General features: G+C 57.1%; 5 protein-coding genes across 16 annotated transcripts in view; 1 reads left to right on the forward strand and 4 right to left on the reverse strand.

The window, feature by feature from the left end:
* Positions 1-504, forward strand: part of DBNDD1 (dysbindin domain containing 1) — a 6,882-nt gene extending 6,378 nt beyond the window's left edge. For both annotated transcript variants that reach the window (XM_055146073.1, XM_004600473.2), the window contains exon 4: positions 1-504. This exon is cut by the window's left edge and continues 338 nt beyond it. The gene's annotated coding sequence lies outside the window, so the exon portion shown is untranslated.
* A 14,481-nt stretch (positions 505-14,985) lies between these two features.
* DEF8 (differentially expressed in FDCP 8 homolog) lies at positions 14,986-24,858 on the reverse strand. 5 transcript variants are annotated; one of them, XR_008631281.1, is made up of 12 exons: positions 22,492-22,643; positions 22,025-22,122; positions 21,328-21,537; positions 20,882-21,023; positions 19,825-19,989; positions 19,074-19,201; positions 18,871-18,984; positions 18,439-18,519; positions 17,692-17,832; positions 17,470-17,579; positions 15,309-16,333; positions 14,986-15,256 (listed from the first exon to the last, which is right to left on the reverse strand). XR_008631281.1 is itself a non-coding variant. In XM_055146090.1 (12 exons), the coding sequence occupies exons 2-12, from the start codon at positions 22,613-22,615 to the stop codon at positions 16,231-16,233; spliced, it is 1,416 nt and encodes a 471-aa protein (XP_055002065.1). In that variant the 5' UTR covers positions 22,616-22,643; positions 24,837-24,858; the 3' UTR covers positions 14,986-16,230. The 5 variants fall into 5 exon arrangements, 3 of the variants coding, with proteins under 3 accessions (XP_055002065.1, XP_055002064.1, XP_004600531.1); XR_008631280.1 differs by having other exon boundaries at positions 15,301-16,333; XM_055146090.1 differs by adding an exon at positions 24,837-24,858 and having other exon boundaries at positions 14,986-16,333.
* A 3,500-nt stretch (positions 24,859-28,358) lies between these two features.
* On the reverse strand, positions 28,359-37,266 carry TUBB3 (tubulin beta 3 class III). Its single transcript, XM_004600479.3, has 4 exons — positions 37,122-37,266; positions 31,022-31,130; positions 30,342-30,452; positions 28,359-29,730 (listed from the first exon to the last, which is right to left on the reverse strand). The coding sequence occupies exons 1-4, from the start codon at positions 37,176-37,178 to the stop codon at positions 28,655-28,657; spliced, it is 1,353 nt and encodes a 450-aa protein (XP_004600536.1). The 5' UTR covers positions 37,179-37,266; the 3' UTR covers positions 28,359-28,654.
* A 118-nt stretch (positions 37,267-37,384) lies between these two features.
* Positions 37,385-40,665, reverse strand: MC1R (melanocortin 1 receptor). Its single transcript, XM_055146132.1, has one exon. It carries the CDS (start codon positions 39,962-39,964, stop codon positions 39,056-39,058), a length of 909 nt encoding a protein of 302 aa, XP_055002107.1. The 5' UTR covers positions 39,965-40,665; the 3' UTR covers positions 37,385-39,055.
* Positions 40,666-40,812: 147 nt separating this feature from the next.
* TCF25 (transcription factor 25) lies at positions 40,813-60,327 on the reverse strand. 7 transcript variants are annotated; one of them, XM_055146128.1, is made up of 18 exons: positions 60,044-60,327; positions 55,504-55,671; positions 54,941-55,015; positions 54,268-54,386; positions 53,532-53,597; positions 51,329-51,411; positions 50,333-50,463; positions 49,995-50,094; positions 49,705-49,798; positions 48,647-48,739; positions 48,458-48,563; positions 47,544-47,703; positions 46,438-46,525; positions 45,920-46,078; positions 45,746-45,836; positions 45,250-45,329; positions 43,548-43,620; positions 40,813-41,511 (listed from the first exon to the last, which is right to left on the reverse strand). In XM_055146128.1, exons 1-18 carry the CDS (start codon positions 60,233-60,235, stop codon positions 41,341-41,343), a joined length of 2,049 nt encoding a protein of 682 aa, XP_055002103.1. In that variant the 5' UTR covers positions 60,236-60,327; the 3' UTR covers positions 40,813-41,340. The 7 variants fall into 7 exon arrangements, 5 of the variants coding, with proteins under 5 accessions (XP_055002103.1, XP_055002106.1, XP_055002104.1 ...); XM_055146129.1 differs by lacking the exon at positions 40,813-41,511 and adding an exon at positions 43,035-43,314; XM_055146131.1 differs by lacking the exon at positions 45,250-45,329.
* Between the last annotated feature and the right edge of the window lie 621 nt (positions 60,328-60,948).

Consider the following 60,948-nt stretch of genomic DNA (forward strand, 5'->3'; position numbering starts at 1 on the left):
GGTGCTGTCACAAGATTCTCCGCAGGCCCAGGTGGGAGCCGCCTCACCTGAACAGTGGCGACGCTGAGGTCGAGCCCATGGGCCTTTGGCACCAAGCTGCTCAGCTAGTCTGCGCTTGATGGGTCATCCTGAAACTTGTCCCCAGGAGTCCAGTCCTGTCCCCTTCCTGACACCAAGCCCCTCAACGCCAGGCTGAGAAGTCTGTTGACCCTGGTAGTGGAGAGGGAAGCCACCTGTTAGACCCGCGACCCCTGAGCTACTTTCTCACTGTTGGGCAGAGAGAGGGGCAGCTGGGGCCCATCTGTTCTTCCTGGCAGCCCAGGAAACACAAGCACACCAGCACCCATACTTGGCCTGGAGTGGAGCCACCTGAGGGGACTGGGGTGAGGGGACACCGGCTTAGCTACGCTCAGTGCTGCTTTATACAGGCTAAGGAACAGATCGAATCCTGGTCTAATGAGCTATTGAGTTTTAAATAAAATCACAACCTGGCTTTTCTTCCCAGCCCCACCTGTCCTGACCCATTCCCACGAAACATTCTAGGAAATGAATCGGCACTTCTGGAGCCCTGTATGCTGGGGAATGTCTTTGCCCTCTGACCTTCATCTGGGGGACCCTGCCCACTCCCCCACCATACTTCACTGCGTAGCTCTGAAGTCTGCGGCAGACTTGAAGCCTTACTGGAAAATGAAGCCTGTCAGGGTCAGCACACAGCCTGAGGGTTCTGTGTTTCAGGTCTTTGGGGCTCCTTGGTGCAAGGGGGTTCAGTGCCTGACCCAGGCTGTTGCTAGGGGACATCTGCAGAGCCAGTGACGATGGGGCTGTGCTCGGGCTACTTTTCTGGGTCACGTTTCAGGGACAAGTGACCTGGATTCTGTCCTCAGTCACAGGAGGGATGGCTACGGGAGGACAGGCTCCCGGGGAGAACAGTACCTCGGCTAGGAGGGAGGCCCCTTACAGAGGCTTCAGCTGGCTCTGCCATCTGTGAGCCTAGACTCACCTGTATGGGGACCTGGCAGTGCTCTGGCCCCAACTGGGTGAGGAACTCGGACAATGGTGCTTCAGCCTGGGAGGTGGCAGGGACTCTAGGAAAGAACCCAGAGGCATGGACCACCCGGGCTCTGGTGGACACAGAACCTTCCTGGAGTTTAGGGGAGCACCCCCACACCCACTGTGGGGGCGCCAAGCTGCTCAGCTTGTCTGGGTTTGGTGAAGGTAGTTTAAAATTCAGTGACAATGGGCCACAGTGATAGCACCTCGGGGAAGGTGCTTTCCTGACAAACAGCCAACCCAGTTCGATCCCTGACATCCCATATGGTCTCCAAGCACACCAGAAGTAATATCTGAGCAGAGAACTAGGAGTAACCCCTGAGCACCGCTGGGCATGACCCAAAACCCAAACAATAAAAAAATTAAGTTGGGGCTGGAGCAATAGCACAGTGGGTAGGGCCTTTGCCTTGCACACGGCCGACCCAGGTTCGATTCCCAGAATCCCATATGGTCCCCTGACCACCACCAGGAGTAATTGCTGAGTGCAGAGCCAGGAGTAACCCCTGTGCATCGCCAGGTGTGGCCCAAAAAGCAAAAAAAAAAAAAAAAAAAAAAAATTGAGGGGGAGAGGAGGAAAGTCTGAGCAGATCAGAAAGTTGCTAAAGGCCAACTCCCATAGATCTGTTTGATCCCATCCAGGTGTGTGCACACAGGTGCTGGGTGTGAATGTGTAACTCCCACCAGGAGCTCCAGTGTGAAATGTGTCAGCTTCTCAAACAGGCCAGTGTATGAATCCCAGGGATCAAAACAACAAAGGGACAGGAAAAACTGCTTTCATTTAGAATGCCTTTAAGTAATAAAAATTCAATGCACTTTATAAACACCAGAAAGAGGCTGAAAGACCTTGTCCAGTTGCAAGTTTTATTACTTAAACAACCACACTAAACAACTGGCCAAATGCTGGGTAAGTTAGGTTTGCAGGAGCAAAAACAACAGGCATTAGGGGGCAGCACAGACGTATCTGTCTCCAGGACCCAGCCAGCCACCCACCACGTACAGTAGGCCCCGGTGCTGTAGGGACTCCGACCCTAGTGGGGCCACCTGTACCAGCACCCAGGGGTCACACTAGGCCCTGAGGTGGGGTTCACCTGGTGCTGCAGTCAGATGTGGGGAGGGGCCTAGCAGCTCTCACCGACCAGAACTGACAGGGTCAACAGGGACCAGAAAAGAGGACCCCGCACACCCAGAGGCCTGGGGCATCAGAGAGCCCCTTTCCTCCTGAGCAAGGTAGCAGGAAACCTCAGCTTAGAGCTGAGCTACCTGGGGCCCTCCCCCTGGCTCCACCGTACCTGGACCACACCAGTGCAGGTGGGATTCTTTGATAACCGGCTTCTGTGCTCCTTCTCTCTTGCCCCTCATTAAAGCCTGAGGGTTTCCAAACAGCCAAATACCAGGCAACAAAAGCAACCAGATAGTCCACCCAAACCAGCTATTGACCATGAGGGTCCCACCCATTCCTGAACCCCCTGCTACTCTCCCTCCACCCAGCCCCCAGAAATCTGATCCGGCACATGCCTGGTGGGAACCCTCACCACAGTCCTGCATGTTGAGGGCCTCCTACAGCTGTGACAGGTCCCCCAGAGCTAGCCCTTCAGGCTCCATGATGGTACATATCCTCCTCCTGGCTTCTGGCACATTCAACTAAAATCTTACAGGCCCGGGGCCGGAGCGATAGCACAGCGGGTAGGGCGTTTGCCTTGCACGCGGCCAACCCGGCTTCGATCCCCGGCATCCCATCTGGTCCCCCAAGCACCGCCAGGAGTAATTCCTGAGTGCAAAGCCAGGAGTAACCCCTGAGCATTGCTGGGTGTGACCCAAAAAGCAAAAATAAATAAATAAATAAATAAAATCTTACAGGCCCACCTCTCAGCAGAGGCCAGAGGCTGAGCAGCTCACCCTGTCAGCTTTCTTCAGAACCTCGGGCAGCAGCCGCTTGCCCACTATAAAACACAGCTGCCTGTCAGCCTTTCAGAAGGGGTCTGCTTGGCCCAACCAAGACAAGGCAGTCACAGGGGAGGCAAAACACTGGATTCCAGAGGTGATTGTGCACCTCCCAGCCCAGGACACTCACCTGTCCTCTGGTTCCCTGTACCACACTGGCAAGTCCAGACAGAACTGACGAGGCACCACCCTATTCATTGATGCGTTGGCCAATGACCTTGCTGTATTGCTCCACCAGCATCTGCCCTGGTCAAAGGGCAGCTGGCCCAGCTTCTGGGTGGGCAAAACTGCATAACCTACTGGTGAGCTAGCTCACCTGACCCATCTGCCTGGAGCCAGGCCCTGGGGCACAGTCCTTTACCTGAGTATAGGCACTGGGCAGGGGTCCTCAGGTCACTCGACCCCGGGGTGACTGCCCTACAGTACGGTGCTCATGAGGTCAAAGAGCTGCTCCTGTGTAAACGGTACTGTACCGGGTGTAACCTGCCCTTGCTGCAAGGGATGTGGGGTCACTCAGCAAGCCCCTTGCAAGTTCTTGCCTGCCTCTCAGGTAACATCCCAGCAACACCCTACAGCAAGCAGCCTGCCCTGGCCATGGATCACCTACTAGAGCATGGGAGATGATCTGGGTTAGCTAAGGACTCTCCTCCACCCACACAGACTAAGGGAGTTCTGTGCTCCCCACAAGTCAACCTCAAACCTCTGGAATAGCAGATGGCCCAGTGTCTAGACTCCCTGGAACCAATGCCCTACCCTCAAATCTATCCCCCAAGAAATTTTTCTTGGGAACTGGAGCAACAGCACAGCAGGTAGGGTGTTTGCCTTGCACGCGCCGACCCGGGTTTGAATCCCAGCATCCCATATGGTCCCCTGAGCATCACCTGAGTGTAGAGCCAGGAGTAACCCCTGTGCATCGCTGGGTGTGACCCAAAATGAAAAAAAGGAAAAAAAAAGAGTTCCCACTCTGGATTATACTGCAAGGAACTTGAATCCAAGAATTTTTTTCTCATCCAAAAAAAAAAAAACATTGGGGGCTGGAGCAATAGCACAACGGGTAGGGTGCTTGCCTTGCACATGGCCGACCCGGGTTCAATTCCCAGCATTTCATATGGTCCCCTGAGCACCGCCAGGAGTAATTCCTGAGTGCAGAGCCAGGAGTAACCCCTGAGCATCGCTGGGTGTGACCCAAAAAGAAAAAAAATTTTTTTTTTCTCAGATTCTAGACCATCACATTACCTGAAAGAGCCAAAGGGTTGAGTTTTGCGTCTCTCGTACCCAATGACAGACTGCTCACACAGACGGTGGGAGGGAGAGGAGGGGAAGGAGTCCTGACGTCCTGGGCAAGAATGGCCTTCAGTACTGCACACCCAGCCCTTTGGCAGGTCACAGTTGTCTTCTCAAGGCCTACACATCAAACTCCTAGTGAGTAAGCAGAGTCGGTGTGTGGGGCGCACCAGGGTCATCAGCCCCACCCCAGACACCAGGTGCCCCCCGCTTTTAGTAACTCCCCAGAGCCAGCCAGTGCCCACCTGCAAGCCAGCTGACAGGAGGGGACAGGACACGGACCAGAATGCTCAGTCCAGCTGTAAGGCTACTAGTCAACTCATGCACTCCAGAAGCTGTGGTGACCACCTGGGCACTGTCACGCTGAAATGTCAATGAAAAGTGAAGAGCAGCACAACAGCCTGGTGGGGTCATAGACAGCTGCCATTCATGGGGGTCTCCACCCCCAAGCCCCAAATAGTCCCTCAGCTGCTAGGCTGAGGAGGAGGCCAGGCAACAGCCCCAGGGGAAGCTCATAGACTGGCATCCCTTCCTCCTCCCTCCAGCAGCTTCTGACCATCCGGGGACACTCCGGTCATCCCCACACTGGGCACGCAGTGCAGAGACAAACCTCTGCAGCTGGAGCCTCATACACCAAGCCCCAAAGTGTGGTTTACAAAAGAAGTTGGGGCCCCAGCGTGCACTCCACAGGCCTGTTTGGGCCACCCACTCACCTCCACTGATCCTCTCGGGGCCTGCCAGGAAGGAGTGCCCTGGGCAGCCCCACTACAAGCATCAGCACCTGACCCAGCAAAAACAGATGAAGGCAAAGGTTTGTCGTGGGACTTCAGCAGAGAACAGGCCTCAGGGGCAGGTGAGGCTGCCTCACTGGGTCCAGCTAACCACTTTAGTGACAGCCCAGTGTGGACATTCGTATCACTGGTGTCACTCATGCCACGCCTGAGACTAGTTTCTGTCTCTCCCGAGGGTCCCCTGAGTGATCCCTGAGTGAACAGCCAGGAGTAAGCCCTGAGCACTGCCCCCAAACCAAAAAATATTAAGAAGAGTGGTACCTTTTGACCACACTGTGGGTTGCTTGTTTTGTAGAAAACACATTGTCCACTCTCAAGCACCATCCCTCACCTCAAACAGTGGCATACCAGAGCAGACTTTCAATCCATTCTCACCCACAGACCAGCACTGCTCCATGGACTTGCCACAGAAAACCACTGCAGAGATATCACATCCAGTCCGACCACATCTGTGGCTTCCTGCCACAGATGGACATTAACATGTGGGTCCATTCAGATTCAAACAAGTCCAGCCTCAGGGGTCCTGGAATACCTCACTTGTGAAAATTACCTGGGGGAATGGGACTGACTCAAGACTCCAGGGTTTGATGCCCTCAGTTCCTCCAAGTCCAATCTAAGGGTTAGGAGGATTGGCCAGTCCTGGAGAGCTGAGGGTTTTCAAGGAAATACTTCTCTCCCAGTATAAATAAATCAACTTTGATACCAGTAAAAATCCCCAAAAAGCACTTTAGCATACACAAAAATTACAAGGAAATAACAGGGAGTAAATGCTAGGGAAGCATCTTCGTGGTGTGATACTTGACTTACAGAAAGAAAAACCGTCTAGAACAATTCTTCCCAAAGCAGGAGAGAGACCCCCTCCCCCCGCCCCCGCGCCCACTGCCGGGGTGCTGAAATGATGGCGGTGGGGGTACTGTATTCCCAGGTTCAACTGAGGGCTCTTTCTGCATGACTTTTTTTTTCTTTTCATAAAAGGGGGATGGGAGGACTCTCACCTAGAACAAGAACCTCTGGGTCAGAGAGGCAGCACTGTGTCCAGCCCCAGTTTAACGCTGGCACCATGTGGAGTGCGTTCTACCCCAGCATCACTCCCTGGCACCATAGACCCCTCCAGCCCCAGCAGTGGACCACAGGGCTGAGAGCTAGTCCTGGGCAACCCTGAGCACCAGTTGGGGGACACCCCATGTACTGCCCCTCAGAAAAAAAAAAGTAGTTTACTAAACCATAGGAACTTCTTGGGTGCTGTCTTTAGTTACTCAAAGTTTGTGCTATTGGTGGACTTCGGAAGGTGGGGGAGGGTATGGTGGTGGCCAGGGGATGCCCCCAAATGAGAAGGCAGGAATTTCAGCTTTTTTCTGCCCATTACTGGAGAGGAAAGTGAGATCAAAGGCTGACTGAGGTGGTCCAAGAGTCTCTGCAATAAAGCCTTCGTCACAAGCTGGGGAACAAGACACATCCTCCCCAGAAGAGACTCAGACCAAACTCCTAGGGACAGAAGCTCCTGTGCTCAGCTCACTCTGCTGCTCCTCCTCAGGTTCCAGGGAGCAAAAAGGACTAGATAAGAGTCTCAGGGCCAGAGTGATAGGAGAGTAGGGAGGGCGCTGGCCTTGCATGCAGACAACCGGGGTTCGATCCCCAGCACCCGATATGGTTCCCTGAGTAATGCCAGGGGTTGCTCCTGAGCAAAAAGCCAGAAGTAATCCCTCAGCTTCACCAAGTGTGGCCCAAAAAAGAAAATGCCTTACTCTCTGGCAGAGGAACTGGCCCAGTCACCTGGACAGGCTCTCAGAACAGCCTCATCTCTGCCACGAAGCAGTACAGCAACAAAGCAGCACTGAGGGAAAGGCAAGAGCGACAGCCTCTGCTCATGAAAAGCACGCGGGGGAGGTCACACCCGTCCACAGACTCAGGACACGTTCCTTACAGATCAAGACGAGGCTAAAAGTCCCACCTCTGCAGAGTGTGTGACACACACATATACACAGGATACAGGGGCGGAAAGTCCCACCTCTTCAAGTGTGTGACAAAGAGTACAAAGAAATCTTCCATAAGGAAAAAGTCTGCCAACACCCAGCTGCCTCCTTCACGGCCTGGAATCGTATGCATACATACACAAAATTCAGTCTACATTCCAACAACACAGGACAATGAAGCGGGACCCCCTCAAGCCAGTCCTACACCAAGAGTCAGAGAAGCCTGAGAAGGTAACAGCGGAAATGACCAAATAATGTAATAAAAGTATGCATTAATTTTGGGACTGGAGAGAAAGTACAGTGGGTAGGGCACTTGCCTCGTATGTGGCTGACCCAGGTTTTATCCCCGGCATCCCATTTGAGTGTAGAGCCAGGAATACCCCTGAGTATCACCAGGTGTGGTTCAAAACTTTTTTTTTTTTGCTTTTTAGGTCACACCCAGCAATGCTCAAGGGTTACTCCTGGCTCTGCACTCAGGAATAACTCCTGGCAGTGCTTGGGAGACCATATGGGATGCTGGGGATTAAACCTGGGTCGGCCATGTGCAAGGCAAATGCTCTACCCACTGTACTATCGCTCTGGCCCCTCAAAACATTTTTTTTTTAGGAAAGTATGGATATATTTTAAGAATCAAATGAGTCTCCCAAAACATCAAAACATCTAACTTTTGACCAATTTGTCAAGTCTATCCTACCACCTTTGTTGATTATTCTGACTCTTTCCTCCAGTCCTCTTTTGTTTTGGGTTTGAGGGCCCCACCTGGCAGTGCTCAGGGGTGATTCCTGGCTCTTTGCTCAGGGGTCACCCTTGGTGGCGCTCAAGGGACCTAATCATTGTGGTGTCAGGGACTGAACCCAGGTCTACCACGTGCAAGGCAAGTGCCAAACCTCTGCACTATCCCTCCAGCCCCATTTCCCCAGGCTTCCTAAAGAATTCTCAAGCGGGTAGAAACAAATGAGGAAATTCTAGTCTTCTGGTAGAGATTACATGAGGTAAGTCACCAGTGCTACAGCAGGAGGGAGGAGTAGCCTCCTTGCCTGCATGTTGTCATGCAATCCACATGAACCCAGAGTGTTACAGCTGGGGCCTCCTGGGTGGGGGGGGGTGGGCACAAGCCAGGCCCGTGGAGAGCAGATAAGCGCCAAGTTCCCATCTATCTGCGCCCACGCTTTGCTCTGCTTCAAACGTGAGGCTTGCCTGGGTGACCCTCAGGTACCAGAAACAATGGTTTGATGCCCTGCCTGTGAGATCAGGGCTGGGGATGTGGCTGACACTGCACAGCACATCCCTTCTATGTGTGGAGTTCTCGGGTTAATCCCCACATTGAACAGCTCCTGAGAACTGCCAAAGCTGCTCCTGGTGATCCCTGAGCACCACTAGGTATGGCCCCCACACCAAAATGTGACCTAGAAACATTTTTTGTTGTTGTTTTGGGCCACATTCAACAGTGCTCAGGAATTACACCTAGCTCTCAGCTCAGGGATCACTCCTGAGGACTTAAGAGACCACACGAGATGCCAGGGATGAAAACCAGGTTGGCTGCATGCAAGGCAAACACCCTGCCCACTGTACTATTTTTTTTTTTTGGCTTTTTGGGTCACACCCAGCAATGCACAGGGGTTACTCCTGGCTCTGCACTCAAGAATCACCCCGGCGGTGCTCAGAGGACTATATGGGATGCTGGGAATCAAACCCAGGTTGGCCGTGTGCAAGGCAAACGCCCTACCCGCTGTGCTATCAGCCCCCGCACTGTACTATTGCTCCAGCCTCTCACCTAGAAACATTTCTAAAATAGTGGCTTTCCAGCACAAGAAATAAAACAGGGGTTAAGGCACATGCCTTGATGATGTGTCAGGCCAAAGAGAGCAAATGTTTTATGAACCCTCTAATTCAGCCCTCAGAAGAAAATGCTAGTTTTCACAACAAGCTGTTAAAAAAATACCTAACATTAGGGGACTGGAGAGATAGTAGAGTGGGTAGGGTGCTTATCTTGCATATAGCAGACCCAGATTCGATCCCTAGCATCTGATATGGCCCTCTGAGCACTGTCAGAATTAATGAGTGCAGAGCTAGGAGTAACCCAGAGCATTACCAGGTGTGGCCCCAAATCCATTAAAAAAAAAAAAACCAACAAAAAACTCTAACAGTATTGCAGGCAAGTCACTTGCCTTGCACACACAGCATATCCAGTTTCAATCCCACATGTGGCACACGGCCTCCGGCCTCCAGCCCCCGACCACTGTCGGGATGTGCCCCACTTCCACACACACAAAAAGTAAAAATAACCCTCAAAAACCTAAATCAGCCAAGCCAAAGACATAACTAATGACAATGGGCCAAAAGCCATTTTAAGAAAAACGTGTTTGTTTTTTTTTTGCTTTTTGAGTCATACCCTGCATTGCTCAGGGGTTACTCCTGGCTCTGCTCTCAGGAATTACTCCTGGCGGTGCTCGGGGGACCATATTGGATGCTGGGAATTGAACCCGGGTCAACCACGGGCAAGGCAAACGCTCTACCCGCTATGCTATTGCTCCAGCTCCGAAAAACAACTTTTATAACAAGAATCATTTTGTGGATAGAGATGTGTATACTAGTAATGGGTATAGCGTTGGAATTATATGCATGGAGAACCATCATTAACAGTGTTATAAATTAAAGAACGTCAATCAATTAAAAAGGCTTAAAAATAAATTTAATATAGGAGCCGGAAAGATAGTACAGCCGGTTAGGCGTTTGAGCATCACCAGGAATGAATCCTTAGTGCAGAGCCAGAAGTAATCACTGAGTATCATTGATTATGGCCCCAAAACCAAAAACAAATCAATAAATTTAAAATAAGTAAGTCCACTGGTGGAGGGATGGGTGTTCTATCATTTTATAACTGAAACTCCATCATGAAGGCTTTGTAATTGTATCTCACAGTAATTCAATTTAAAAAGGGGGAGGGGGACCAAAAATAAAATAAAAAGTTATTTTGTGGCTGGAGATAGTACAGCAGTTAAGGCGCTTGCCTTGCACACAGCCGACCCGCGCCTGATTCCTGGTACTACACTGCCCGAGTCCCGCCAGGAGTAAGCCCTGATCGCTGCCGGGGGTGGTCAAATAAATAAGTAACCCGTTTTCTTGAAAGGCTGGGCAGAGCCGAAAGGGCGAAAGGACGACGCTAGGGCCCGCGTCCCAAAGCAGGCTCTGCCTCCGCCGGCAGCAGCGCGACGAACGCTTCAGCAGAACCCGGCCACGAGCACACCTGCTCTGTGGCACACCTGCTGTCCCCTAGCAGACGCCCTCAACTGTCCCTGCGGAGGACCTGTCGGGCCGAACACGGGAAGCCGCCAAGTCGGGCTTCTCTCGGACCCGAACCGCCGGGACGCAGCGACTGCACTGAAGACCCGCCCCCGCCCGCGACCCCGCGGCCCGCGACTGTCGGCGCAGCCTGATGACGTCACCACGGCCGCCTGTCCTGCTGCCGGGAGTCAACGGACGTAGCTCGCTGCGGGGCCCTCTCGCCCGTCCCATCACCGTCAGGACCACTGTCACATCGCCACAGCACGGCGAGCCGACGGGTCACCGTGGGACGCTAATAAGAACCGCCACCTGCCGGACAACAGCCAGCTTACGACCGCGCTACTCGCGGGCGTGCGCGTACGCTTGCGCAGTGCCAGAACGGAGCCTAGAGGCCGTGCGCGTGCGCAGTAGCGGATTAAACACAGCAAAGTGCCACGCCTCGGTAGGCTGTACGCATGCGCAATGGCGACAAAGGGCACCGCGAAGGCGCGCCCCGGTGAGCATGCGCAGTGAGGCCGCGCCGCCCGGTCGCCGCCCCCACCCCACACCCCCTTCTTCAGTTGGTCACTATGTCGCCTTATAGTGTCCGCAAAGAAACGTACGCGCAGCCTGACCCGGCTCGAGCAACCGATCGCAGCGACCCCACCGGGCGCTGGCGGATGACTCGTGTTTTTTAATCTTGGCCCGGACCGGACGATGACAGGGCCTCACTCCGGGGCCCTTGTGCGGGCGCGGGGTCCTGTCGCGGTCCAGGGCGCGCCCTTCGCGGGCTCCGTTTTCCTGCAGCCGCAGGACCCGCCCCGGCCTCACGGCCGCCGCCTGCCGGGCAGGGACGTAGACCCCAGAACTGCGCTCTCTGCCCGGCCGCAGGCTGAATGCCCTGAACAGCAGGGGTCCATCATTGCAGCCGGTGGGTACGGCCCCCAGCAGGTGTTCAGTGTGGACGAGACAGGGCTGTACTGGTAAAGGCTGCCTGAGGGACCCTGTCTGCAGAGGAGATGGCAGAGCCGGGATCCCAAGCCTCCGAGGACCGCCTGATGCCGCTTCTCGGGAGCGATGCCACTGGGGGCTTCAAGCTGAAGCCCTTGCTGGTGTGCCGCTTGGAAAGCCCCCCTGCTCTACAGGGCTACTTCAACCCCAGTCTCCCTGTCATCTGGCGCTCCGGCAAGAAGGCCTGGGCCACCAGGAGTATTTTTCATGAGTGGTTCACATACTTTCTGTGCCCTGCTGTAGAAAAGTACTATGCTCAAAATAAGCTCAGCAAAGAGCATTGCTCATCCTGGACACTGCACCGTGCCACCCAGCGAATCTGAGCAACCTGTCTGATAACGTAAGAGTGGCAGGACACTGCAACCGACTCCCTCCAGCCCATGGGTCAGAGAGTAACTGCAGCTTTCAAAGCTCATTACCTGAGAAGGGCCTTTGAGCACATCCTGGAACTCACTGACGGGAAGGAGCCAGCTGCATTCAGGGAGTTCTGGAGAAAATACAGCATCATGGATGCTGTGGACAACATTTTAATATCCTGGGGGGGCTGAAACAAGCAACCATGAGCAGTGTGTGGAAGAAGCTTTGGCCTGAGTATTAGGTTCCAGAGTGTTTCCCAAATGAATAATGTTGCTTGCCTCCAACAAACACTGTGGCCCTGGCCAAGAGTGTGACTTTTTAAAATGTTGGAGAAGCACCTGGAGCGATAGCACAGTGGGTAGGGTGTTTGCCTTGCACACGGCCAGCCCGGGTTGATTCCCAGCATCCCATATGGTTCCCCAAGCACCGCCAGGAGTAATTCCTGAGTGCAAACCCAGGAGTAACCCCATGATGCAGAGAGTGGCACCAGGGTTCCCTCAAGGGAAAGAATATACCTGCGAAGTGAACTGGGCGGGGGGGAGTTAGACGTGTAAGGAAGTAGACACACAGCTAGCTGTGCTGAAAGCAGCTGGACAGTGACAGCTGAGGGGCAGGGAGCCGCCTCCTGCCTACAAAATGCTGTGTCCCACAAAAGCACCAGCCCTCCCCAGGACATTGGGCTTCCAGGCTGGGTGTGGGAAGGCACAGCATAACCTGGAATGCTTTGCTGTGCTAGAAAGTGGGTGAGCATTAAAGAACACACAACACTGACTGAAGCTGGAACAATCTGAGTTCTGGATTATAACCATGAAATTAAAAAGCTATGTCAATGAGGAGGCAGAAAAACTGCTAATTAAAGCTTGCTAATAAGGGGGCCGGAGCGATAGCACAGCGGGTAGGGCGTTTGCCTTGCACATGGCCGACCCGGGTTCAATCCCCGGCATCCCATATGGTCCCCCAAGCACCGCCAGGAGTAATTCCTGAGTGCAAAGCCAGGAGTAACCCCTGAGCATGTGACCCAAAAAGAAAAAAAAAACTTGCTAATAAGTACAGAAGTGAATGAAAGAGAAAAGCATCAGGCAGAAACCATTAGAAGAGTGAGAAACAGGTGGCAGTGTGAGGATTAATAACAGGATGTATGAACTGGGAGGTGGTCACCCGGGTTTAAATCCCTAGCATTGCAAAACAGAACTCTGATTCAGTTTGAGGGCTCTATCACAAGACAGAGCTTGGTCTTAATCACCTTCAGGCACTGAAGACACAATATCACTGTTGTTGACTCTCCACAAAGTAGAGGGCCCAGTTCTAACCATACTACCCCAATAATGGACATGCTTCAGAATAGTCTGTGCTTTTTTTTCCTTTTTGGGTCACACCCAGCAATGCACAGGGGATAATCCTGGCTCTGCACTCAGGAATTACTCCTGGTGGTGCTCAGGGGACCATATGGGATGCTGAGATTCGAACCCAGGTTGGCTGCGTGCAAGGCAAATGCCCTACCCGCTGTGCTATCACTCCAGCCCCAGAATAGTCTGTGCTTTTAAAAAATAGCAAATTTGTTTGCTCCCAGTCATGCAACTTGCTGCTAAGTGGATGGAGCTAGGAAGGATTATGCTGAGTCAAGTCAGCCAGGAGAGGGGCAGATACAGAATGATCTTTCATACGAGAGGTACAAAGAAGCTTAACAAGGAAATAACAAATGGCCCAAAAAAACACAGTCTATAGAGTTGAACCTATCATAGTACAGAGACGGGTTTGGACACTACTCTGAGACGGTGGTGGAGGGGAATGGACACTCTGGTAAGAGGTGTGGTGTTACAATGTCGTACGCATAAAACCCAGTCACTGACATTTCTGAGAATCATGGGACTAAGAAAATTTTTTAAGTAATGAAATAAAACTAAATATCAAATCTGAAAAGATTAGGGGTCAGAGATAGTACAGTGCGTAGGGTATTTGCCTAGCATAAGGCTGACCTGGGCTCAATCCCCAAGCACCCTGTATGGCCTCCTGAGCCCTGCCAGCAGTGATCTCTGAGCACCGCTAGGTATGGCCTAATAAAAACCATAAAAAATGTTCAAAGTCAATATCCAGCATCCTTCCAGATAAAAGAAGACTCAGAAGCATGGTAGCTGAATCTGTTAAAGGCTGGGGGCTGGAGAGGTTAAGATGTTTGCTTTGCATCCTGCCAGTCCTGGTTTAAATCCCTGGGAGCACATATGGTCCCCCATGCACAGCCAGGAGTGACTCCTGAGCTCAGAACCAGGAATGGCCCCCTAGCACCTTTGAGTGTGCCCTCCCCCCAAAAAAAAGATGGGCAGGTGCACACAGTTATATGGCAAGTAAGGTGTTTGCCTTGCACAAAGCCTTCCCAGGTTTGACCCTAGGCTCCAGACCTCTGGAGCCCTGCCAGAAGTGATCCTTAAGCACTGCCAGCTGCTCTGCTCAACCAACTCAATCCCACTCCCCAAAAAGAAGGAAATGTGGCAAAATGCTGATACTTAGGAGACCAGGGGATGGATAAATGAATAGTTTGCAATAGACCCTGACATGATCAGGGGTACAATGCTTGTACCTTCTGTTTAATGTCCCAGGTGCAGTGAGCTTTAGTTGGAGGTGAAGTCTAGTCTGCTAGCACTGTGCCCACAACTGGCCACCTTTAGCCAGTCAGAGATGCACAGAGAACCTATGAGGCAGCCTCAGGGACAGAGGCGCCTGGTGTCCGAGACCCCTCAGGGTCTACAGACAGCTGCAGCTTTGTCTGATGTGGTTTGGAGAGGAGGCACAGTTCTCTTGAAGTCCAAGGGTGATGGGGTGACCTGGAGTTGCAGTGAGGGGTCAGGTGCTGAGCATAAAATGCTCCCAGAATCTGGAGCTGGATTTGCAGGATCAGCCCGATTTTGTCACTGACCTTGGGTTCTTGAGATTGTCCTTCTGCCATAAGAACAGTGGAAGGAAACCTCGGTGCAGAGTTGCTTCTTGTGGCAGGCTCTGTACACTACTTCCTAAGCCCCTATGAGGAAGGAGACTGCAGGCCCCTACCCATCAGAAAGGTGGTCAGGAAGGTTGCTCAAGTGGTAGTGTGCTTGGCACAGACAAAGCCCTCCATTCAGTGCCCAGCACTGCAAAGCCCCCTGGAGAAAAGTGGACCTGGCCCTGGTGCCCTAAACCCTCCTCCTCACCCTTCTAAGCGCTGCCCTTGTCACCCCCATGGAACTAAAAAGCACCTACTTGGCTTCACACCAGGTTCCATTCCACCCTCGTGGAAGGGGTGCTGTGAGCTTCCCGAGCCTCCAGACTCACCACACACACAGTCCAGAGTATAGGTATTTAATGGGTACAGTGCTGATAGGCATCAGAGCAGATGCCCCAATGCTTGGTGAGGGGCTGGCCGAGACGCTTCTTGCTGCTGTACTGTCAGCTCTGAGCCTGCGTGTGACTGAGGACTGTCTCAGATGGGGTGGTGGGACAGGTTGGGGGAAGAGGTAGGGGCAGGTTGGGAAGCAGGTAGGACCATCTGTTGAATGGACCTCACACACACGCGCGCGCGCGCACACACACACACACACACACACACACACACACCTGCTGCGCATTGTTGAATGGACCACACACACACACACACACACACACACACACACACCTGCTGCGCATTGTTGAATGGACCACACACACACACACACACACACACACACACACACATCTGCTGCGCATTGTCCCGTTGCCACAGGTCAGGATGGATGGCCTGAAGGGTGGTCTGAAGCCACGCGAGTGGTTTTCCTGGCAACACTGTCATGAGGCTGACCTGACCTTGGCCCTGGGCTGTGCTCAGACCTGTGTCTGCAGCAGCCGCATCCCGACGCCCACCTGTGTGTGGACTGTGTGCTGACCACCTGCAAGGAGGCCGAGCATGGTGCAGACGAGAAGAGCTGCTGGGAGGCAGGAGACCACATGTGGGTCCTGAGATGTCTGGAAGGGCGATGGGTCACAGACTCCATCCTGAGCCCCCTTTCCAGTCAGAGTGCAGGACCCTCACTTCTCAGTCCCCAGGTTTCCTGCCCGGGATGTGATGTGCTCTCTTGAAAACATTTGCAGCACCTGACCTGGGGCCTGGAGCCCTCGCAGTGCTGGGCCAGCAGGATGCAGCTTCTGGGGACAGTACTGGTCCCTGGAAATAATGGGTCCATGCCAGCCTCCTGGAACCTACCCTCTGGCTGGGCCCTGGAGAGAGCCACAGGTTCCCAGAGACACAGCCAGGATGATGGCGGCCCCCAGGGAGAACCCATATTCCTCACCCAGACACAGGTCCCGGGAGTCCTAGTGGCCGGCATGCAGAGTCACCCTGGGGATGCCAAGGCCGTGCAGTGTCCTCATGAGATGTGAAGCCCGCCCCATTCCCCTCTGTCACAGCAGGCACTCCGTACAGCCTGAGTCCCAGGAGCGCCCAGACTACCCCACTCCTGGCACTAGAGAATGGGGTCTCTCTCCAGAGAGCCGGGAACACCTTGGCTTTGGCAATGACGATGGAGCAGGTGCCGTACGGGCCTGGGAGGGTGGTTCTAGGCATCCACCTCTGGGCACGTCTCCTGGAAGAGTGACTGCTTCCGCAGCGTGATCCGGGCGCACTTAGGGCACGTGGTGGAGTTGTCATAGTAGCAGTCCCTGTGTTCAGGGAAACAGAGTGAGCTTCTCCCAAAAGAGCCTCGTTGCCAGGCCGGGGACCCCTGCAAGACCCGTCCCCACCCTACCACATGCCAGGACAGCTTTGCTCAGGGCTTTACATGTGATTCTGTATCACTGTGGGGTGCACGGGCTGGTTTGATTTTGAAAAGGGAGCAGCAGGGGCTGGAGCCATACCGCAGCGGGTAGGGCGTTTGCCTTGCACGTGGCAGACCGGGGTTCGATTCCCAGCACCCCATATGGTCTCCTGAGCACGGCCAGGAGTAATTCCTTTGTGCAGAGCCAAGAAGAGTGACCCCTGAGCATCACCAGGTATAACCCAAAAAGAAAAAAAAAAAAGGGAGCAGCAGTCTCACACCTGTCAGAGAGCAGGAGCCCCCCTCATGCTCTGTGGCCAGGCTTTGGGATGGTCTTAGCCTGCCATGAGTGGACAGAGCTGCAGGCACAGGAGAGGACTGGCCGAGCTGTGTGAGATGCTGAGGGCTGCCACACCCATGCCTGTCCCAGCCACTGCTCAGGGAAGGTCTGGATCAGACCGGACCGACAGTACCGCAAGTACAGTGCTTGCTCTGCATGCAGCTCATCCAGGGCCAACCCCTGGCACCCCACAGGGTTCTGAGTCCCAGCAGGAGTCAGCCCAGAGCATTGTGGGGTATGGCCCAAAGGCCAGAACAAAAGGCTTTCTTCCAATTTGTGTATACTATATTTTCCAATTTTCCCTAAGTCCTCAGGATATGAAGACAGAAGTTTAACCCTAAGCACTTAGACACTCTGGCCTCTAGATGCTTGAAAATCAAACCAACCAAGATTCTATTTCCGGGAACTAGGTTGTGGTAGCCCTGAGGGAGCAGCCCCCAGCTGCAACTTGGGAGGGGGACAAGAGGGCTGTGCACACTGCCAGGTCACCAGACTCCCTCCCTCCTCCCTCCCCCAAGCTCCTCCCTCCGTCCCCATTCCCTCCCCCCTCCCTGCCCCATCCTCCTGCTGTCCCCTGCTTTTCCCCTCTCCCCAACCTCCCCCATAATTCCCCCTCCATCTTCTGCTCCCTCCCGCCCCCTCCTTCCTAGCCCCATTCTTCCTGCCCCACCGCCCTCCCCACAGCCCCCTCCCGGGCTGACCTGTGGAAAACAGCAGAGCACTCTGTGCACACGGATGTGTGGCTGTCGAAGGGGAACAGCACGTCCCCCTCTCTGCAAAGCTCACACACGAAGCCTTTGGCCTGGCACCGCTGAGGACGACAGGGAGGGCAGTAAGCACCTGCTCCCAGGGGCACCGAGGCTGACCAACAGGAAGAATTGCTCATGTGTCCCTGGCCACAGGCTGGGAACACGGCTCCCCACCTCACAGTCCAGCTTGATGTGCTTGGCAAAGAGCGTGTGGGTCTCTGTGAGCGAGCAGCCCAGGCGGCCAGTGTGTGCGTCCAGCAGGTCCTGAATGGAGTACATCTCGTCGTTCTCCACAAAGTGCTGCCGGTCCTGGAGCTGCAGTGCCAGCAGGGGGAGGCCCTTTCACTGTCCACCCACAGTTATCCTGGCCAGGCCAACAGCTGTCAGGGAGCAGCCCCTGCGGGCACACTGCTGCCTTTTGCTCTGGGGTCACACACTGCACCCACACTGGCCTTGCTCAGGCCCACCCCCCCACGCCCCTGCACGCTTTGCCCTGCCCCTCAACACCACTGCACTGAGGACGACACTTGATCTGCCCACCTCCCGCCCCCCAGATTCAACAGGCACTCTGGACTCCCGTCCACTCAATAAACAGGTGATTTTTCATTTGTTTATGTTTGGGCCACACCCAGTGGTACTCAGGGCTTACTCCTGGCTCTGCTCTCAGGAATCAAACCCAGGTTGGCCACATGCAACGCAAACACCCTCCCCCTGTACGATTTCTTGGACCAACGGGTGATTCTTGAAGGCTATTCTGTGGCGATTCTGGCCCGGGCAGCTATAGCTGTCCCTCCAGACTGAGGGGAGGACCCACTTCCCTCAACCTCCCACACTGATGAATGCAGAGGGTGCCCTTTGTGTGGACGCGGCACTACCGGGCACCACCAGCGAGTACTCTCAGGGCCCGCGTCCACCACTGACCTGCAGCAGCAGCCGTGCGTCCATGGCCTCCCTGCACGTGAGGAAGTACGGCTTCATGAGCAGGATGTCCTGGCGCAGCTTCTGTGGACAGCAGGGCAGGGGAACTCAGGTTTGGTCGGCAGCGTGACTTACCATAGAGGTAACACTGGTGCTTCAGGAGCACAGGGCTGCACCAGGGTGGGGCAGAGATGGGCCTGAGTGCCCCGCTGAGGGGACAGCCCACTGCTTGCTTTGTAAGGGAATGTCATGTTTCCTGTGGACCAGAGAGGACAGGAACTGCCCAATGTCAGTGCTCCCATTAACATATAGAACCAGGCAGGGCAAACCTCTGAGGCCCATCCATGCTCCGTCCCTCTATCACAGCCCGGCAGAAGCCACCACACTCATCCCACACCCCACTGTCCCCCCAGGCCCATACCCTGCCCCACCCACCCGGATCTCCACCAGCTGCTCCACGTAGTTGAACAGCAGAGGGTTGATCTCCCGGAGTCGGAGCACCGGCCGTGACACCATCAGCGCCAGGTAGCGCATGCTGCAGCGGGACACCTGGGGAGAGGCACGTCCCCTCTTCACACTCGGACCAAGACCCCTGCCAGGCCTGCCTCTGCACCCTCCCCCAAAGCCCGGCTGCTCACCTTGCGGGGCTCAAAGTCCCAGTTATGCACCACCCGGGCGGGGATGACGGCCAGGTCGTTCCAGTGGCAGTGGCTGCAGTAGTACTGGCCGGTGTAGTCACACTGCCGCGCCTCGCTGGGCACTCCGCCTGTGCAGGTGCAGAGTGGAGGCTGAGGGCACGGCACACCCAGGCCTGCACCCAGGGCTCGATCCCCAGCACCAGTGTCCCCCAAACTTTGGCGGGGATCAGCCCCTAAGAGCCGCCAGAACCTGGCCCAGGTTCCATCCCTGGTATCCCAGGTGGTCATCCAAGCATCTCCAGAAGTGACCCCCGAGTACTGAGTCAAAGTAAGAAGCCCTGAGCACTGCTGGGTATGGCTTAGCCCCCACCCCGGAAAAAGCCCCAGACCCCCAAAATAATTAAAATGTTCTCAGCACACAGTGGCTGCAGACACCTGTCATATAGATGGTCCCTTGTCTGGGCTAGAGCGCCCCACTGCTTCTCGGAGCAGTCGACCTCTGGGGTGGACAGACCCTGCCCTCGACTTTCTCATCAGTGAATGGGACCGTAGAGGGCCCCCGGGGAGATCTCAGGAAGGGACACCAAATGTCTGTGTGCCTTCTGGCCCCCTTAACTCGGGTGTCAGGTGGCCTGCATGAGGACTGGCAGCACGGGGGCAGGGACAGTGCTGTGGGCACCAGGGAGGGAGGCCGAGCCCCAGGGGTGAGCTGCTTGCCGGCCTGCCTCTCTCCTGTTCTGCCCTGACTCACGCAGAGAGATGGGTGCCCGGCACTCAGCACAGCGGTAATCCTGGCTGTCCAGCCCTGTCTCAGGGCAGATGCTCAGCTCGTACTCGGCCTGGTGGCTGACTTTGGCGCGGACGCAGGGCTTGGAGATGAGGTTCAAGCACTTGCTGTGACATCGGTAGTAGCACCCTACATCAGGAGCCGACACGGAGCCCTTAGAGGCAGGGAGGGCTCTGACCCACCCTCAGCCACAGCTCCCCTACCGGTCCCCAAGCCGTGGAGGACCCCTTGCCCCCACCACAAGAGCCCCCGCAGCCTTCCCCTGCCACGCAGCACCAATTCAAGGCTCCAAGGCCAGGGCTGACCTGCAGGCCACAGGGACACCAAGGGACGCCTTGTTCTGAGGGGCCCTGGCTCCTCCCAGACTCAGTATGCACAGCCTGACCTTGGACTCCAGCCATGCCAGCTGCCGAGGCACAGCCTGAGGACCCTTGCACCTGATTCTGATCCCTCAGTGAGCGCAGGCCTTGGCCCCATATTTCCCCCCGTCAGAGCATTCACTCCTCACCAGCCGGCTGGAGTCCTGCCAGCATCTCTCTGGGCTCAGTGCACAGCAAGGAAAGCTCAGGGAGCCCCGAGCCCAGCGCCAGACATGGTGCTCCTCGAGGGGACCCTGACACTGACAGCTCCCCCACAGGAATACCCTCCCAGAGACCCCCGCCCTCCTGAGCTCCAATTTCTGCTTAAATGTCTCACGAACCTTTCCATCCCTCCCAAACTCACACCCATTCCCCGACAAAGGCTCTGCTCTTCTTCACTTTTGTCCACTGATTTCTCATCTGGAGCAGCACATTTACAGTAGAGGGGGAAGGTTCTCTCTGCTCTGAGTTCCCAACTCAGGACTGAGTCAAATATTTCAAGTAGATTTAAACTTAAATTGCCATGCGTGGTTAGTTACCAGCAGCCCAAACACTAGGCTATACTGCCCCTGATGCATAAACAGCAGACAGGGTCCACCTAGCCCTCAGCAGAGAATTCTCCTGAGCGGCGCCAGCAGGGGGCCGGGGCAAGTCTCACCCACCTGTGCAGGTGTACCACGTCTGAATGAGCCCCCATATGATGGTGTTGCACTTGTCACACGTCTGCTTCACACTCTTGCTCTTCTCTTTGTAGAATCGGTGCTCCAGAAGGACTCGGAGGTTGGGCTCGTCCTCATTGGGGTCCTGGGGGAGAAGCAGTCACGGCCCACCCCATCACAGGGAGTGCAGTCACAGCCCACCCCTATCACAGGGAGTGCCTTGCTCCTCAGATCCCACCGTGGCAGACTGCACGCGTCTCCCAGGTGACCCTGTGGCTTATGGCAGTAAGGAACCACTGAGTGGTGAGGTCCAGCCCACCCTGTAGCTGTCTGCATGTGGCAGGGGTGACCACCCTCCCCTGCTGGCCCAGAAGACAAAGCCAAGCCTGGAGGATGCAGGCAGGAGCCAGAGACTCCCCAGCCTCCACCTCCCACCGCTGCTTCTGCACCTTCAGCTCCTGCAGTTTCAGCCGCAGGTGGATGAGCCTGACGACAGCGTCCTTCTGCTTCTCGGAGTGCTCAGGAAGGTCCAGGATCACCTGCTTGCAGTCCTCGATGGCCTGGCGCAGCTGCTGCACGTCCGAGGCCAGGAACAGACCCTTGCAGGGAGGAGGGTGGGTGAGAGTCGCAGTGCTCCCGCCATGGCCCTCACAGACAGCCTGGCCCAGAACAAGAGGGTCAGGGGAGGCCGCAGGCTCTCAGCCCACTGCCAGTTCCTTCTGGGGGCCTGCAGAAGCCCAATCACTGCTCTGGCGGGGAGGGAAGGAAGGGGCGTCAGGGCACCAGCCTCCCTGTGCAGAGGCCTGCCCTCCCAGCACCCCCTAGGCCCCGTCAGGCCAGCCATACACGAGGCAGACACCCTAACCCCGACCTACAAGTCCACAGGGTGGACAGAGGTGGGCAGGGCCCCCAACACCACCCCCACAAGAAGCTGAGTGACCCCCACAGTGGCACATGAGTCAGCAGCCTAGGTATGGGGCTGGGGGCCTCCAACAGCAGCCCCACTCTGCCAGCCTGCAAAGAGGGTTCAGGAAGACGGGTGGGTCACAGCCTCAGATCTGGGATCCAGGCAGCTTGGTGAAGGTGAACAGAGACCACCTGAGGGAGGAAGCGGGAAACAGCTACCCCTGTTGCCCCCAACCTTACCACAGGACGAGAGAAATGATCTTCGGCCAACCCCAGGTCCATCACTCGCTCTGAGCAGCGAAACTCCAGTTCCCCAGCGGGCAGCTCAGGCGGGGCCTCTGGGGGTGCAGGGAAGGAGGCTGGGTCAGCCCTCGGTGGTGCGGGGTGGGGGGCAACAGAGGAAAGGCAGGGTCTGGGCCTCTGAGCCAGCTGGCCAACCCTGTCCTGGACGAACCACTTCTTCATGCAGAGACTGAACCCAGGGCCGGGCAGCCTGGGTGGGGTCCTGAGCCCTGTGGGGTGCCCACCCCACCCCCACTCGTTGTTCAACACCCTCTGGGCGCTGTCCTTTGGCGCTCCTGGACAGAACCCTCAGAGGAGCTCGGCCGTAGCCAGGGTACTTCCCAGCCCGATCTCAAGGGGTCCGGAGGGAGGGCTCCTGGCAGCACAGGGAGTGGGGGCGTCCACACCGGGTACCCAGCACCCACCTTCACCAGGGCTGTCTGGTCTGTCCTCACCCGCGTCTGGCTCATGGTGCCTTAGGCCCAGCTTCTTGTTGAAGGGGTTGAGGTGGGCCTGCCGGAAGCGGGCAAGCTTCTCGTCATATTCCATAGCATCCCACCTGCGGGCCGCTCTGTCCCTGGAGTGTCGGGGGATGCCGCGCCTGTTTAGCTTCCCGAGGAGGAACCCCGCCTCTGGCCTCCCAGAACCAGCTCAGCCCCTCAGGCACCGAAGCTGAGGGCGGTCTCGGCCCAGCAGACAACACCCAGCCAGGCAGTCTGGCTTCCTCCTGGGCCTCTCCCAACAGACACCCCTCCTGCGTCCACGCCACCTTCAGGACACTCCAGCTGGCCCTCACCATCAGCCCGGAAGACAGCTCCCAGGGTGGGCCTGCCCTCCTGGCCCGGCGGGCTGCTCCCCCAACCTCCGGTCCCTAAAGGCCAGTCTGCACTGTATCGAGCTGGACAGTCTGGGACGCAGACCTTATGTGCCTGGCCCAGCTGTCGGGCGTGTCCCTCAGGGTCTGTTTCCCACAGACGTCGCCTATGCCGGCATCCCGTGGGCCCACGCCACAGCAACCAGGCACAGACAGGGGCCACCTACTTCACCACCTGGCACCAATGGTCTCTGGCTCAGTGTGGCTCTACAGTGGAGGAGCAGCTGTGGACGGACGGGGCGTATCCCAGGTCCCTACCCTTTCCTAGCCCGGCTGCACTCCCAGCTACAAGCCACCTGGATACAGAGCTGTGGCTAGGGTGTGCGGGGTGGGGTGGGGGCTCTGGGTTCCATCCCCAGCCAGCAGAAGTCTCCAAATCCACTGCTGCAAAAGGTATTCCCTGCCCCTAGGGAACCTGGGGTGGGGGGTGGGGGGCACCTAATGCAGCAACAGCCTCGCCTCTGGGACTCACCCTGCAGTGTAGACCTGGGTGGGGATGCTGGTTAGGACCAGTACCTCTGGATCAGAACCAGGGAGGGGAGCCTCAGGCAGCTCTGGGCCGGGCTGCCCCACCCCCACGCCCATGAACCAGTCAGTCCTGAAATATTCTGGCTCTCCTGGTGCTGAGCTGAGTGACTGGTTCACCTGCCTGTGAGAATGCCCGGGCCTGAGGGGGTGGCGGTGTGCCCACTTCACCATCACGTGAAGACCAGCACGACCCCGGGGCCTGGAGTGCAGGAGACACTCCTGGGGCACAGGTAGTGCGCGCCGCGGAAGCTGCGAGGTCTGCACACCTGCCCCTGGGGACAGTGCTGGCACCGGGAGAGGGTGCCCAGTGCGCAGTCCCAGGGAGCCGGGCACCCAGAGCTCCCGCCTGGCACGAGCGAGGGGGACAGAGGCGAGAGCCCCCGGCAGTCGGGAGGGACCGACACAACCCGCGAGCGTCAGACAGCGGGTTCCCCCTCCGAAGGGCACTGGAGCCCGAGGGGCCCGGGAAGGCTGCAGGCCGGGTGGGGGCCGGGTTGGGCGTTCCCGCGGCGGGGCGTGGGGGGGGGGCGGCCGCGCCCACCCGCTCGGGGCCGCCGAGGGGCTCCGGAACCCGCCAGGCCCCGCCCCGCCTCCCCGGGGGCCTCCGCGTCCCGACCGACCCCGCCGGCGCTGGGCCCGCGAGCCGCGTCCCGCAGGCGGTGCCGCCCAGACGGCCCGTCCGGACCGCGGACTGGGCCCGGGAAACGGCGGCGCGGCCGTGACACAGCACCGGGAAGCGCGGGCCCCGGGACCCCCAGGGCCCCGAGCGCGCTCCCGGCCCCGCGGGGCCCGCGCCCCAGCCCGACCCCCGCCCCGCGCCCCTGCGCCTCGGGACTCCCGGGACCCCCTCACCTGCCGCCGCCGCCGCCGCCGCCGCCGCCGCCGGGTCACAGCCCCCGCCGCGCCCCGCCCCGGCCCGGCCCGGCCCGCCCCTACCCGCCCCTACCCGCCCCGGCCCGCTGCTGCCGCCTGCGGCCCGGAGGCCCATGGCACGCGGGGCGCCCGCCTGCCGCGCCCCTCCGCGCCCCGTCCCCTCCCCGCCCTCCCCGCTCTCGACCCGCGCGCCCCTCCGCTCCCCCCGCCCGATCCCGATCCCCGCGCCCCTCCGCTCTCCCCGCCCGATCCCCGATCCCCGCGCCCCTCCCCTCCCCGCCCGATCCCCGATCCCCGCGTCCCTCCCCTCCCCCCGCCCGATCCCCGATCCCCGCGCCCCTCCGCTCCCCCCGCCCGATCCCCGATCCCCGCGCCCCTCCCCTCCCCCCGCCCGACCCCCGATCCCCGCGCCCCTCCCCTCCCCGCGCCCCGGCCCGCTTCTCGCGCCTTTCTGCGCCTCCCGCCCACTACACCCGGCCCCACCCCGCGACTCACCCTTCCGGGCCCTCCGCATCCCCCGCGTCCCCTTGGCGTCTCCTCACTTTTCTCCTGCTGGGCTGGACAAGGGCCTGTGCAGGCAGCGACGAAGGGGCCTGGCCTGGAGAAGGGCCTGCCCTGACGCTGGACGAGCCCTCTGAGGTGCTTGTCCCACTCTCGCCACTTCCCTCCCAGACCTGACAACCCCGGCCACCTCCGAGAAGATAGACCGCGTTCTCATACTCCTCGTGCAGTTCAAGCTCTTCTTATTTTTTATTTTCATTCATTCTAACTTTGGACTCACACCTGGTGATGCTCAGGGTCACTCCTGGCTCTGCCCTCAGGAATCACTCCTGGTGTCCCAGGGGGACCACATGGGAGGCCAGAGGTCCAACCTGCCTCTGCCACGTGCAAGGCAAGCACCCTTTCCATTGTAGTATTCCTACAGCCCTTTTAAGAAAAAAAAAGATTTGTGTAGTTGGCTCTTCTTCTCCTTTAGAATGACTCACGACCACTTTTACACTGTCCTACAACACTTACTGTCACCAGTGAGCCCCAGGCCCTGGCAGAGGCAGCTGAGCAGACACACTTAGGAGTAGAGAGGCTGCTGTGGACAGTGTACCTGTCCAGCCGTCTGAGAATCCAGTGAAGCTTTTCCCGAAGGTGAAGGTGCCCATCATGTCCCCGCTGGTGTGACCATAGGGTCCCTTCAGTCCTTGCCACATTTGATGACATCAGCTTCTCCACTGAAGCATCTGAGTGGAGGACAGTTCCAATTTTTAACATTTTTATTTTGTTGTAGTGTAAACACTTACATGGGCTGTACCCTCTAACAGATCTCTGCCCTCATTCCAGTTCTCTACAGCACTTTCTCTGCCACTTACTCATCTTGTTCATCACCAAAGTTTCACACCCATCGATCAGAATCCTCATCTTCACCCCTGCCCCAGGCCCTGCCATCCACAGCTTGTTCCATGCAGACTGACCAGATTCACAGAGAGCATGTAGACCCTTACTAGCTGGAGGGGTCCTGCTGCTGCTGACCGAATCTGGGCCCCAAGACAGGGTGCTGCTCAGATTCCATGTGTGGGAGCACTACCAACCCTCTAGGGGGCTTGTGAGTGTGTGGAATTCCCACTTGGCTCCTCTGTTCACAGGCGACACTGTGGGGAGAAGAGGGAAGTGGGAGGGAAAGGAGCTAAGTCTTCCCCCACCACCCAGCAAGCACTGTGCATCCCTCATCACTGCAGCAACAAAGAGAAACACAAAATACAGCCCCTCTTGGGCTGGAGTGATAGCACCATGGGGAGCGTGTGTGCATGTGGCTGGCCTAGGTTCATCCTCCTGACCCAGTATGTCCCCTGAGTACTGCCAGGTGTGACCCAAAAACCCATATATACTGGAGAGAAGGGCAGAGTGATAGCACAGTGGGTAGGGCGTATGCCTTGTTTGTGGCTGACCCGGGTTCAATTCCTCCGTCCCTCTCGGAGAGCCTGGCAAGCTTCCCAGAGTATCCCGCCCACACAGCAGAGCCTGGCAAGCTACCCATGGCATATTTGATATGCCAAAAACAGTAGTCTCACAATGGAGATGTTACTGGTGCCCGCTCAAGCAAATTGATGAACAATGGGACGACAGTGCTACAGTGCTACTGGAGAGGAGGGGAGAGGGCTAGGAAGGGCTCCCTCACCACACCTGAGGCCCCTGCAGCCTCAACTGGCAGTTCAGGCTGGACTTGGGGTGGCTCTGAGGGGTAGTAGAGGGACTGGTCACAGGCAGCACCCCAAGCCAGAACAGCCCCACCAGAACGGTGGCCGTCTCCAAGCAGAGTGCAGTAGTTCTGCTCAGGCCAGAACTGGGGTCTCACGACCCCTCGGGGAGGATTTGGGGGGAACACTCTGGAGGATTTTTCTGTCAGCGGCGGGAGGGGGAGGGGGACTATGATTGCCCACACTGTACCTTGTCTACTTTTGAGCTTGCTATTAAGAGTAGGGCCAGCAAGGGCTCACGGCAGGGGGCAGGGAACACCCGAACACCCAGACGGTTATGGGGAAGCCTGGGCAGTCTCATCCCATGAGGTAACTGTTGTCTCCAGGCTGCTGAGGTGTGCAAGGACTTGTCCTGCTGGCAGTATCTCCACTTTCCCCCTTCTTGCCCCTTTGTTGTTACTGTACGATGTGGGGAGCTGCCTGCCTGTGCAGGGTCCTAATATGGACATAGCCCTGGGAGCTGCCTTATATGAGGGCCAAGAATCCTGGGCACAGCTCTCTGTCCCACCACCCCAAATAAGTGGAGTGGCCATTGTGTCGTCAAACTAAGCCTGTAGAGAAGCTAATAGTTCACTACTCAAGGTCTGCAAGCATGTTAATAAGAAATAGATGTACTTTGATTCTACAGAAATTACACCTACTGCAATTATGGGAAATCACAGAAATAATAATACTGTTTTTCTGCATATTGATTTAGGAGTAAGTTGTTTCTCACTATACTATGTTCCTCACCTTTGTTATAATCAAGAGTATGTGCTCTTTGTAATAATCATGAATAACTATGAACGATTATTTTACCTGCCAAGTTCCTGATAGAGATGTATAAAATGCTGCCTGAAATAAAGATCAATGCTGCGGTTCCATCAGAACTCAGCCCTCTCTCTGGGGGGCTGGAGTGATAGCACAGCAGGTAGGGTGTTTGCCTTGCACGAGGCCGGCCCGGGTTCGAATCCCAGCATCCCATATGGTCCCCTGAGCATTGCCAGGAGTAATTCCTGAGTGCATAAGACAGGAGTAACCCCTGTGCGTCGCCAGGAGTGACCCAAAAGGCAAAAAAAAGAAAAAAGAACTCAGCCCTCTCAACACTTGTATTGTCTCTTTAATCCTCATCTTCCCTCCTGACCTGTTCCCTGTTCCGACTGTTGGCTGGTCCGGCAGTACAGTGTTAAGTGCTCACATACTGGGCTTTGTTGAGCTGGCAACTGCACTTCTAATTAGAGGGCTGGGTTTGGCTCACACCTGGAGGTACTTAGGGTTTGTTTTGTTTTGTTTTTTCGTTTTTTGGGTCACACCTGGCGATGCACAGGGGTTACTCCCAGCTCTGCACTCAGGAATTACTCCTGGTGATGCTCAGGGGACCATATTGGATGCTGAGAATCGAACCCAGGTCGGTTGCGTGCAAGGCAAACACCCCAGCTGCTGTGCTATCGCTCCAGCCCCAGGAATCATTTCAACTCCCCATGCGATGCTGGGGATTGAAAACAGGTGTGCCTCAAGCAAAGCAAGCACATTGCCCCCGTGCTCCCTCTTCAGCCACCCACACTTACTTCAAAAGTGCCCAAGGGCCCCCACCCAGAGGGGCCTCAGATGAGCAGGGCTACAGCACTCCCAAGAGCTATGGAACTCAACCGGGTCCGGGGAAGGCCTCACCACGCACTCCTCTGCTCCCACTGTCGCTGCCTCAGGCTCACCCTCTGCCTCGGCTCTCCGTCATCCCCTCCTCAACCCTGGACCAACTCCTCGAAACAAAAAGAAATACCCAGCAAGCAGAGGCATTTGACAGCAGTAAGTTTATTAAGTATCCCTCCCCAATAGAAACATAAACCAGTAAAAAAAAAAAATGCCATAAAACATCAGGCCTGGTGCCCACAGTGAAGCAGACAGACAAGCAACACGAAAAGAAGGGGGGGTGCTCCATGGGGAAACCAGGTGTACTCAGCGAGCACTGTGGGCACTGAATGCAAACTTGGGGGCCCACAACTTGTGGGGTGAGTGGGCTGAGGGCCAGGCGGGGACATCACTGGCTGTAGGACCCTAGAGACCACCTGGCCACGCCCCTCAGCAGCCTCACTTAGGGCCCTGTGCCTCTGACTCTTCCTCGTCATCTTCATACATCTCGCCCTCCTCCTCAGCCGTGGCGTCCTGGTACTGCTGGTACTCGGACACCAGGTCATTCATGTTGCTCTCGGCCTCGGTGAACTCCATCTCATCCATGCCCTCGCCCGTGTACCAGTGCAGGAAGGCCTTGCGGCGGAACATGGCCGTGAACTGCTCGGAGATGCGCTTGAACAGCTCCTGGATGGCTGTGCTGTTGCCGATGAAGGTGGAGGACATCTTCAGGCCACGGGGCGGGATGTCGCACACGGCCACCTTCACATTGTTGGGGATCCACTCCACGAAGTAGCTGCTGTTCTTGCTCTGGATAGCCAACATCTGCTCGTCCACCTCCTTCATGGACATGCGGCCGCGGAAAACAGTGGCCACTGTCAGGTAGCGGCCGTGGCGTGGGTCGCAGGCGGCCATCATGTTCTTGGCATCAAACATCTGCTGGGTGAGCTCGGGCACGGTCAGGGCGCGGTACTGCTGGCTGCCCCGGGCTGTGAGTGGGGCAAAGCCGGGCATGAAGAAGTGCAGCCGTGGGAAGGGCACCATGTTCACGGCCAGCTTGCGCAGGTCAGCATTGAGCTGGCCAGGAAAGCGCAGGGAAGTGGTCACCCCACTCATGGTGGCCGACACCAGGTGGTTGAGGTCTCCATACGTGGGCGTGGCCAGCTTGAGGGTACGGAAGCAGATGTCATATAGCGCCTCATTGTCGATGCAGTAGGTCTCGTCTGTGTTCTCCACCAGCTGGTGGATGGACAGGGTGGCGTTGTAGGGCTCCACCACTGTGTCCGACACCTTGGGCGAGGGCACCACGCTGAAGGTGTTCATGATGCGGTCAGGGTACTCCTCGCGGACCTTGCTGATGAGCAGGGTGCCCATGCCCGAGCCGGTGCCCCCACCCAGGGAGTGGGTGAGCTGGAAGCCCTGCAGACAGTCGCAATTCTCACACTCCTTCCGTACCACATCCAGGACCGAGTCCACCAGCTCTGCGCCCTCCGTGTAGTGACCCTTGGCCCAGTTGTTGCCTGCTCCACTCTGACCTGTGATGGGGACAGGAAGGGGCCATGAGTGGGCCGTTGCCTGAACATCTCTCCCCATGTGGCACTTAAGGAAACCTTTCCTTCCCACAAAGTGGGTCGCTCCATGGAACACAGCTTCCTGCTGCTCCCTGGCCACACAGTATTGGGTCTCTGCTGCTGGGACCCACTGTTCAGTGTTTTGGGTAAAAGTGACAACCAGGGGACCTGGACTGGCCCATCCCTCTGCCAGAGCACACATGCCCTCTGGCTGCCGGTGCTGGATGCTAACCACTAACAGACCTGTCAGTGCGTGAAGGCTGGGGGCAGGAGTGGGGAGCGTCAAGCGCCCTGTCACCCAGTCCTAGGTATAGGCCAGCTCGTGGTCATGGGCACAGCATGGGAGCAAGGCTGAGTGCTCTCTGCTCCTCTGCTCCAGGGACAGTGCTCCTGATTCTCTGCTCTGTGCCATTTGCTTGCACAGATGTGTAGTTCTGAGTGGCACATCTCTCTGGGGGCCTCCATTGCCAGCTGTGAACCAGGAAACACTCTCTGCACAGAGGAGGAGTGCTCTTTCATTTCTTGGGGTTTGCCTACACTGAACCACCCCTAAGCATGGGACAGGGGAAACTCACCAAAGATGAAGTTGTCAGGCCTGAAGAGGTGCCCAAATGCCCCAGACCGGACACTGTCCATGGTCCCAGGTTCCAGATCCACTAGGATGGCCCGAGGTACATACTTGTGAGCTGAGGGGAGAAGGTGGGAGTGTGAGTGGCCCAGGGTCAGGCCTCCTCCTGCTCCTGGCCTGTCAGCCTCAAGGCAGGGCCTGGTAGCTGGGGCCTGAACTGGAGGTGAGTCTGTCTCTCCATCTTCAGTCCCCTGTAAGGGGGCCCTGGGCAGCCAGCACGACCCCACATCCATGTGGGCAGGTCAGCACTTCATCAGCTTGTTTAACTATTAATATAATTGTTTTGGGGCCAGTCAGTAGTGCTCAGAGCTTACTTCTGGCTCTGCACTCAGTGCTCATGGCTGGCGGGCTTGGGGGACCAAGTGGGGTGCCAGGGATTGAACTCAGGCCAGCTGCATGCAAGGCAAATGCTCCCCCACTGTGCTATCGCTCTGGCCCCATCACTAACACAGTTTAGACAGCATTTTCCTATGCTGCAGTTACTCTGCCTGAGCCCTCCAATCCACCCTACTGACCCCAACTCCCAACCCTGCCCAGCTAAGATCCCTGCCTCCTGCTCTCTGGCTCTGGTGGAGCGCTCCATCTCCCCTCCCGGGCCTCCCGCCCTGCATGGGTCATGGGGCTCACAAGAGGCCTCGTTGTAGTAGACACTGATGCGCTCCAGCTGCAGATCCGAGTCCCCCACGTAATTGCCGCTGGGGTCTATGCCGTGCTCATCGCTGATGACCTCCCAGAACTGTGGGGGGAGGGGGAGAAGGAGAGCTCAGTAGGCAACCAGGACCCCACCCCAGGCCCTGTAGCCCTGGATATACAGCCAGAGTTTGGTCTGCAGTTGTGGCTGGGTGCAGAGCAGGGCTGGGTATGGCTTCCACTGCAATAAAAAGGGTTTTTCTTAAATCAGAGGCACGAACTGCAGGCCCGCATCAGCCCCTTTGATTGTCATTGGAAAAGACCCCAAACTGCCGTAAAAGTGCAGCAGTAAGCAAGCAGATGAACTCTCTGGGGCCCAGGGCATCCTGGGCTTGTTCAGCTGTGAGTGCTGGGCCCCCAGACAAGGGACCTGGGACACTCCCCTCTCTACATGCCCCAGTGGTTTTCACCATCTGTCCAGATGCAGAGACTGAGGTTCCAGGACGAGTGACCCTCTGTGAGTCCAGAGCTCCAGCAGGTCATCCTGTAGCCACAGGGAATCACGGGGTGTGAGTGGATAGAGGTTCCCTGGCCTTGCCCTCGGCAGGCAGGCGCAAGGCAGAGGGGAGCCCCCTCCCCAGGTATGGGACCTTGGGAAGGTTCCCAGGACTCTGCCTGGTGCCACTCTGTCCAGTCCTGAAACAGGGGTCTATGCAAATGCAGCGAGTGAGACATGGGGCAGAGTGTACAGAATCACTCAGTGCAGGGAAAGCTGCAAGCCCAGCAGCCCTCCAGGCAGCTCGGAGCAGGGGTCCATGCTGGTGGGAGGATGTGCCCTCACGCTGTGCTTCACCCCTGCTCCTTAGGCATGGGCTGACTCAGAGAAGTTCAGGGTGTGAGAAATGTAAGCAACTCTGAACATGCAAACGACATGCCGGCTGACTGCTGGGTAAAAAACCATTTAGAGGGCTGGAAAGGCAGTACAGTGGGAGGGCTCTGGCTTTGCACAAAGTGGACCCGGGTTAGATCCCCGGCACCCTGTAAGGTTCTTTTAGCTTTTTGGGTCACATCCAGCGATGCTCAGGGGTCACTCCTGGCACTGCACTCAGGAATTACCCCGGCCGTGCTCAGGGGACCATATGGGATGCTGGGAATCGAACCCGGGTCGGCCGCATGCAAGGCAAATGCCCTACCCGTTGTGCTATCGCTCCAGCCCCGCACCCCGTAAGGTTCTCAAGCCACCAAGAATGATTCATGAGTTCAGAGCCAGGAGTCAGCTCTGAGCACTGCTGAGTGCGAGAGAGAGAGAGAGAGAGAGAGAGAGAGAGAGAGAGAGAGAGAGAGAGAGAGAGAGAGAGAGAGAGAAAGTGAGAGAGAGAAAAAGAGAGAAAAAATCAATTAGAAAACAGCTTGCATGGGGCTAGGGAGACGGTCAGAGACTGGAGCACTTGTGGGGGACAGGTGTCCACTGCTGACCCTCACGGTCCTGCTCCAACAGAATGCTTAGCTACAGCTAGTAGCTGGGCTGGGCGCCCTGGGAGTCATGTTAACCTCCTAAAGGAAAGAAAAGGTGGGCTTTAAATAATTCGGGGAGACAGGGTTCAATGGGCTACAAGGATGCCTTGCATGGAGGAGCCCTGGGGTGTGTTCCCAGAACCTCATGGTCCTTGAAGCACTACCAGGGCAATCCCCAAGAACAGAGTTAGGAGTAGCCCCTGAGCACCATAGCATGTGGCCCCCAAAGTAAACCAAAATAGCAACAGTAAATAAAAGTGACAAAGTTATTTTGTTAAAGCTGAGAAGCCTGGGCGCATATGCTGCCTGAGCCCATGTGCTGCTTGCGCCCACGTGACCGAGCACATGCGGTGCCTGAGCACATGTGTTGCCCGCATCTCCCCTCTTGAGATGTGTTCTTTCATGCTTTCGTGTCTAGTGCTAGGATGTGTGTAGAGCTCTCTCCACCCTTGGAGGAGCCCTCGTTCTCTCTTGAGTGCGTAACTCTTACTATTCTCTCTTCTATTTATCCCTTCCTCCTTCCCTCAAAAAAACCCTCTAAATAAAATCTGTTTATTTCACAAAAAATAAATAAATAAAAGCTATAAAGCCCGAACAGGGTCATCATTATAAACTATAGTCCACCAGAGACTGATGATGGTGTCTCTTGGTAAGGGTGAAGTTGTTCTTTCTGCCTGTTATGCACTTTTTTCATTACTACATTTTCTTATATTTCATTGTGTTGTAAATTCTGAAACTAGAACACACACATATATTCATACATATGCCACACACATGTCACACAAACCACACGTCACACATACATAAACATAATACACATATCCACATACTACACAGACCATACACTCACACATAAACACATCACACACTCATACACATACCATACATACACACTACAGACCACAAACCATACACACACATTCACTAGTTCACTTACACACATATATACCACACACACTCATTCACACACTGCATTCACCACTCGCACACATACTCATCCACCACACACCACGTGTTCATATATTCACAAATCCACTCACACACTCATATACACTCACACTCACATACATTCACACACATCCACTCACACTCACATCCACTCACACTCATATACACTCTCACATACATTTACACACATCCACTCACACTCACATCCACTCACACTCATACACTCTCACACATACATTTACACACATCCACTCACACTCATATACACTCTCACATACATTTACACACATCCACTCACACTCACATCCACCCACACACTCATATATACTCACATACATTCATTCTCACATATGTACACTCATACACCACACTCTCACATACACACACACTCAAACTCACTTACACTCACATTCACACACTCACACACCACTCTCACATACACTCACATTCAAACTCTCATATACACTCACATACACTCACACTCAAACTCTCACAGTCACACACTCACATATTCTCACACTCACATGCTCTCACACCCACTCACACACACAATCACACATCCACTCACACACCACTCTCACCTACATTCACACTCACATGCTCTCACGTACATCCACACTTCCACTCATATTCACACTCTCACACACACTCACACACATTTCACTCACACTCATCACACATCCACTTGCACACGTAACACAGCAGTGTCAAGGTGCATCAGGGCCTACGAGTATAGTTCCTTCTCAGTTCTGGGTCCCTGTGCCACTGCTGTCCAAGCATGGGGATCATGGGTCCCCCTGTGCTGGCCACCCCAAACCTCTGGCTTCAGGGACACCCCAACTCCTAAAACAGAAGCTCGACTTTGAGGAAATAAGGCCAAAGAGAGACTGCACACATGGACAGGGGCATGGGGTCCAGTGCCATCCAGCGCACCAACAATCAAGCCTGAGATTCTGCCCTGTGAGCTGGACTGGAGGGTCACAGTGATAGGTGCAGCAGGCCACCACAAAGCACTTGGCAGTGTTGACTTCACCGAGTGAAAGGTGAAGTCCAATCCTTACTTGGAAGGATTGAAATGTGTAAATGTGTTCACTGATAGCAAGTCAAATGAAAGGCGGTTTAAGAATCAATATAAAAGGGTGGGGGGAAAGGGAGAGAGAGAGAGAGAGAGAGAGAGAGAGAGAGAGAAGTGCCTGTACAGAAGCAGGTGGTAGGGATGGGGTAGGGTGGGAGGGAAATTGGGGACATTGGTGATGGGAATTGTACACTGGTGAAGTGATGGGTGTTGGAGCATTATGACTAAAACCTCATCATAAACAGCCTTGTACCTTGTAACTGTGTGTCTCACTGTGATTCAATAAAAAAGGGTTTTGTTTAAAAAAAAGAATCAATATACAGGGTTGGGAAGATAGTATAGTTGGTAGGGCAATTGTCTCACACATGACTGACCCAGGTTTGATCCCCAGCATCCTATATGGTCACCTAAGCCCTGCCAGGAGTGACCCCTGAGCAGAGACCAGGAATAAGCCCTAAGTACTGCCATTGGGTGTGGCCTAAAATCAATTGTATACAATGGCATACAGTGGCAGGTGGTTCCTCATGTGAGTCTCACGTCAATCACGGAAGAATCCGTAGTAAAAAGGAAATCCTCCACATGACCCTCCATCTTCCCAGAGTTGAGTGTGCACTGAACAGAGAGTCTAGGAGAGGAAACCAAGTGCCCATTGGAGGAGGCGGCCAGATGGAGACCCACTCTTATCTACAACTGTCCACTGTTTCCAGAGAGAGAGAATATACTAACACTTGCTTTTGTAACTAAAATTAATAATTAAAAGTTTGGGGTCCACATAGAGGAGTGCTCAGGGGTCACTGCTCGGCAGGGTTCCATTCAGATTGACCACCGAGTGCAAGCACCTTACCCGCTGTACTGTCTCTCCGGCCCCATAAATTATACTTTAAAATTATATATATCTTACTTGCAAAAGGTATTTCTTAACATCTAGTACATGGTAGCTGCATCTGGTGGTGGCGAGGCAGCAGATGTACATTGAAAACACAGAAGTGAACGCTAATAGTAAACATCTTCCCTAAACTATAATAATTAAAAATAAAGTAGTTTGATAATTAAATAGCAGTTACAATCTTGTAAGACAAATAAAGAACAAATAGGATGATCATTAAGAGAAAGATCCGACGGAGGTCAGAGGAGGCCGGGCGCTGTCCACGGTGCTGATCCGTCCCTGGGCGCGCTCCGGTGGTGCTGGCTGGCGGGTGCAGCGCGGCTGGGAGAAGTGGGCGCTGGGCTTCCCTCGCCGGCCGGGCTACCCTGTCAGGCTCTCGACCCTCTGGTTCACCGAGGGTTCCAGAAAACTCCTCTTGCTATTGGCTGCCAGCGCCGGGCCCGCCCCCAGCCCCGCCCAGCCCCAGGAGGCGCAGACAAAGGCGCAGGCCTCAGTCCTGCCTTTCAGGGGGTGAGTGGGTCTCCGCAGCGCGGGGGAGGGGGGCTCCGTGGGTCCCCACCCCTGTGCCGAATCTGCACCTGAGCTCCTGCCTCCGCGAGGCGCTCGTCTCGTCCTTGGGGGTCGGGCGATGCCCACCTCGCGGCACGGGAGCCCGCTGGCCATTGTCAGGGTCCTGTTCTCGGCCAATTCCCAAGGCCCGGCCCGCCCCCTGGAGCACCGGCTCGGTGTCCCCGCGGGACCCCCCAAGCCCCGACTACGGAGGTGGAAAGGGAAAAAAACCCAAATTCACGTCTCTGCAACTGCAACTGTTCAAAGGCGCAGACGTCAAACCTACGTGAACAAACTAAACCAGTAGATCCAGGCGGGTCAACCCGAAGGTAGAAGGGCAGCGGCCCCGGCCCGGCGGCACCAGGCCCGCGGGGGCCCGGCCCGCCCCGCCCCGCCCCGCCCGGCACCCGCCTCGCCTCCCAGGGGCGGGTCCGCCGAGCCCAACTTGCAATTTCCACGTCAGCCACGTGGCCGCCCCAGCCCCAGCCCAGCGTAATTAGCTTTTTGTTCTTGCCGGTTTCCTTGGCGACGGCCTCCCGCCTGCCTCCCCCGCCCCCCGGGAGCCACCCCGCGCCAGGTCCCTGGCCGTGGTGCTGACAAGACCGCGGACCCCGCATTGTGCCCCCCGCGCCCCGGCGGCCCCACCCCTGCCGGGCCCCGCGCGCGGCGCCCCGGGCTGGGCGTCCCGCAGCGTGACCTTGGGCCGGAGCCCGGGACGTGCCACTGCTGCTGGTGCGCGCGGGGACCCCTGTCCCGCCGGGGTCCCGCGTCTGGGGGGTGGATTCACGGAGCAGGGCGGTGCCCACGGGCTGGAGCCGGGCAGCCTTCCGCGTCCAGAAGCGGGCCCGGCAGACCGGGGTGGGGGGCGCGGCCGCGAAGCCGGTCGGTGCGCGCAGGGACCGTCGAGTCACGGGCCAAGGTCACCCCGAGTCGGGGCCCAGTACTCCCCTAACAAAGGAACAGGGTGGGGCCGGGCGACCCCAGGGTGGCCGGAGTCCTTGGGGTCGCTCCGGTCACTGGGGAGCTCTCGACCCCACCAGTCCCACCCAGGGCCGCAGCCGAGGCGGGGCCACGCCCAGCGCTTGCGCCCACCCGGGGCGCCCGCCGCCCCTCCCGCCCCTCACCTTGGCCCCGATCTGGTTGCCGCACTGGCCGGCCTGGATGTGCACGATCTCCCTCATGCTGGACGATGCACGGGTGCTGCGGGACGCGCGAGCGGCCGGGCTGCTGCAGCGCCGCCGCCCCCGCCGCCTTATAAGCGCGCGCCGCCCGCCCGCGTGACGTCACCGGGCCGGCCAATGGCAAGAGCCGGGTGCTGCCGTGTGACGTCAGAGCGCGCGGCCGCCGCTCGGCTCCCGGGGCGCGCCCGCAGGACAATGGGCGCCGCCCCGCCGCCGCGGCTTTGTGTGCGGGCCCCTGCGCGCTGGACTCGCGGGCCGGCGGCGTCTGTCCGGCCCGGCCCTTCTGCTGTCCCCGGGACAGGCCTCCCCGGAAGACCCGGCCGGTGAGTGCGCGCTCGGGGGGCGTGTGTAGACCCCCGCCGTTTGGCCACTTGGAAACGAGTCCTTTGTTCTCAGGAGGCGCCCCTCCCCCACAGTGCTCGCGGCCGCCTTTCGGTGCTGGCACCCGGCCCCTCCCTTCCCCGTCTGGGGTCTAGGGTGGTCTTTGTCTCTCTGTCTTGGAGCTCTCGCTCGACCCTCTGTCCCTCTCGGCCAGCCAGGAGCTTCGGCGCCTCGCCCTCCCCTGGAGGCACCGGGCCAGCTCCCTGGGCCCCAGAGGGCCGGTGCGGGTCCAAGCTGACTCACTGCTGTCTCGGCAGAGGTTGGCCCTGCCGGGAACCGGCTCCTGCGCCAGAGACCGGCACCCAGGCTTGGCACTGCCAGCATGGGCGGGGACTGGCCGCCGGGGATGCTGCGGGCACTGCCCAGTACCAAGAAGGGGAAGACGGCCTGAGCCCCCAGGCTCCGCAGCAAAACTGCCCAGGCTGCAGTAGAGGAAGGCCAGGATCTCTGCCCAGGAGTGTGGCCCACAAGCTGCCCACTCCCTGGACTTGGACACCACTGGCAGCCTTGTCCCACCCTGGAACCATCACCCACACTCCTGGGAGGCCACTGCTGGGCAGCTCCCAGGATTTGTCCCTGGCTCGTAGCAGACCTAGAGGGGGAGCAGCGGGACTGCCCAGGCTTTGGCTAGGGGAAGGAGGTTAGGGCTGTGCGTATGTTCCGTGAGGGGGCTGGGAGGTGTTCTAGCCCAGTGCTTGTACGTGGAGAGTGTAGTTCCCCAGACTGATAGAAACTACGCATTCAGTGCCCCTTCACCGCTGTTTGCAGCTATTCTCTAAGGGCCCGCACCGCATGCTACGTGGCGATGCCATTCTCAGCCTAGCACTGGCCCTAGCACTGACGGCTGAAAGCCATTGTCCTAGTCCTGTCATCTGGCTGTGGCTGGGCTTGGGGGTGGGCAGAAGGGAGTGTGCAGGGTCAGAGGGCTGCGAGAAGGGGCTGTGTGCTCCCCCCGGGACAGCCCAGCATGGCTTTTGGACTATCCAGGACTTCCCCCACTTCCAGTGGACTCCAATTTTTGCTCCTGTCCTCCCCACCGCCCCCAACCCCTGCCAAAGGTTGTTTTTTTTTTTTTCCTCTTTGGGTCACACCCGGCGATGCTCAGGAATTACTCCTGGTGGTGCTTGGGGGATCATATGAGATGCTGGGAATTGAACCCGGGTTGGGCACGTACAAAGCAAACGCCCTTCCCGCTGTGCTGTCGCTCCAGCCCCCCCTCCCCACCGCCACCAAAGGATTTAAGTTTCAAGGAGTTTCTGGAAGGAGCCAAGGCAGAGGACTGCCCCAAGCACAGCATTTATTGCTGACCTCCTGGCTATGAGACTCTGCCCCGGTTTCTTGCGCTGTTTTCTGGAGGTGCCCACCCTGGGCCCCCTTCAGCAAGCAGTGCCCCTCCCAGCAGCTCTGTCTCTCTGCAGCACCATACCGGGCGGGAGCCGTGGGGGTGGGGCCCATGTACATGGCTGACCGAAGCTCCCTGCTCTTGCTAGTCACCCTCACCAGGAGCAGAGCAGCTCCTCCCGCAGGGTCCTCCGGAGCTCCTGGCTGCGGAAGGCGTAGATGAGGGGGTCAACGATGGAGTTGCAGAGGATGAGGGTCAGGGAGAGAGGGAAGTTCTTGAAGACGCAGCTGCAGGCAGGGTGCTGAGGGCAGAGCACGATGAGGGAGAGGTGCAGGAAGAAGGGGCCCCAGCAGAGGAAGAAGGTGCCCAGCAGCATGGTGAGAGTGGCTGCGCCCTTGAGACAGAAGCCGTGGCGGGTGGGCTGCCGTGCCTTGTGGGGCCGGGGGGCACCCCGGGTGTGCTGGCAGGCCCGGGCGAGCATGTGCAGGTAGAGCACTGCCATGAGCGCCAGCATGGCAACAAAGAAGCTGATAAGGCCAAGCAGAACGGCCGTGTGGTTGTAGAAGGCCACGGAGAGGGTCCCAGAGAGGACACTGGCCGCCCAGATGGCCGCCACGGCCCGCCACGCCCGAGGCAGAGTCACGATGCTGTGGTACCGCAGTGCATAGAAGATGGAGATGTAGCGGTCCACAGCAATGGCCCCCAGGAAGGACAGGCTGGACACCATGGAGCTGCAGAGCAGCGCGTCAGTGGCAGCGTCCAGCTGCTGCAGGGCTGTGGCCTGGGGGGCCAGGGCACTGGCTTCCAACAGCAGCAGCACAGCTGTCTCCAGAACGCGGCTGCCACTCACCAGCAGGTCGGACACGGCCAGGCAGCAGATGAAGAAGTACATGGGCGAGTGCAGGGCCCGGTTCTTGGCGATGGCGGCCACCACCAGCACGTTCTCCACCAGGCTCACCAGCCCCAGGCTGAGGAAGAGCCCATCGGGAACCGACACCTCCGGGCACCTGGGCCCCGTCAGGTTGGTGTCCAGCCACTCCCGTGAGGTCCCTTGCACAGACATGGCCGCTCCTGGGAGCGGGAAGGGTGCCGACTTCTCCGGGATCCCGCTCACGGGCCCACCAGGCTGGCCGCCTCACCCTCACCCTCTGGCTGGACAGAGGTCAGCCCCGGCATGGCTGCGCTGGGACAGTGCCAGGACGTCCCTTGGGCTGGGGTCTTGCTCCTGCCCTGCTCTTCTCTGCAGTCCGGCTCTCTGGCGCCTGCCGTACCCTATCTCCTCAGGCTAGAGATGTGCAGAGGTCCCAGAAAGAATAAAATCTTTCTCTGACTAGTCCACAGAGCCCCTCCTCCTTGCAGCGACCACGTGATGGGCGTGTTCTGGTGAATGTCTCCAGCCCCGGGGCTGAGTGGAGGACGCCCCCCACACCAGCTGGCCAGTCCTCCACAAACCTCAGCTCCTGCTGGCTGCCCTTTCCCCCTGGACCCTTGTTGTTCACACAGGGTCACCTTCTTCCTTACAAGTTGCTAGGTTGGACCTTCCGCCGTCCTAGGAGGGCGAGCACAGCTGCTGGGACACCCCGCTTCCTCTGCGGAAGGGCAGGAGGGCTGGAGGCGCCACTTCAAAGGGAAGCCTGTGTGCAGTCACGCGGTGCTGGAGTCAGGCAGTCCCGTGGCCGCAGGCCACTCAGCCCGGCCCAACCCAGGTCCTTGCTGACTTTCTCATGAAAGCAAGGTGGGAGGGCGGGGCTGGCGCCCAAGCACGTGCGCCCCCTTAAGGCATCCCCTATGAACACCAGGTGGTCCCAAGGCCAGGCAGAGGACTCGTGTGCAGGCCTGGCCTCAGTTCCCAGCACCACCGGGTGTGGCCCAGAGAAAAAGACAACGATCACAAAACAAGATCCACTCAAGTGAAATTCACTCCTTTTATCTGCATTGTGCTGCTGCGTCAGCTCTTCTTGGCGTTTGCTTTCTGTGCTATGTGGAGGTACAGCATAAGCAAGTACACGGGACGCGAAGGGTTCTGGACAGAGGCAGAAGCGTCGAGCACCTGTCTCTGCTCAGCACAAACATACCCATCCCTTAGGGCTGAGGCCATTCACAGGCAGATGGCACCAGGCGGACACGGAAGTGTTTGGGTGGAGAAACACAGTTTCTGCTGAGTAATCCCAGGTGTGGGCGGACCAGCTGAGCCCTGCACCTGCCTCCCTGGGAGGGGAAGGACTGGCTTGGCTTCCCAGGCCCGGGCCTGGTGAGAAACCCAAAGGGCACAACCCTGAGGCACACTCGTGGCACCAGGAGGCACTCCTGGCGTCCACTGCTGCCCCCTGAACCAGCGCCCCCTTCTGTGACACTCTCAGGCTGCAGTTTCTGGCTCCTGCAGTGAGGCCTTTGAATGGTTTGGCCACCCCAACCTTCCCCTCCCACCCAGCCTGAGACTTAAAGGGCCATGCGCCCTGGGAAGCTACAGACAACCTGCAGCCCTCCCAGGAGCGGCTTCCAATGCCCACTGGATGTGTGAGGCCTCAACTGTGTGGGGGAGCGGCTGCAGGTCCAGCAGTTAGGGCCATGAGAATGGGCCACCTCTACATTCTTCACTCCTTGGTGCCCCTGGAGAAAGAAAGGACGCGGGGCATCTGGGACACAGGAGCGTACGGCTCACGTGTACCCCGCCCTACGTGGGCAGCCCTGCTGCTTTCACAAAGGGCCCCAGGACAGGCTGGGTCTGCACAGCCATGACGGCTTCATGGGGCCCTGCCCACCATGCTACTTCCGGGGCCTCCGGAGGGTGGCTACTGGCACGTGGGTGTGACTGCTGTCCAGTTTCCTTAGTGGTGAAGGACTGGGGTGACCTGTGCAGGGGAGGACAGGACAGCAGGGCTAGAGGCCAGCCTGGACCCAGCCTTTCTGTGCCTCATTACCCTGAAACACTGGCTCTTCCTTTTTTAGAAAAATTATTTTGGGGGGCAGGAACAAGAGCACAGCAGGTAGGGCACTTGCCTTGCACATGGTGGACCAGCGCTCAATTTCCAGTGGCCCATATGGTCCCCTGAGCACTGCCAGGAGGAACCCCTGAGCATCACTGGGTGTTACTCCTAAACAAAACATTATTTGGGGGAAGGGGATGGGCCAAACCTAGCACCTCATACATGCTATTTGGCACTGCTTCCTTGTCTGCCAAGGCCCACACAGAGCTGACTCAGGGCTTACTCCTGGCTCTGTGCTCGGGAATCACTCCTGGTGGGCAGTGGGGGGACCATACGGTGTGCTGGGGACTCAGGGACTAAACTCAAGATTGGCACAAGGCAAACAACCAACCCACCATACTACTGCTATGGCCTCTGGGCTTTTAAGTTCTCACGTGACAGTGCTCAGGGGTTATTCCTAGCTCTGCACCCCTGGTGGGCTTGGGAGGACCATATGGGGTGTCAGGATCAAATCTAGGCCAGCTGTGTGCAAGGCCAAACCCCTACCTGCTGTACTGTCACGCTGACTCCCGCTTACAGAGTGGCTGCACTTGTGCCAGGAAGAGCGGCGTGTAACTCCTTCTTAACCTGTTCCTCCCAGGGTAACACCCCTCTCACAAGACCCCCACAGGTATGGCACAAGCTAGTGATGTGCCCTTTCACTGCATTGGGGAAGGGGGTAGGGGTGTACAGGACCAGAACAGGACAGTCTGCCCGACTCCCGTCTCTCACCAACACAGTTGCGGTAGCTAAGACGGTGTGCTGAGAGTGGACGCCTCACCTCTGGGTCCTGCTGTTGCTCGAGACACAGAGCCTTCTGTAGCTTCCAGATGAGCTCAGAGAGGGAGCTCTGGAGCTAAGCTGTCCTGACACCCCACCTGCCCTAGCAGGAACCCCCTTCCTTGCCTGATTCACCCCAGGGTTGCCAGGCAGGCACCATCTTCTCATGCAGGTCCATCCGGTGAGTGCCGCCAGGCACCTGGCAAAACCTGGCACCCAGATTCACACACTGCAGTGGTCACTCCACGGAGGTGGAGTAGTGCCTTGGCCTAGGACCCAGGGCTATCCCTCTGCAACCCCAGCCCCAAGCTGAGGGCGGCAGGAGGATTTGCGGGGATGGGGGCCTATGCTGGCCCCACCCCAGCTGGGAAAGAAGCCACACAGGTCTGACCCATCCACATTTATGGGGACAGAGGCAACGACCATAGTCTGCCTCTACTTCAGGGAACTGGCCAATTCCGACCAGAACAGAAATCAGGAACATAATTGTACAGGTTGGGCTCGTCCCTCAGTCCCACTCCCCATCCCCCTCGGGCTGGTCCTCCTGCGGTGCCTCAGGGTCCTGGAAGTGGAAGTTGGCCATCATGTCCCGCAAGGCCAGCATCAGCCTGTTCAAGCCGTGGTTGAGGTTCGGACCCCCAGCCCCTCCGTCCTCTGGCCTCTCTCCCTGAAGCAATGAGAACTGTCTGAGCAGGGCTGACCAGGGGTCTGGGCCAGCAGTCTGCCCAGTACCCTGTGGACAGAAGCACCAAGCAAACAGCCCCTTGTCTGGAGGCCCAGAGGGGGCTCACATGGCCACCCCCCCGCCAGCTCGGTGAGTAGTCTCAGGCAGGCACGTCCCAGGTCCAGCGGAGGCTGGACAGAGCGATGGCAGAGGCAGCGCCCCCACAGGTGACATACCTCCGCAGTGTAATTCGGCAACAGTGATCGGAAGAAGAGAGCAATGGTGTTCCCGTGACTTACCGGGCTCAGCCTGAAAGAGAAAGCCCAGAGAGGTGTGCGGGGGCTGGGCCTTCCCTGCCGGCCACAGTCGCGAGCAGCAGGTATGGTGAGGCAGGGCTCCGTGCTGGGCTGCTCCGGGGCCCAGGAGGGGTGGGCTGTGCTGCAGCCCAGTGGAAGGGCCTGGGGAGGAGCTTGTTCAGCTGAGGGCTTGCTTTTGAGCTGACTCTGCAGCACGTGGCTGGAGCAGACCGGGGCAAGCACAAGAGTGCAGCCCAGTTCTGCTCTGGGCTAGGCGTGGCTGTGCAGGGGTGCCTCTAGCTCCTGCTGGATGACCACTGTCCACTAGACACACACAGCAGTAGTGTGGACCCAGGGCTGAGACTCGGACTTGCACTGAGAGCTGCCGAGGACATGGTGAGCAGAGGGCACAGCTCTGCAGCCTCAAGCTTCCTGGACCCACCCCTGGTGTGAAGAATCATTTCCATCCTGATCTACTATACTGTGACTGGCCGCTCCCAAGGAACACAGTCCAAGGTCCATGAAACCTTCCGGTGGGGGTCACTTCACTGGACACATGCACTCCTGGTCCCTGCTGCAAGCAGCACAGGCTGAGGCTGGCAACGGGACATGCGGAAGGGAGCTGTCCGGGGGATGGCCCTGGGCGGGGTGGACGGAGCCTCCCTCAGCCTGGAGCGTGCTGCCCATGGCCAGGAACACCCCACACACCCATGCTTTGGCAGCATTTCAGGGCCGCTTGTCACAGGGTCTGGGCATTCCTGGTGACACTCAAGTGCACGAGCCTGAGGGTCCTTTCCAGCTCCCTGGCAGCTTTTGACATGTTTTGAGGCCACACCCAGTGCTTAGAGCTTATTCCTGGCTCTGTGGTCAGGGAACCAAACGGATGCCAGGGATCGAGCCTGGGCTGGCAGCATGCAAGGTAAGCGGCCACCCCACTGTGTTATGGCTCTGGTCACCCTGGCAACTGCTTACTGAAGCACAATTCTGTATTTATTTGGGGGGCACACCTGGTGTGCCGGGAACCACCCAGGCCACCCACATGCACACATATGTTCAGTCCTCGAGACACCTCTCCAGTCCCCTAAAAGCTTCATACTGCATTTCTGACTTTCCCTTTGGGGGAGACCACACCCAATGGTGCCTGCTCAGGGTTAACTCCTGGCTCTGCACTCAGGGATCACTCAGAGGACCATATAGGGTGCTGGGGATCAAACCTGGGTCGGCCGTGTGCAAGGCAAGTGCCCTGCCCTCTGTACTATGTCTTTGGCCCCTACAATTTTGACTTCATACTTCTAGATTCTATGATCAATGTCTGTGTCTCTGCTTTACCAATCGTATTGGCACCCCCCACCCCCTTTGAGCAGAGGGGGTCCCACTTCGCTTCCTGCTGTTGCTCCAGCATCTGCTACAGACCCTCTTGGCAACAAACCGAGGGCAGAGCACGTGCTCGCACACGTTAAGTCCAGGGTTCAACCCCCAGCACCACAAAGACAAAGAATGAGAAAGAAGGCACTAGGGAGGGTGTGGTCCAGGTGACACTCAGGGGACTGTGCTGCTGTCTGGAAGGAGAGCGAGCCCAGTGGCCTGAAACACTGACCTCAGAGCCGGCTAAGCAAAGGAGCAGAGAGGGGGAAAGGGGTACCTCTCTGGTCTGACGTAGGAGTAGATGGTGTCCAGGGGAGGCAGAGGGTCAAAGCCCATCACAGACTGCGTGGTCACGTCCTTCAGAAAGGGACACAGAAGGAGAGGCAGTCTTTCAGCCCACTGCTGAAAGTGGGAGGGCTACCAGCCAGAGCCAGGCCGCGCCCACCAGTGAGGACCCTTGGGCTGGCTCAGAGGGCGATGGCCTGGCCGTGGGCAGAAGCATATGGCAGTGAGGAGTTACATGCTCCCCGCCTGGGCCTGCCTGGATCTTCTCCCACATGTCAGCCTCTTGCTTTGGGGCAGCAGATGACACTGCACTGAACCCAAAGTCAGGCAGTGACAGGCAGGGCTCCGCCCCGCAGCTGAGCGCCTGAACTCTGCCTGTGGGGGAAGGGGCTTCAGTGGGCCCGCCCACCCCCCATGGCCTGGAGGGCCTGGCCCAAATGTGGGGTACACATCAGGCTCACCCGCCCCTCCTCAACTCTGCTCCTTACCGGGGGTAGGGCAGCTACCGCTTCCTTGATCTCGGAGAGGACCACATGGCGGTGGATGTTTCTGGGTGCACGCTGGTAGAGCACTTTCCTCCTAGCACCCAGAAAATGAGGCAGTGTGTCAGTGTGTGGGTCCATGAGGGTGGTGGCAGCCCACACCACCCCGCTCCCACTCACTTGCTCTCACACGCCTCGACAGCAGGGTCCCCTGCATCCACAGCCTGCAGCACCGCGTGGACGTTCTCCTCCAGCCAGCTGATGGTGGCCGGCTCCTTCCAGAGGAAGTGGGACCGCCCGAGGTACAGGCTCACCAGCTGGCTCAGTGCAGGAGGCTGGCTGGGAGAGGGCAGGGCTGGTCAGCTGACACCTCAGGTCCAGGCGTCCCCAAGCCCACTGGCACCTGTGGGGGGGTGTCCAGGGTGTGCCTGGCAGCACAGAGCAAGGGGCTGCCGCTGCGACACTGTCAGAGGTGGGGGCAGGGATGGGATATTTGGAGGCAATGTCAGGAAAAGGGCACAGTAAGGAGCCCACCACCCACCCTGGTTGGTGAGGGGCCAAGGCGGCTAAATTCGCAGGAGAAAGTCACCAAAGGGGGCTCTGCCGGAAAAGCACGCTGGGCAGTGCAGGGGCCACACCAAGCATCCCTCAGCCTCCCTCAGCTCCCCCAGCAGCACCCTGTGCCACATTCAGTCTACCTTATCTCAGCCGCGGGTCCGAAGAAGCGGTGGTTGGCCACAGCAGAGTCAGGTCGCACACTGCAGTACTCCAACAATGGCATGAGCACTGCGGGCAGAGCAAAGCAGAGGTCGTCACGTGGCCGACCTCCCTACCTGCAGCACAGGCTGCACCAAGGCAGCATCAGAGAGGAGGTGAGGTCCCATGCAACAGCACGTCCCACCGACTGGCCCATGAGGGAGGTGCAGTGTGGCCCCACCGAGACCTCCACAGACAGCAGTGTGGCCTCAGGGACAGAGTTCCAGGGAGCAGATTCCACATGCCCTGTGCCCACAAGGTGCTGCACCTCAACAGGAAAAGGGGTTCAGGTGACTCAGGGTGAGCCTGGTGCGCTCTACGGGACCTGAGCAGCCTGGCCACCACCCCAGCCCTTACTATTGCTGGGACCTTCCCTACTACTTTGCCCCGTCCTTCTGAGGTGGGAACCATGGCTGCCCTCCCCTGGCCAAGCACGCAGCAGCTCATATGCTGATAGGGACAATCGAGAGGCCTAACTAAGCCTTCTGCCACAGGAGAGAGGCCACTGGGGCTGGTGTGTTATAAAAGCTGCTGGTGGAAGGGAGAGTGGGCTGAGGGCAGCCGTCAGCCCGGAAGGGAAGGCAGGGGAGCTCTGGCAGCCCAGCACAACAGCTCCCTTAGACCTCTCCAGCCAATGAGAAATGGATCTAAGAGAAAAGCTCACAGCCCAGGGGCCGTCAGGCACCCCTGCCCCCCTCCCACATCTCCATGTGTGCTGCTAAGCTCCTACTTCTCTGCAGAGAACAACTTGCTAAGACAGTTGTTCTTAGTGACTGTCCTGGTCACGAGAGGCCCCAGAGCCTACAGACAGCAGTCTGCCAGGCCGAGCCCCAGACTGCACACACAGCGGGTCCCTGCCAGCACTGCCTGGGTGGTCCTTCGAGATCCAAGAGCTTAACTGAAGCCTGGAGCACAGCTCTGCACAGAGGGGACCCAGGACCAGCCCCAGTACTGCCTGGTGCCCTGAGTACCACTGGATAGGGCCCCCAAAACAAAGGAAGGGGAGTATGTGAAGACTCATCCAACACTCCAGCTCCGGGCCACCCACCTCCAGGGAACATGACGAGAGCCTGGCGGATGAGGACAGACGCCTGGTCTCGGGCAGAGCTGACCTCCTCCTCCGGCAGGTCTGACTGCTGACTCAGCAGGAAATAGGCCAACGGCACGGAGAAGGCAAAGTTGGGGAGCTGGGAGAGGTTCCGGTGCGCCTGTGTAGGAGAAGACAGGACTAGGCCCTCTGGGGCGCCGGGCTCTCTGTGAGTGGCACCTGTTGGAGCCAACTTCCTCTCCCACCAAAAGAACACACACAAAAAAATCTAAAAACAGCAGCCGGAGAAACAGGACAGCACACAGGGCACCTGCCTGCATGTGGCTGGCTCGGTTCTGTCCCTGCTACCCCATATGGTTCCCTGAGCACTGCCAGAAGACAGCTCTGAGCAAGGCAGGGTGTGGCTCCCAAACATAAAAAGCCTGGCTGCATGGAGGGGCCATTCAATGGGCAAAGTGACAGAGGAGGAGCAGGAGGGCTGGGGGTCTCCACGCCAAGCCCCCGCCCAGCCCACTCCAGGGATACACCCCGCCAGTGCTAGTCTGAGCTGTCACCTGGGAATCTCTGTGGAGGAGACTCCTAGAGTAGTGCTCCTCAGCCCATTCTGCCCAAACCGCTCACTTCATTTTCCACAAATTTGGACATGAGTGCTCTGACCATCTAAGCAGAGAAATGGGTAAAGTCTCATCTGTACCAGTTTTTGGGTGGGCACTCAGCAGCTTTCCAGGTCCTGAAAGGTCACCCCTTCAGCATCCGAGGGAGCAAGTGTCAGCCACAGCCGCAGTGTCAAGAAAGTGGGTGCATTTCTGCGTCTCCTATCCCCTCCCGGAAGGCTGCACGGCCACACACATCCCTGGAACCACTGCTGTGTGCCTGGCACCCTGTGCATTCCGGACTGGGCGGGCCTCACTCACCTCCCACTCCTGGAAGAGGCGGATGAGGTACTCGTAGTTGCGAGCCCGCAAGGCCAGGTGGTCCACCAGCAGCAGCATGCACAGAGGGTCCTCCTCGGGTTCCAGACTAGCAGGAGGGGAGAGAAACTCAGAGTGGGCTGCGTGGACGCCTGCAGGACAGGGGCTCCGGGGTGGGCACGGCACACGCACCTCAGGATGAGCTTGCAGTACTCCAGCGCTGTGCGCGGGCAGCCTCTTTTCTCTAAGAAGCTCATCTGCTTGTAGAGAGCCAGGTAGAAGCTCCTAGACCCGAGACAGCTCTGTGAGAGCGGGCAGCAAGGCACCAGCAGCTGTGGACCCCTCCTCAGCCTCTAGCTGCTGGCAGTCATATGGGGTCCAAAGACAGCCAGGCTCATCTGGTACTTGGAGCCTTCTGCATTCTGTTTGTGCTTACATGCTCAAAGAGCAAGAAAGCGCTACTGTGATTTCAATCGTGAACTGCCCTCCAGCCTCAGTGACGGCAGGGGTTGGACTGTTGGCTTTAGCTAGGACCACAGCTCTGTGACTAGTATACAACAATAATGTTTCAACCTGTGCCAAAATAAACGAAAATTGAATTGGAGGACCAGAGAAGAACGCAGGTGAAAGGAACCCCCTTGCTACCAATGGCCCTGGTTCCATCCACAGCACTGCAGGGATTTCATCCTTGAGCACCACTGGGGATGTTACCCCTTCTTCCCCCTTTAACAGTAACAGTCCAATTGGAGACAAAATGAACAACAAAACCAAGAGACGAAACTCAGAGCTGGCACAGTGCAAAGGAACTGGAATGTTCACCGCACCATGTCCAGGGCCTGCTCTAGGAGAGGTCACATCTCAGGGTGGATGGGCAAGTTGTACCCACACCCCACCAGGTAGCCCCTTAAGATCAAGTAAAGGGCAAGGAGTCCATGGGAGGGGCAGCAAGGGCAGGTGTGAGCATCAGAGCTCAGCTGCAAGAGGTAGCCAGGCAGGAGAGGTCAGAGTGGACCCAGTTGCTCCCTGAACTAATAACTGGCACCCACATCCATCAGAGTCCCAGTATATTTTAGAACCACAGACTGAGCCGCACCTGCAGTGTGAGGGAACAAAGCTGGACACCAGCATGGTGGACAGGGACACTCAAGCCCTCGCCAGACTCCAGCCTCTGACACTCGACACCCCCACAGCCATGGACTCTGCTGAGCTCTAGACCAGGTACCCGTCCTCACACCCCGAGGACCCGTCACCTGTTCTCAGGTCTGCGGTAGTCCAGCCGGCAGGTCCCACTGGTGAGGCTGAAGAGTGGGTGCAGGGCACACTCCATGCTGTACAGGGCTCGCTCTGCAGACAGCAGGGCTGCATTAGCGCTCGTACCCAGGCAGAGGGCACCACTGTACACCTGCCGCTACACAGGACTGGTCTGCTCCAGCACCCCCTCCAAGTGTCCACCCTCAGGCAAGGTCAGCCAGAAAGGAGTGCTCGGCTAAAGACCGACTGTAGCCCTAGAGGAGGGGCTCTGGCTGGGGTCGAGGCTCACCCACAAGATCTCGGGCCATCTCCTGGTCCTCCTGGAAGCGGCAGGCATCACTCAGCTGCAGGAGGGAGTCCACGTGGTAGGGGCTGGTCTGGAGCAGCACCTGGGGGCACCAGCAGAACTGATAGCCTGCCCACAACACACAGCAGTCCCAGGCCCGCCCACCTTCCTCTGGGCACTGAGTCTGGAAGCTGGCCACGAGACAACCTCCCCGCTCCCTCCCTGCTCCCTGGAAAGCAAGAGTCAGTCCACAGGCACACTAAGGCCTGGCCCAGCTCAGAGCAGCTGACACCTGAGGGTGTGCAAATGGGTCCCTCAGGAGGCCACCCAGAGAAACACACCACGATGTTGTTTGGCTCCATGGAGTCCACGGCAGCCAGGAACTTGTACTGCGTGTGCTGGTACTCCTCGCTGTGCTCAAACGTGAAGGAGGACAGGCCTTTCTTGGACTCCAGCAGTCGCATGGATAAGCCTGAGGGGAGAGCGAGTGAGCACGGCCAGCACCCCAGGCTGGGTCTCTATGCAGCCCCAGAAGCACCACAGCCTCTCCGTGGTCTCCTGGGGACATGGAGCATCCACAGCCCAGGGGACAAGCAGAGTTCGGCCTGCACATACTGCTACAATTCAGGAGCTCGAGGCTGGACCCTTTTCACTCTGCTCCTGCACCAACCTCTGGGGGGTGGAGTCCGCCTCCTTGGGGGAAAACTGCAAATTTCAGATTCTCCTTTTGATAATTTCATGGAATTGGCCCGTGGGTTCCAGGCTGCACCAGGGAGCACAGACCCTATGAACCACCGGAATGCTCCTGCTCAAGCCTTCCACTCACTGCCAGGTTCTAAGGTGCCTGCCTTGCATGTGGTCACCCAGTTCAATCCCTAATACCACATGGCCCGCAAGTACAGCTGGGAGACACTGCTAGAGGCAGGGTGAGGTGTCCTGAGAACAGAGCCCAGACCAGTGAGGAGGGCTGTAGGTTCCCTCCACGGAGCACATCCCTGTCCTCACACTCACCCCACAGACCCAAACCCAAGCCCAAGAACCGTTGGGTGCTCTCTGGATGCACCAAAGCTCCTTAATTATCTCTGTACTGTCGCCACTTTTCATTGTATTATGTTTTACTAATGCGAAACAAAACACAGAGTATCACACTTTAAATATGACCTTGGCTGCTTCCTGCAGAGCAGCTCCCACGGGAAAAGGCAAAGAGAAGAGGCAGGAAAACAGGGTCAGGAGGGTACGGAGCTGGTGCTGGGGCCAGCGCAGATGCGGGGGCTCTGTCAGCAGCAGCCTGCGACACAAGTCCTGGCTCAAGGGCCTCGTGCTAGCACAGCACTCACCAGGTCTGGTATACCGGGGCCAGGTGCTCTTGGGGGTTGTCAGCCACGTGCACTTGGGGTATACACGCTGTCTTTGCCGTGGCCTAGAGAGAAGAGGCATGAGCTTTGCCTTCCCATAGACAATGTCAGCATCACCGGGGCTGAAAGCAAACTAAGGGCTACAGCCACAGGCAGACCCAAGGAAAAAACAATGTGAGGTGGGACGGAAAAAAAGAGTATCACGGTCCAGCAAGCAGCAAGGAAAGAGTCAGAAGCACCTGGAGACCAAAGGCATGCGTGCAGACACAGCAGAGCGTCTGTGCCTGCCCGCCCGCTACAGGGAGCTCACTGGACTACAGGTTCCTCTTAAAACAATGACATACAGGAATGGGAGAGCTAGGACACAGGGGAAGACGCCCGCTCAGGTTTGATCACTGATATTCCACATGGGCCCCTGAGCCCCACCAAGAGTGATTTCTGAGAGCAGAGTTGAGAGTCAGCCCTAAGTACAGCCAAGAGTAGCCCCAAAATAAAACAAAAATAAAGGGAAACAGTGAAGGGAAATGGCAAGGCTGCTGCATCTCAGCACAGAGTCACTCTGGAAGGAAGCTGCTAAATCACACACCACCCACCACACAGGCCCAATCCCCGAGAGCATTCTCAGCAAGTGGTCTCTGATGGACACTATCACTCTTGCCCTCAGTATCTGACAGAAGCAGACATAAAGTCACGAGGCACAGAAAGTAAATCACGGGGCAGACAGAATACAGCGGGCAGGGTGTCTGCCCTGCTCCGGGCCAATCTGGGCCCCATCCCTGGCACCATGAACGGTTCCTTGAACACAGAGCCAAGAATCAGCCCTGTGCACCACCAGGCATGGCACAAAAACAAAACAAAAGTAAATTAAACCAGGGTGGGAGCACCCAGCCCAAGGACCCAGGAGAGAAAGGCAGATGCCTCGGAGTAAGAATGTCCCAACTTTTCAGAGAGAAGACATAATGCTATGGACCCTTTATCAAAAGCAGTCACACAAAACGCAAAACGAAATCTGTCAGAAACACCAGGAAAGGGGCCGAGAGAGAGGGCAGTGGGGAGGGTGTTTGCCCTGCACACAGCCGACCTGGGTCCCCTCATTCTACATCTGCCCTGCCAGGAGTGAGGTCTGAGCACAGGTAGGTATGCCCCCACCGCCAATACGGGAAAGAGTGAAGGAGCCGACATGCCCCACCTGCCTCTGACCAAGGGAGTAGAAGCAGAACCATCAGTGCCAATGTGCACGCACACCACACACAACAGCAGTTCAGGGGCTTGGGAAGGCCAGTGTGGGAGCACAGGCCCCCAGATCTGCCTCCAGAAAGGGTCATGCAGGGCTGGAGACAATCCGCAGGTAGGGCGTTTGCCTCATATGTGGCCAAGTAGGGTTCCACCCCTGCCCCAAGCACAGTGAACAGTGATCCCTGAGCACAATGGTTAGGTGTGGCCCAAACATGAAACGTAATGAGCCACGCAGAGATGTGGGGACTGTAACCACCACACCAGGCACACACTTGCCACCTGGGGTGAGCGTCTGATCCAGGACGCCAGCCCAGGCCTCCCTGTGGATGCTGCAGCAAACCCTCCTCAATGGCTCTTGGGGAGCAGGGGCATAATTATCAAAAGAAACAATCCTAAGATTCCTGAATTGGGTTTTTTTTTTTTTTTGCTTTTTGGGTCACACCTGGCAGTGCACAGGGGTTACTCCTGGCTTTGCACTCAGGAATCGCCCCTGGCGGTGCTCAGGGGACCATATGGGATGCTGGGAATCGAACTCAGTTTGGCCGCATGCAAGGCAAACGCCCTCCCCGCTGTGCTATCACTCCAGCCCCATCCTGAATTGTTTTATAAGCATTTAGCTCTATAATGGAAAAAAAGCACATGTGTCAGGTGAGGCCCAGCTGGAGTGGGAAGCAGAGCACAGACCCCGAGACACAGCCCCACGAAGCGAGGCTCTGAGGGCAGCGGTCAGTGTGGTGGCTGCCTGGGAGCCAGGAGGAGCAGGCTGAGACCTGACGTGGCAGGGACAGCGGGAAGCCGGGCACTTTCAGAATGAGTCGAGAGCTGGAGTGTGAGCTGGAGGCCCGGTGAGGGTAGGCCCCTCAGACTGGAGACCCTTGGGGCTCATGCTGCCATGAAGCTGCAGCCTCCACCGAGGAGCCCTGGGAGGGGACGAAAGGAGAGGGCTCACCTCTGCTCCCCAAGGACTGCTCGCGCACCAAAGTACCTCTTCAGTTCTGTGTCTGGATTCAAGTGTCTAGAAAAAACAGAAATTTCAAAAGGAAAATGAAAATTAAGTCCTTTCCCAGAACTTCTGGGCCACTGAGTCTGACAAGAACCCCACGGGGGGGCGGGGGGGGGGCTGGAGTCATAGCACGCGGCTGACCCAGGTTCGATTCCCAGCATCCCATATGGTCCCCTGAGCACCGCCAGGGGTGATTCCTGAGTGCAGAGCCAGGAGTAACCCCTGTGCATCGCCGGGTGTGACCCAAAAAGAAAACAACAACAACAACAACAAAAGAACCCCACAGGGCAAAGGCCGCTCTGACACAGCCCTTGCAGCCCTCACGCTGTCGGAGGGTGCTGCACCTGCAGGAGCGGGTGCTGGGCAGGGTACTGCTGTCTGTCTGCTGTGGAAGACAGATCCCAAAGGGGCAGACACCCATGAGCCACCGGCCTGTGGCCATGGTCAACCATTAAGGGCACCTGTGTGGCACTCGGGAGAAAGATGCCACTTTCTCCACTGGCAACAAGTCTGTGATAGGGGCAGGGCCTCATTCAGATCCATGCCAAGATGACAGTTCAGGAGCCTGCAGAGAAAGGTCCTCCAATAACACAGCTTTCACCTGCACTTTACTCCTGAAAGGCCACAACAAACAGGGCGGGGCCGGGGGTGCTGTCGGTGACACAGCCAGGAGGGGGCGCACCTGTGCTCCACATAGAGGATGTGCTTCTTGGTGCTTAGGGGCGGCGGGCCAGGCCGGGCCAGGCCGCTGCTGTCCTCGATCCTCTCCAAGATGCGATCAATATCTTCTAGCCCATTTTCCTAGGAGTCCAAAGAACATATTAACCACAATCACATCAGTTTTACTATAAATGTAACAGCATTTTTTTTTTTGCTGTTTACAAAGAAAAAGCATTATGGCATGTTTACTTCTGAGAGGTGCAGAATGCAAACACCACACATTGGACAACACTGAGAAAGAGAGCACTGCCCAGAGGAAGCTCCAAGCAGACAAGCACAGGATCGCAGCACCCGGGTTACTGGGTGCTCCCCTCCGGAGGGCGGAGCAAGGCCTGGGATGGGGCTGAAGCTAGAACCCGGCTCTTTCAGGACAGACAGTCAGGTGACGGGACCAGAGCGACAATGCAATGGGACAAGGGTGCCCCTCCCAATGCAGAAGCCCCCTTCTGTGGGCAAGCGGCCCAGGCCTCGGGATGAGTGTGCACACAGAAGCAGAACTGGGTAAGAAACCGTGGCTTTTCGAGTTTCCTGACCTCAGTTCGACTCCTGGCGGGAAGGCTCACGGTATCAAACGGAAACCAGGCTGTCTGCACAACAGCAGACGTAGAAGCCAACTCCCACTAGGACGCACATACCCAGCTTTCTCCTGCAGAGTTTTTCTTATTTTTCTGTTTCTTTTTCTTCTTTCGAAGTTTGCCACTTGCATTAGACTAACAAAAGAAGCACATTTTTAAATTGGTAGGACAGAGATGACCTACAGCAGTGAGAACCAGGCTGTCAGCTGCGAGACTGCAGAATGCACCTACACTCGCAGATCCTCTGCCAGGCCCTCTCCACCAGTTCTCTTGCCTCTGACTTGGTCCTTGGCCCTGCAGGCTCAGCCAAGGTCTCTGAACTGTCCTCACTCTGGTCCCTCCTCTGAACCCTCCTTCCTCAGGGAAGCCCTCAGAAGCACTGAGGACTCCGTCAATGTGACCTCCCTACCAGAGACCCTCTCCCATGCCACACCCCCCCACAGCACCAGCACAGCTGAGGGGCAGTGAGGCACTCACAGCCTGCAGAGCAGGAGCTGACACTCCAGACGCTAATGCCTCTGCAGGCTCTTCTCACCAGCCACATCTGGAGGACCCGGAACAAAAGTGGTCAGGTTCCCAAGGAAACAACAGGCTGGAGATGAGAGGAGCCCCAAGCAGCCCACCTGCTCGAGGGATGCGGCCTTGCCAGAAACCCCTCCATCGCTCCCGGGCTCCGCACTTCTGCTCTGGGCCCTCCTCTTGCTGCCCGATGTCACAGTGGGTGTAACAAGCAGACAGTCAGCTCTCTCCCCATTCACCATGGGGCCCTCCTCCAGGTCCTCGATGTCTATCTGCAAAACAGTGGGAGAGAACAGGGTGTTGGGTTGTTCCTTTCTCAGGATGGTGAGAATGGGGCCCAAAGCAGCAGAGAGAGCAGAGGGTGGCATGCTCAAGGTCACTCTGAGCTGTTGCAGGAAGGACCACGAATGTCTGCTGCACCAAGCAGGGTGGCTTCCGACCCCAGAGCACACAGGGCTCCCAGGAGTCCATCCCTGAGCCCCATGAGGAGGCACGCTTGAGAGCAGAGCCAGGAGTCAGATCTAAGAACTGCTGGGTGTGGCCCTAAAGCCAATTGCCCCTGCAAAAAAAAAAGATCTCCAACAGATAAATATGGCCATTTTACTGGTTTTCTCGACTTCATTTCATCAATTTTTTAAAAATCTGTATTAAGGGGGCTGGAGCAATAGCACAGAGGGTAGGGCGTTTGCCTTGCACGCGGCCGACCTGGGTTCGATTCCCAGCATCCCATATGGTCCCCTGAGCACCGCCAGGGGTAATTCCTGAGTGCAGAGCCAGGAGTGACCCCTGTGCAATGCCGGGTGTGACCCAAAAAGAAAAAAAAAATCTGTATTGATTTCTCTCTCCTGCACATGGGTTTGGTTTGGTTTTGGGGTCACTACTGGAGATGCTTGAGGTACCATGCAATGCCACAGATTGAACCCAAGCTCCCACATGCAAGGCATGTGCTCAGTCCACTGTGCTCACTGACTACCTTCCACATACCTGGAGTCTGAATGACCTTTATTCTACTTTAAGACAGAATTTCAACATGATTTTGGGGGGCCATACCCTTTGATGCCCAGGAGCCACTCCGAGTGGCATCTGGGGGACCACATGTGGTGCTGGGAATAGAACAGGGGTCAGCTGAGCACAAAGCAAATGACTTAACTGCTGTACTCTTTGGTCCCTAAGATGTCTTTTAAAAACATTACACCCTTCTTGTGGCTGGAGCAATAGCACAGTGGGTAGGGCGTTTGCCTTGCACTCGGCCAACCCAGGTTTGATTCCCAGCACCCCATAGGGTGCCCTGAGCACCGCCAGGGGTAATTCCTGAGTGCAGAGCCAGGAGTAACCCCTGTGCATCCCCAGGTGTGACCCAAAAAGCAAAAAAGCAAAAAAAAAAATTACACCCTTCTCTTCTGATACAGAATCTGTGTGTGTCTGTGTGCATGTATACGAGTATGCATGTAGCACTGTCATCGATTTGCTCGAGCGGGCACCACTAACTTCTCCATTGTGAGACTTGTTACTATTTTTTGTATATCGAATACGCCACAGGTAGTTTGCCAGGCTTTGCTGTGCAGGCGAGATACTCTCGGTAGCCTGCCGGGCTCTCCTAGAGGAAATGCATGTGTATATGTGTATAAGTGTGTATTGTGTATATACATGTAGGGATATGTGTATGTGAACATAGGCTTGGTATGTGTACACATGTATGCCTACATGTGTGTCTACCTGTACATATAGATGTGACGTGTTTGAGTAGATGCGTGTATTTATATAAATGTATGCACTGCACATACGTATGTATATAAGTGGCCATGCATATATGTATTATGTATGAATATGTGTGCTGGAGCAATAGCACAGTGGGTAGGGCATTTGCCTTGCATGCTGCCAACCTGGGTTCGATTCCTCCACCCTTCTTGGAGAGCCCAGCAAGCTACTGAGAGTATCTTGCCTGCACAGCAGAGCCTGGCAAGCTACCCATGGCGTATCCGATATGCCAAAAAACAGTAACAAGTCTCACATGAAGACGTTACTGGTGCCCGCTCAAGCAAATCGATGAGCAACGGGATGACAGTGATACAGTGATGAATATGTGCATGTGCATGTATTTGCATGAGCATGTGTGGTTATGTGTGTATATGGGTATGAGTATATTGCTGTGTATGGGTGTTATATAGGTACGTGTGCTGCATGTTTATGTGTCTATGTATGTGTGTGTTTATGCACATATATGTGTCTGTAAGGGTAAGCACATATGTGTATGCTATGTGTGTATGCACACATGTGTATGTGAATGAATATGCGTGCACATGTGTGCATGGGTATGTGGACACATGTACATTTCTGTATGTACATGCATGTGCATGGATATATGTGTACTACATGTGATGGTGTGCACATATGTATGGGTGTGTGTATGAGTATGGGTCTATGTATGCATGTGCGTGTGTGCATATGTATTGGTATATATGAGTGTGTATATGTATGTGTGTGTATATGTAAGTAAGCGGATGTGTGTGGGTATGTACATGCATATGTGTGTATATGTACAGGTGTGGGTGCAGGGGTGTGTGGGGCTGGGACAGAAGCCAGAGGATTTGTTCCAAACATAAGGAGTATATCCTCTACCACTGCTACCACTGAGCTGTAATATGACCCTTTAATGCAAGATTTTTAAAACTTCTTTAAAAAACGTATCTATATTATGAAAATCATTGCTGTCATTTGGGTAATATGATCACAGCAAAGTCAGCATCTACAATTCTGATGCAGTCACAGTGCCACACCCCCAATGCCCTGCACACTCCCGCTGCTGATTCTGCTCAGGCTGACTTCCTGCTTCAAGTATTAACCTCAGTTAGTAATTCAAGGCCAAGGGTTTCTAACACAAAATTTGAGATTATAAAGTCCCCTTTAATCATTGGTTAAGTTGCATCCCACAAATTTTGTTGTGTTTTCCTTATCATTCTTTCAGAAAAGACTGAGAGATAGTACAGCAAGAAGCACTTGTTGAGCATGTACCTGACGTGGTTCAATGCCCAGCACCACACAGGTCGGAGCCCAGGTCGGTCACGTGCAAGGCAATAAATTAGGCTTAAATGTGTTTGTCCCCCCCACCCACTGCAACTCCCACAAGGAATGATCCCTGAATACAGAACCAGGAGTAAGCCCTGAGCACTGCCAGATATGACCAAAAATAAAAAAATCTCTCCCAAGATCACTAACTCCGTGGGTGGAAATGCACGCTGCACACTGGAGCCCCATTCTGAACCCTGAGCAATACATGGACCCTTTGCCCCCTGGGAAAAGCCCCTGAGCACTGCTGGCGGTGGCTCAAAAATAAATTAAATTTTTTTTCTTTTTGGGTCACACCCGTCTATGCACAGGGGTAACTCCTGGTTCTGCACTCAAGAATCACTCCTGGCGGTGCTCAGGGGACCATATGGGATGCTGGGAATTGAACCCAGGTCCGTCACGTGCAAGGCAAACGCCCTACCTTTGGGAATTACCCCTGGCGGTGCTCAGGGCACCCTATGGGGTGCTGGGAATCGAACCTGGGTTGGCCGAGTGCAAGGCAAACGCCCTACCCGCTGTGCTATTGCTCCAGCCACAAGAAGGGTGTAATGTTTTTAAAGGAATAAAATAAAGGAGCTATTGCTCCAGCCCCAAAATGAAAAATTTTATCTCAGAATCGTAGCATAGTGCAGCAGGTATGGCACTAGCCTTACACACAGCTGACCTGGGTTCAATTTCTGGCATCCCATATGGTTCTCTAAGCCCATCAGGAGAGATCCCTCAGCAGCACAAGGTGTGGCCCCTAAACAATTATACGCCAATACTCTGCCCACTCACCTCCCCAACCCCTCCATTTACATGCCTTTCTTTGTCAGAGACAAACACATTTAAGCCTGAAGGTCTAAACTTGCCTTGTCGATGGCACTACCTCATCTAAACAAGAGGACAAACTGGCCTTCTACTTCGGAGAACTGAGACACAGCAGCTGTGCCAGGGACGTACAACTGTCCTCCAGATCCTAGTGACTGTTAAGGGCCAACAAGATAAATGGTGCACGAAAACAAGCTGGCGAGAAGACAGGGACTAAGGCTCTTGCCCATATGGGTGCACACCTGGAGTGACCCCTAGGAGAGAGCCAGGAGTAGCCTTTTGGGGGCCAAAACAATGAAATAGGAGCAACAAAACGGCGCGCAAAGCGTTTGCCTTACACGCGCACCCCATCTGGTCCCCGGAGCCCGCCAGGAGTCCCTTAACTTGAGCTGGTAATAAAGTCGAGGAGAGCTTAAGGACGGCCCGCGGAAGTCACAGGACGCCGGCAACACGGAAAACAGCAGGAGCGCATGGACAGCGGCCCTTCTGGAACGGTGGGACACTCAGCCCGGAACACCCGCCCCGCGAGGCCCCGCCCCGCGAGGCCCCGCCCCGCGAGGCCCCGCCCCGCGAGGCCCCGCCCCGCGAGGCCCCGCCCCGCGAGGCCCCGCCCCGCGAGGCCCCGCCCCGCGCGACGTCACGGCCTCGCCCCCGGCGACCCAGACCTGACCGACCCCGCCCCAGACGCGGCGACCCGCCCCGTGACGCCCGGCCCCGCCCCCGCCGGCTCGCACCCGGCACTCTGGTCGCCCCCGTGCCGGGACCCACCAGCTCGAAGCGGTTGTTGACTCGGACGCCCTCCTTCTCTGGGGGGCGGGAGCGCCGGCCGGCCGGCTCCCGTCTGGGGCCGTCTTCTTCCGCTTCGTCGTCATCGCGGAGGACGAACTGCAGGGCGCTGGGCCCGAGGGGCTCCTGCCCGCGCTGTTCCCCCCTCAGCCTCCGGAGGGCCCGGCGCGACATAGGACCCAACGGCCGCTGACGTCTGGAAGCCGGGCGCAGGCAGCGCAGCAGCGAGCGTGTGGCGCCTGCGCGCGGCGCGCCCCGCCCGGGAGGCGTTACAGAGGGCCGGCACTTCCGGCACTTCCGGCGTAGATCTCGCGCGACGGCGTCCGCTCGCGGGCGGGAGGCTCGTGCGGACGGGCGCTGCGGCTCTGGGGTCCCGTCCTGCCTCCGTGATAGTGGAGTGGGCAGCTCGGCCCGCTCGGGGCTTGTCCTGCAGGGCGCGGACGCCCAGGGGTGCGGGGATCCGGCCCTGGGCCACCGGCGGGGCCTGTGGGGCAGCCGGGATCGGCCGGTCGCCCGCGCGAGGCAGGCGCAGTGCCGAGGGTGGGCGCCCGTGTTCGCCTGGGGAGCAGTGCGCGAGCGTCACCGGGTGTGGCCCAAACAAAAGCATGTGGGGGAGCACACTTGGCCATTCCACCTCGTCCGGAGGCTGCGCCCACATCCACGAGAACAGCAGGTGAGGTCCGGGGTGCGGCCCAGGCCAGGAGGCCGGCTGCCCCCGCCCCGCTGCCCAGCGGGTGCCAGAGACGCTGTGGGCAACGGATCTCAGCTGCTCCTCAGAAGGGCCTCGGGGGACTCCAGGGCGCGGGTGGGCCCGCACTCCCTGCTCCCGTCAACAGGATCAGTTCTGCATTCCAGCTCTGCTTTCTCGTTTCCGAGTGCCCTGCCTG

This window comes from Sorex araneus, chromosome 8, assembly GCF_027595985.1.
Source record: "Sorex araneus isolate mSorAra2 chromosome 8, mSorAra2.pri, whole genome shotgun sequence".
Classification (NCBI taxonomy): Eukaryota; Metazoa; Chordata; class Mammalia; order Eulipotyphla; family Soricidae; genus Sorex; species Sorex araneus.

Bases quoted from the DNA above. Each gene is read 5' to 3' on its own strand.
- DEF8 (XM_055146090.1), bottom strand. From the start codon at position 22,615: ATGGAATATGACGAGAAGCTTGCCCGCTTCCGGCAGGCCCACCTCAAC. The intron at 18,985-19,073 runs GTGAGCAGCCGG...GCCTCTCCCCAG, and splicing joins GGGACTTTGAGCCCCGCAAG to GTGTCCCGCTGCAGCATGCG. The intron at 17,833-18,438 runs GTCAGTGGTGGA...CTGGCACTGCAG, and splicing joins ACGCACGGCTGCTGCTGCAG to CTCCAGGACCGGCAGCACTT.
- TUBB3 (XM_004600479.3), bottom strand. From the start codon at position 37,178: ATGAGGGAGATCGTGCACATCCAGGCCGGCCAGTGCGGCAACCAGATC. The intron at 30,453-31,021 runs GTGAGCCCCATG...TTCTCCCCTCAG, and splicing joins CTACTACAACGAGGCCTCTT to CTCACAAGTATGTACCTCGG. The intron at 29,731-30,341 runs GTGAGTTTCCCC...TCCCCATCACAG, and splicing joins GCCTGACAACTTCATCTTTG to GTCAGAGTGGAGCAGGCAAC.
- MC1R (XM_055146132.1), bottom strand. From the start codon at position 39,964: ATGTCTGTGCAAGGGACCTCACGGGAGTGGCTGGACACCAACCTGACG.
- TCF25 (XM_055146127.1), bottom strand. From the start codon at position 60,235: ATGTCGCGCCGGGCCCTCCGGAGGCTGAGGGGGGAACAGCGCGGGCAG. The intron at 51,412-53,531 runs GTGAGCCCTCTC...TCTTCTCTCTAG, and splicing joins GCAGTCCTTGGGGAGCAGAG to GCCACGGCAAAGACAGCGTG. The intron at 46,526-47,543 runs GTGGGTGGCCCG...CTCTGCCCGCAG, and splicing joins TCTCGTCATGTTCCCTGGAG to TGCTCATGCCATTGTTGGAG.